This window comes from Sceloporus occidentalis, unplaced genomic scaffold (genome assembly GCF_023333645.1).
Source record: "Sceloporus occidentalis isolate IW3139 unplaced genomic scaffold, rSceOcc1.0.p SCAF_6, whole genome shotgun sequence".
Taxonomy (NCBI): domain Eukaryota; kingdom Metazoa; phylum Chordata; class Lepidosauria; order Squamata; family Phrynosomatidae; genus Sceloporus; species Sceloporus occidentalis.
This window is the reverse complement of record NW_028316986.1, coordinates 79910752-79982840: the sequence shown is the minus strand read 5'-3', so window position 1 is coordinate 79982840 and position 72089 is coordinate 79910752. Positions and strand designations below refer to the sequence as shown.

At 41.2% G+C, this 72089-nt stretch overlaps 1 long non-coding RNA gene across 1 annotated transcript; it reads left to right on the top strand.

Annotated features, from left to right (window-relative positions):
- The first annotated feature begins 39871 nt into the window (after positions 1–39871).
- Positions 39872–46774, top strand: LOC149310989 (uncharacterized). Its single transcript, XR_016281598.1, has 4 exons — positions 39872–39932; positions 43003–43102; positions 44798–44951; positions 46052–46774. It is a non-coding gene; the product is annotated as an uncharacterized LOC149310989 (long non-coding RNA).
- Positions 46775–72089: the final 25315 nt, after the last annotated feature.

Here is a 72089-nt window from a genome sequence, read left to right as displayed (position 1 = left end):
GTCATGGTATCCATGAATTCCCGAGCCGCACCGGATGGAACATAGCTGGCCGTGAGGGAGATGTTGAAGTCGTCCAGGACAAGTAGCCTGGGCGTCTCCAGCATCAGCTCCGCGACCAGCTGTGTCAGCTCGTTAAGGGAGTCCGATAGCGCACGGGGTGGCTGATACACTAACAGAATCCCTAGACTATCCCTAGCTTTTAGGGTCAGGTAAATACACTCAATAAAGGAAGTCTGCCGGATGTGGTTCCTAGTAAGAGACAAGGTGTTCTTATATATCAAGGCCACACACACCCCCGCCCACCTAACCTGGGCTGGTCCTTCACCGAGAACCCGGCAGGAAGGGCCTGTGCCCACACAGCATCTCCCTCAGGCCCAAGCCAGGTCTCGGTAATGCAAGCCAGGTCGCACTTGCTGTCATCCAGTAAGTCATAGATTATGTGGGACTTGTTAATCAACCTGGCATTGCACAGGAGCAGCGACAGGGTTTGTGGCACGGTTGGAGTGACCATCAGGTCCCTTTGGTTGGGAGGGGGACAGGAAGGAGAGATAGATATGACGCATCGATCTCGCCTTCCTCTGTAACGCAAGTCCCTTCTCCCACCGCCATACCTCCCCTTGCCCCACACTACCTCAATGGGAGCTCCGCTCATGCCGATGTTATCCCCCTCCTCCCCAGCCAAAGCATCCCCCGCGTCCATGTCCTCCCCCTCCCCTTCCCCAACAATTGAGAGAGCAGAGGTCAGCCACTTCAGGCATCCTCTGCTCTAAGGCTGACATCCGCACAATCTCTCCCAGCTCTTATACAGCCAAGGGTGCGCAGCTGCGCAGTTGCGGGGCTGCGGAGTCCTCCAAACAGTCCGTGGGCGGCCTCTCTGGGACGGTGCGCAGATGCACACCTCTGACACCCGAGAGAGAGCCGCCCGGCAGCAGCACAGCCCCTGGCCCAAAGTCCGGAAGGAGAGGGAGGCGTGGTTGTTATTGTTATTTATGCACAGGGGATCCTGGTGGTATCTTTTTAGTTTTTTACCATCATTAGGGAATATGAGGCTTTGGGTAGGAAGTTGAAAGAGGTGGATGCACAAATTGTCATCTCATCTCTTCTCCCAGTCGAAGGGCATGGTCCAGGAAGGGAGAAGAAAATAGTGGATGTAAACAACTGGCTCTGTAGATGGTGCAGCCAAGAATGGTTTGGATTCTTGGATCATGGACTGAGGTTCCATGAGGAAGGACTTCTGGCAAGGGATGGGTTGCATCTCACACCAGTTGGCAGAAACGTTTTTGTCAATAGTCTCAAGAATTTGATCAGGAGGGCTTTAAACTGAGTTATGAGGGGGAGGGAGACAAAACGGATGGAGAAAATAGCCAAACTGTCATAGAGGGAACAAGACAAACAGTGCAAGGACCCAACAGTGGGAGAAAAAAATGTTTGCACAGGCAGCAAGTGAAGGGAACACATGGTCTTAAATGTATCTACATTAATGCACAGAGTATGGGAAATAAGCAAGCTGAACTTGAACTCCTAGTACAACAAAGCAAATATGATATAATAGGCATCACTGAAACCTGGTGGGATGAATCTCATGACTGGAATGTAGGAATAGAGGGATATAACCTTTTCAAGAGAAAGAGACCAAACAAGAAAGGAGGAGGAATAGTACTATATGTCAGAGATATTTACACCAGTGAACAGATCCAGGATATCAATACTGGCAACCAGGTGGAGAGCATCTGGATAAAAATTAAAGAGGGGGGACAACAAGGATGTTATGGTGGGAGTCTACTACAGACCCCCAAGTCAGATGGAGGAATTGGATGATGCCTTTCTAGAACAGATGACCACACACTCAGAAAGGAGAGATGTAGTTGTGATGGATGACTATCCTGATATTTGCTGGAAGTCAAACTCAGCCAAATCCTCAAGGTCTAGCAAATTCCTCACTTGCCTCGAAGACAATTTCATTGTCCAAAAGATGGAAGAGGCAACGAGGGGGTCAGCTATTTTAGATCTGATCCTAACCAACAAGGATAACTTGGTTAATGGGGTGCAAGTGGTGGGATGATTAAGTGGAAATGACCATGTTCTGGAGTTTGTTATACAGTGGAAAGGAGAAGCCAGGCATCGTCAGACTTTAGGAGAGTTTATTTTAGTAAATTTAAAGAAATACTGGGGGTGATCCCATGGTCAGAAATATTAAAAGTGATCGGAGTTCAGGTCGGATGGGAGTTTCTCAAAAGGGAGATATTGAAGGCACAATTTCAAACAGTTCCAGTGAGAAAGAAAAATGGGAGGTGTCTAAAGAAACCAGGATGGATGACTAAGGAACTTTAATCTGAGCTAAGTTTTAAATGGAACATGTATAAGAAATGGAAAAAGGGGGAAATCATGAAAAAGGAATTCAAACAAATAATGAGCATGTGTAGGGGTAAAGTCAGAAAAGCTAAAGCGCAGAATGAACTCAGGCTTGCTAGAGAGGTTAAAAACAACAAAAAGGGCTTTTATGGATATGTCCACAGCAAAAGGAAGAAGGAAATAGTAGGGCCACTACATGGAGAAGATGGCAAAATGTTAACAGAACACAGAGAAAAGGCAGAATTACTCAACACATTCTTTGCCTCAGTTGTCTCAGAAAAGGCAAAGGGTGTTCAACCTGAGGATAATGGAGCAGAGGACAGAATAGGGGGATTTCAACACAGAATAAATAAAGAGATAGTACAGGCATATCTTGTTAATCTAAATGAATTTAAGTCTCCAGGACCAGATGAACTACATACAAGAGTATTAAAAGAACTGGCAAATGTAATATCGGAGCCATTGGCAATAATCTTTGAAAACTCCTGGAGAACAGGAGAAGGGCCAGCAGACTGGAGGAAGGCAAACATTGTCCCTATCTTCAAAAAGGAAGAAAAAGAGGATCCCAACAATTAACGTCCAGTTAGTCTGACATCAATACCAGGAAAGATTCTAGAGCAGATCATTAAACAGAGAGTCTGTGAACATTTAGAAGGCAATGTGATAATCACAAAAAGTCAACATGGGTTTTAGAGAAACAAGTCATGCCAGACAAACCTTCTCTTTCTTTGATAAAATTACCAGCTTGGTAGATGAAGGGAATGCTGTGGATATAGTATATCTTGATTTCAGTAAGGACTTTGACAAAATTTCCCATGACATTCTTGCAAACAAGCTTGTAAAATGTGGGCTAGACAAGGTAACTGTTACATGGATTTCTAATTGGTTGACCAGCCGAACCCAAAGGGTGCTCAACAATGGCACCTTTTCATCCTGGAGAGAAGTGACCAGTGGGGTCCCACAGGGCTCTGTCCTGCGGCCAGTGTTGTTCAACATCTTTATCAATGACTTGGATGACAGAATTGGGGGCATACTCATCAAATTTGCAGATGACACCAAATTAGGAGGAATAGCTAATACTCCAGAGGACAGGATCAAAATTCAAAATGACCTGAATAGACTAGAAACCTGGGCCAAAACTAACAAAATGAAATTCAACACAGAGAAATATAAAGTAGTGCACTTAGGGCAGAAAAATGAAATGCGCAGATGGGGGACACCTGGCTGAATGAGACTACGTGTGAAAGGGATCTAGGAGTCCAAGTAGACCACAAGTTGAACAATTGAAAAAGGACATTGAGAAACTGGAGCATGTCTAAAGGAGGGCGACTAAAATGGTGAAGGGTCTGGAAACCATGTATTAAGAGGAACGGCTTAGGGAGCTGGGAATGTTTAGCCTGGAAAAAAGAAGGTTAAGAGGTGATATGATAGCCCTGTTTAAATATTTGAAGAGATGTCATATTGAGGAGGGAGCAAGCTTGTTTTCTGCAGCTCCAGAGAACAGTACCCAGAGCAATGGATGCAAGCTGCAGGAAAAGAGATTTCACCTCAACATTAGAAGGAACTTCCTGACAGTAAGGGCTGTTCGACAGTGGATCACATTCCCTCAGAGTGTAGTGGAGTCTCCCTCCTTGGAGGTCTTTAAACAGAGGCTGGATGGCCATCTGTCGGGGATGCTTTGACTGAGATTTCCTGCATGGCAGCGGGTTGGACTGGATGGCCCCTGTGGTCTCTTCCAACTTTAAGATTCTATGATTCTATTATTTAAAAAATGTACATGTCTCTGAGAATACCATAGGAAGCACTACAAATGATACACTGTCATCTTATTCAATGCAAAAAAATGGACGGCAAAGTGAGGGCTGCCAGCAGGATTAATGAGGGAGAAACAGCAAGGTATGATTTCCTTCAGAAATAACATTTTATTTTAACTAGAGAATATTTCTAGATTACCTTGCTTTGTCTTCTTTGGTTTTTCAGTACAACAAATGTATTAATAATCTCATGTATACTAATACAGTGCACTTGCATACGACGCGGGTGCATTATATGCAGCTTTCAGCATACCCTGGAAGCTGCACTGGAAAAAAGCCTTGCATGCCCCAGAAGAAGATAGTGGTGCTCAACCACACTGCGCACATGGTGGGCACAAGCCCCAATATTTCCACTGTGGCTCGAACTTATGCATTTTTCTTTTAAGTGGGGGGGGGGGTCTGGAACGGATCACCCGCATAAAAAAGGGCGCACTGTATATCATAGAATCATAGACTTGGAAAAGACACTAGGGCCATCCACTCTTACCTCCTGCCATACAGGAATAGACAGGAATAAGCACATACACAAAATATGCAAAGGGATCTTGTAGCGCCTTTGATTCAAGGTGGGTTGCAATATATAGCCCTGTCTCTGGATTCTCCACTCCAAACACACATTTGAGGAAGTAGGCTCAAGTCTACAAAAGCTCATGCTACCAACTTCTATCTTTCACTTAGTCTCAAAGGTGCTACAAGATCCCTCTGCATTGTGATTTTCCAGACTTGAGAGTGAAACAGACTGCCCCTTTGCACCAGCTTGGGGGCAGAATCAGAGCACAGTGTTTAGACGCCACATGCTCTGATGCCTCTCCCAAGCTGGTGTCAAGCTGCCTGTCTGACCACATACCAGGCAGCTTTACAGTTCTCCAGTGACACACTGTTATACACTGCAAGCCACAGGAGTACTGCACAGCCACAATGGCTGCGGAAATGCTGGCTTTTCGCAACTCAAAAAGGAGCGGCATTTGGCTGCCTCTTTTTGGGCTGGCAAAAAAGCCAAATTGTGGCTGTGGCTTGTGGTTGTCACAGCCCCAATCCAGCCCCAATCCAGCTTTCTCTGGGGCAGCTTGAAGCTGTCCCTTCAGGGCCATCTGTTTCAGCCCCAACATGGCTATGCTTTTGAAAACACAACATTTGTGTGCTGACACCCAACTACCATTTGTTATTGATCACAGTTAAGGTAGCAGTCATTCTTTTTTTGTACCTATTGCATTTCATTTCTCTCCCTCACTCTTTCATTATATTTTTCCACCCATGAACAGGGTTGACCCTATCATTAGGCAGAGTGAAGCAGCTGCCGCAGTTGGCAGGATATCAAGTTTGTGAACTGTGCTGCTTCCCCTCATATACCTCCCCAACTCAATCCCTCTAGGCCACTCCATCTCACCCAGTCATGGTATCTACCCATAACTCTTCAGTCTCCCAGCTCTCCATCTCATGCTAATATATGTGGTGTTGACCGCAACAGGGCTGCAACTCATGTCACACAAAGCCAGGGAAGTCTTCTGATATTTCAGATTACTTTGGAATCAGCTTATCATGCTCAAGACAGACATTAACCTCCAGCATTGCTCTTCTCAATTACCCCTGCTTCAGTAATCTGTGGCTTAAATGTTTCAGTGCTGTGTCATGTCTAACACAAGGCAGAGATATGGCCTTTCTGATACAAAGTAAATTTACTGCCAAGAGGACACTATGCATGCAATTAATCAGATGGCAAACAGAAAAGATGGGAAATGCTTTGGTTTTCATGAGCCAAACACTTTTGTGATCAGTGTATCCATTTAGTCCTTTTAAGTCAGAGATACGGGTATTATGTACAATTCTGTAGCAGCATTAAATTGGGGAAAGGGAACCTGAAGTGGACACAGCATGTGATAATACTGAATTTTCCATTTGGCAATTGAACAGCCTCACTGCAGGTTCTTGTCCCTTTGTAATAGGTAGGGTCTAGCATTACTGCAGACAGATGATACCATGGCAACAACATGGTCTGTCTATAGACATTGGATTAAATAAAAGAGAGACTTGAACTGGCATAAGCAAAATAGAATAATAGTGTTTGGATGAACCAAAAAAAAAATACTATCTGCATGATTTGTGCTTCCATCAGATACTTCCCTGCTGTCATGCAATATGGTCTTCCAATGCTTGATCACTCCCCTATGTTGCTTGCAGTCCAAAGCAAGGAACAAATCCATATTTATTAAGTTTCTTCTATGCTGTTATGGACTACAATTGGTTTGATGGGTTGCAAGTAGGGCAGACCTGACCCAGACCCATACAGATACAGAGATGGATTTAGGAGTGAGGAGAATTTCTTTATGTCTACATTTTAAAATGAATAGGCTTAATTTACACTCTCTTATTTTCTGGATTTGGCAATGAAGTTCTAAGTTTATGACAGAAGGGGGAATTTGTATTTTAGGGACAGTGTATTAAAATGTATATATCAGGAAGTTACATACAAAATAGACATGCTAGGAAATAACATCTCCAAAATGCTTATTTTGGGCACCTCCTGTACCAGAATATATGTGAATTTGTGCATGAAATTGATTTTTAAATCACAGAATTATGATTAAACCCATACACATTGAAGCAGGAAGAGAGCAGAGTGGCTATCCCTAGATAAACTTCTCTAGAAGGCGTGCTCCACACAATTTCTCCCACACATTCAAGAGCATGGTGTTGGATAAACCATATACAAGAGGGAAACACCAGTTCTAAGAGGCTCAGAAAAGTGAACCAAACTACAGACTTTCACCTAAAGCCATTCCTCTGAAATCCACTGCTTTGTCTCTGAGAGATTCTCCATCAGTGTCAACCCCCACAACCCCCACTAGTGCTGCTGTCCAGTTGTTGTTTGGCACATTTAATCTGGCTCCTCAGCAAAAGCTTGTCGGCATAGCCTTTTGCCTGACAGGAGCACACAATCTCACTGCCACAGAAAGACAGTGCCATGGTGGGCACTGCCTTTCTGACAGGTGCTTCATCTTGAACAGCTACATGGCAGGAAGGTATAACATAGTATTTTCCAAACTGGAATTAGCTTTAACTGCTAAATCTGGCCTGAGCAGATGGTTGACTATTATGTTCAGTCCATTTTTAATGACAACATTAGGGTTTGAAAATGTTGAATGTGAGAGAATGACAAGTTTATCCATTCCTAATAACACACCCAACAGCTGCTTTTTTCTCACTTGAAAAAAACAAAATAGACTTTGTCAAGCACCTTGCACAATAGACACAGAGCCAACAAAGTCAAATTTGGTTGTAGAATCCACAGAGAACCTGTGACATTGGATTTTATCACACAGGGAAAAATCAGGGGATTCAAAAGGCATTATCCAGGGAAAGTTGCGTGATCACGGCTAAGATTATCACACACATTGTGATTAGAGAAAGCTTATCCAGGGAATAACCAGGAAATGACCAGCAACAAATCATTCATGGGATTTACCTATGAATGATTTGCTGTTGGTTATTCCCTGATTATTCCAAGGATAAGCCCTCTCTAATTGTGAAATCATGTGATAACCTTAGCCACAATCGTGTGACTTTCTCTGGATAGTTCAGGTTGAATCCCTTGATTTCTCCTATGTGATAAAGGCCATTGTGCTTTTCACAGCTGATAACATCCTCAAATGTTGGCCATTTAGCATGTGGAGTTTCCACCCCATAAGCCCAAATACATACATACGTACATAATAGTTGTTGTTTTTCAGTCCCAATAAGTCTATTGAGATGGGACTACTTTTTTTGTCTCTATCAATGTAACATATTGGGACAAAAAATTATCATTGTTTCCTTCTTTCTTTTATGGTGAACCATGACACAAGGAGGCAGAAATGGTGTGCATCAGTTGTTAGTAGGTTTGCCCTATTAAGGGGGAATAATATAATAATAACAATAGTAGTAATAATAATAAATATCCTACTCTCAGCACACAATAAAATCAATTTAGTACAATTTAATACAATTTACAACTGCAGGAATAATTTAAAACAGAGTGAAAGCATGTTAAATAATTTGGCAAGTTAAAACAAGGCAGTTTAAAATAATTTAAAACAGCTTTAGACAATTTTAAATCATGCACATATGCACATTTGTATGAAATCAATCAAGTCTCTACACAACATAACTCCAGGCACTCTGACACATTGTATCTCCATTAGGAATAGTAAATCTCGATTTCTTCAAGTCCCTTACTACAGATGTTGAGAACAATAAAGCAGTTTTTCATGCCTTATCTTCAAGACACTCTGGAAGCTATACAACTCCTCCTGAGAACTGTGCAGCTTACCTTGAAAACTGCAACTTTTAATACAGAAAAGATTGTTTTCAGGCAGCCAGTTGTGTCTCTTCTGCAGGATTGCCTTAACCTAGTAAACAGTGATATTTCACAGCAAAAATATTGCACAACAGAAGTATTTCCCTAAATCAGCAAGGTGTCACAACAAAACCATGTGCCTATTTGTTGTGCAACATTGCTGATTTTTGCATAAAAACAAACAATGTTGCACAGCAAAAACATTGTGAACAATCAGCAATGTTGCAATGGCTATTTGTTTTGCAACAGTGATGATTTTGCAAAACATTTTGTTGTGCAACATTTTTGCTGTGCAACATTGCTGTTATTTTACAAAGGAAGCAGCAATGTTGCACAGCAAAAATGTTGCACAACAAAACCCCTTGTGGTTGCAGCTGCTATAGACCCATGTTTCTTTTTCTGTTGCGTAACATTTTGGTTGCACAACTTTCAAACAGGCAGTGGCTACAGCCACAATATGGAACCTTTCACCACACTGTTTGTTCATTCTAGTAGCAACAATACCTCTCAGATGTTTTCATCTGTCACCCCAACAGGTGCTCTGCAAAGTTGCAGTAGCATGTCCTGGAATTCCTTATACTCTGGAATTTCCAGGCTTTATTTCACCCTGTTTATGTAGTTGACACCATGCATCCACTTTTGTATTTTTGTATCTGGCATTGTCACACACATACTATCTGATGTGGATGAGTTATTCTCCTTAAATAGATTTGTTTCAAAGTTGATTTCCACACTTTTTTTTGGCTGTGTACTGTAGTTTAGATCCACTTCTATGTTAAAAAAACACCTATTTAATTGTTTTTTTCTCCTATATTCTATTTTATTGTTGCAGAAAATGAAGATGAAATAAAAGGGTTGAAAGAAATATCAATTGGATCAAGAGCATCCATGAAAATACCATAAAGCATGAACACTGTGAAGCAAATCTTCACAGAAAACTTTTAGTTCTGTGATATAAGTTACTTTCAGCCACATCATCTTTTTTGACAGTTATGGCTATCTTTGTTACAAAGAAAGAAGGAAAACATCTGAAGGAAGGGGGACAATATATCTTTCTTGATCCCAACATATTCTGTCTCAAGTACCAGCATCATAACATATGTGCACCACTATGTTTGCTCCTAGAAAGACCTTGAAAATGCTATATTATTATGTTATCTATTTTATAGTTGAGATACCTAACCTTTCCACAATGAAAAGTAGAGACAGTTCCTGTAACTTTAATGAGTGTGTAGCAGAACGAATTTCAGCAAGTTTTGCTTCTCACATAATAAGCAACATCTGCTGAAATTCCCTCTTCTACACAACCATTAAAGATACAAGTGTTCACTCCAATTTGTATTCTGGAGGCCCTTGACTTTCCTGTTTCTTGTTATACAGTCAGGCCTTCATATTTGCAGGCGATCTGCTCTGGACTCCCTGCAATGGTCCCTAATGGCGGTGCAATGTGTGTGTGGCCTCTAGTGCAGGTGTGTGCACACATCACCATTGGGGACAACAGGGCTTGCCATCTGCTGATGCTCCAATCCCTGGATGGCAAGCCCATGGATGGAGAAGTCCCACCGTACGCTATAATGACACAAGCAATGCCCTTTTTTGAAACCAGAACTAAACAGGATGTTGCTTCTACTCACTTCCTGTCCTAAAACACCTTGCCCAGGAAGGCCCCCAAAACATGGTGCCCACTAGAGGGCATTTTGGGGCAAAAAGTGTGGACTTTTCTTACAACAGTAAAAGCAGTGGAGGGATGTGGCCCTCCAAAGTCTTGGGAAAGGGCTAATGCCCCTCTCTAGCCTTCCACCCCTGCTTTTGATGGTAATGAGTTAGCTCTAGGGGGTTATTCAGGTGTTTTTGTTAGCTTAACTATGTGAATAATCTCACTCATGCATTCTGGTTTTGTGGTTCACACTATTTTTAAAAAAACTTGGAACTGCATCTATGCGGGTTCTGTTGCTCACATGTGTCAGCACTGTGAATAAAGATGGAGGTGATTATGCAGATGTATTTGAAACATGTTGAAGGCATGTAGTTTTATCGCAGTTTAAACATTTGCATCAGTTATTCACACAGCCGAAAATGCAAATCTTTTAGGAAAACTCGGGGGGGGGGGGAATCCCTAGATTGATTGTCCCAGGATTTGTGAGTTTTTGGGTAGCCCCCCCCCCCCGAAAAACAGTGGATGCATTCAAAATGCATATGAACACCAGATATTAATCATTCATCTGGGATTTTTTCACCTTCTGAATAACCTACCACTTAGATTTAGATAATTCTTTTCTCTCTCCTTCACCACAGCCCAACAATTTCATCAGAGATGTTTGGTCTTTCCAGGGGAGCAGAGAAGCAGACCACAGGTGGGCCCTTCCACCCATCCTTTTGCATATAGCTGAAAATGGGTCCAACCCAATTTCTTTGGCCCCATTCATACTGATCTTTTTGCACTGAAAGGAACTGGGAAGATTCGCCCCCTTCCCCGAATACCACTGGAAGCAAGTGCCCACTATCTCAGTCAGGGTATTTTAACCCTGAATGCCCTCTAAGCTCCTGTGGAGAAATCAGTTTAAAATAAAGGTGCCATTGCTGTCAATCAAATTCAGTTCCACTTTCGTCATAAGCGACGACTCCTTTACCCATTGGGCAATCCGAAGTGTGCTTCCCTCCCTCCTTAAAAAAAACACAAAAAAACAGGTGCCAGTATGTGCATATTTCATCAGATTTAAAGCCTCCTGTGTGTTGTGGGTATTTGGATCACTGCAGGTTATGGATCTTCCCTTGGCCCCGTTTTGAACCCCAAAATGCAATGCCATCTCTGCATCCTGCATCCTCCTTCCTTGCCACCCAGAGTGCCTCATAAACTTGTGATGATGATGATGATGATGATAATTTAATTAATTCCTCACCTCGGAATGCCAGAAAAGGATGCCATGCATCCTTTGCTTTCCATCAGCTACCCCTGAATTCCTTACAGACAGTAGCAAAAGCATTCTGTATCAATTTGACAAACTGGAAAGAGAAACGTTTGTAACATTCACATTGTAGCATTCGCAAAGAAAGCCTCCTGCAAAGGGCCCTGCTGCTGGAAGCAAGGAAATGAAAGGGAAAGTGAACAGGCAGGCAGCCACATTCTATCTATATATCTATCTACCTGTAGCAAAAAACGTGTGCATAGTCTGTCAAAAATAATTTTAAAAAAATAAAAAGAGAGAGAGGAAGCTGCCTGGTGCAAGAGCAGAGGCTTGCTCTGCCTTCTGCTCTCCCACTGACCTAAATCCCTTCCCTGAACTTGTCCCGATCATTATTGGAGGCAAGTTCATATTTGCTGAACCCATTTTTTTTCAAAAGATACAGCTTTTACCCTGCTTCCAAATGCCCTAAGGGGCATTTGCCCCAAAACGGTTGTGGAAGCCTTGGATTTGCTTGTGGGAGATTTGGGGCGAATATGAACTTCACATGCATAATTCGGTTCCTGATCCAGGGTAAAAGGTAGTCTGAATGGCCCCTTTGTTTCCTTCAAAACATGTTGAGTGAGTCTTGCCATGTGAGAAGGGGTTGCTTCCTGCTCTTTCTGCTGAATCAAACCTTGGGGGATCGTTCTGCTATCACCACTGAGCATTCCCCCTTTCAAATCTTCTTGGTGTGTATTGTTGTGAAAACAGCCCATTTAATGTAAGTTTATGCACTTGTTTAAAATGAAAAAGTCCACAGCATAAATAACAGACTGCCAAAAAAATCTATTGGTCTGAGATGACCTTCAGTCATCAGATAATATAATCAGTTTGTCCTTCTTGCCTTGATGGATGCTGAGTGCCTCTGATCTTGCTACTGATCCCACTTTTAGGGGCATTTGCTGTCCCATGTGTCAAGTGTAATGCTTATTCACCTGACAGGTTCATTGAATTCTACTTTGTATTCTTGATAATATATTTATTTGTCCTCTGCTTCCTGGATGGCTGAGAGTTGCCATGGAGATATCTTCACATTGTAACCAGATCCAGTTTGCTTGTCAAAGACCAGATATTTTCCTAAAGCACAGTATTTAAAAAATATTATGTGCAATTTTAAAAAACAAATATGTATTAGAATAGCTTCTTAAGTGTGGAAATCAAAGACCCCAGACAATGTGCTTCTGTAATGATATATATAATGTGTTAGGAAGAAATCCACTTTTAAACTTACTTTGTCCATTGTGGGTACATTCTCAGTGAAGCCAAGATTGACCCTGTTGCTTCCCAATAGGGAGTTGGATTGGCCCTTACAGTCAGCTCTGTGATTCTTTAGTTATTCTGAAACACCTCTTAGTTCCCCAAAACCCTATTTAAGAATTATAAAATCTTTTAAAAACTTGAAATATTAGTGTTGTATACATAGGATCACCTTAGGCTTACCATAAGTGGAAATGACTTGAAGGTACACAATAACTACCACCACAACCAACAACAGCAACAACTACTCAGACAGTATGTAGACAGTCACATTATATAGTTTAGTTACTGGCCGGCACTGGAGTTAATAATAATAATAATAATAATAATAATAATAATAATAATAATAATTTGTTTTATTTATATACCGCTATTCCAAATATCATAGCGGTGAACAGCAAGTAAGCTAATTAGCAAGTAAGCTAATTTGTCCCCAACAGTCTGGGTACTCATTTTAGCGACCTCAGAAGGATGCAAGCCTGAGTCGAGCTTGGGCCCTTTTGCTGGTCTTGAACTCGCAACCTTGTGGTTTTGAGTGAATGGCTGCAGTACAGGCATTTAACCACTGCGCCACCAGTTAGTTGGACTTGGGTTGAGTCAGGTACTTCTATTTGCTATTCTATTCCTGTAATTAGGACAAACAGTTCAACTCTTGGTCTAGCTTCCTGGCTAGACCTTCTAAGTAGAGCTCGAGAATGTGAGCCCTTCAGATGGTGTTTGACTGCATCTCCCATCAGTGGTAACCAACAAAGCCAGTGGTAAAGAATACAAGAACTTGCAGTCCAAAAATATACTTGGAGGGCCACATGTTTGCCATCCCTTCTTTGAGCTTTCAAAAACAATGTCCAAATGCCAAAAAGAAATGTGAGTTTTGTCAACTATGAAGGACATGTACATACAGTTGGCTCTCCACTTTGGGGGTTTAACATTCACGGATTTGATTATTCATGCATCTGTCCACATCATGGCTGGAAGGTTGTGTGTGTGCACTCCTTGTCCTCCTTCCTTGTGGGCTTTTCCCTTGAGGGGAAAATTACCAGAAGGAAGAGAGCAGCCAGGAAGAGCATGTGGATGTCCCTCCCACCCTCCCCCATGCTTTTGCTGACTTCCCTCAGCTGGCCAAAGTATGGGAGAAGGCAGGAGTGGCATGTGTGGGGGGAGAGGGAAGGAGAACATGTGCATACGTCTCTACTGCTTTCCCCTATCTATTTGTGGTTTTCCCACTTTTGCAGGAGTTTTGTGCCCCTAACCTCAGTTAATGTGGAAGGCCGACTGTATTTGGAAACATCTCTTTAAGAGCATGAGGAAAAGTGACCAGGAAATGACCAAGCTGCCATTTTTAAACAGGACATATACCTATAGCACTTTTTCTACTCGTCCTCTTGATGCAGTATATGCATGTATCATGACTGTTTCTAAAAATAAAGAATTAATTACCATTGACTTCCCCATGGGAATGGAAGTACAGTCGGCCCTTCTCTTACACAAAGATCTGTTCCAGACCCCCTCCCCCCGCGTAAGGAAAATACCATGTATGCTCAAGCCCCATTTTAAAAATGGGGCTCATGCATGCGATGTGGCATGGTGCATGCACCACGGGCGCATACACCATTACTGCTTCTGCTGCATGGCTTCTGTGTAAGCTGAAAACCATGTATGGTGTGCCCACATATGGCATGGGTGCACTGTATATAAAACAACCACATTGTAAGCCCCCTTGTGTGTTGCACTGGAAGAGACAGGTGAAACACACACACACAGAGTAGCTATTAGAATTCATCATAATCTAGCCCGATTTATGCAGAAAGGACTTTTTACCCTGCTTTATAGACATTGGTGCCCATTTAGTTATGTCATATCCTGTGGTGTGAGATGACTCTCCCTGCTTGGTCCATGAGCTGCCTGGTGCAGTGGTGTGAATAGGATTGTGAATTTGTGTCTGTATTTCCACTTGGGTGAGCTGGAAGTATGCATCATCATACATTTTCTTAGGTGAAATAAACATAGCACATACATAATTGAACGTACATTATTCATGAGAAGGCATAAAAATGCACAGAAAAGACAGACTTAGGCCTGTTACAGACAGCCAAAATAAAGCTGCTTTAAGTCACAGTGGAGGCATGGTGTTTCAATTATGCATGTGTCCTAAGAGTCCAGAGGTCGCACCAAAGCCACGCTCCAGCCCTAAGAATTGGAGTGTGGCTTTGGTGTGGCTTCTGGACTCTTAGAATGCATGCATAATTGAAACATCATATCTCCACTGTGACTCAAAGCAGCTTTATTTTAGCTGTCTGTAACCGGCCAATAACATCTTTTTACCACACTCTGAACATGGCGTTTACACAGTAGTGTCAGTCACTGGTTAAACAGTGTTAGTTATGCTTCCATGATGACCAGCCCAATATTTTTGTTCTTATAAATCTCTGTCATGCAGTCACAGATTAGACTATAAATGTCACCATTCCAATCTCCCATGCCCATAAAATTGTGAAGCTTCACGTCTAAGGGATATTTCACACATTATGCAGCAGCAAACCAACTGTCCCAACTCATTCATGTACCTGCTCTTGCATATATCCGCCCCCCCACCATACTGAATAGGAAGTTATCTTCCACTTCAACACTGTAGACCAGTCTTTGTGATTCAAGGTAGCATGGGATCAATCCAGTTTCTGAAGTTTGATTCACATGCATGAGATAACCCTATCACAATTTATTTATTCATGATGGTTCTTGCAATTTGTTTTCTCAGGAATGGCTTTACAAAACATGACAGCTAACTTTTTTTATTTGATGTATCAAGGAGAAAGGCTCACTACTTCAAATTATGGAGAAGTCAAAAAGAGGTAATGCTAAATGTGATCTAGGACTAACCAACAAATGAAATAATGCACTTATCTGGAAGGTTTTGAAGAACCTAGATGTCTGAGAATGATTGATTGCAACATCATGTTTAGACTAAATATCTTGTTTAAACTTAATTTTATATCAACAAAGTAAGCTATCAAGATGCTCAGAAGGCTGCCATCACTGCTCCTAAGAGGAAGTGGACACCCCTATTACAAACTAAGGGTCTTTTATTATTATCTATTATCTATTATTATCATCTATTATCTATTATTAATATCATCTATTATCCCCTCTGTTGTAAGCCGCCCAGATTCCCAATGATTCCCATCCTATTATGATTATGATTATTATTTTGATCTACTGTTTGATATCCTGTCTCCAGCTTTATGCATCTGAATTTGTCCTTAGTAAAGCACAGGCAAAGGCAGGCAGGCATTTGCACTCATTCCTAATATTCCCAGAAATGTCATCTTCTTGGAGATACCTTGAAATGATTGTTGAGCATTGTATTGGGCAGGTACTGATTTTACATGCTCCAGAATGACAAGGATTAAAAAAAATCAGTCGAGTTGCACACTTTATTGCTTTTCAGAGGAACCTTGATGTATCCTCTTTTGTGCTTTGCATCTATTTCTATGCTCATACAATGAAGCTAATTTTACAAGACATAATTGAGTCTTCTTATAGGCAGCTGTTGCTATTTTATCTTTATGAAAAAGCTATTCTAGCTATCAGCCCATGCCAACCAAAGCATAATAGCTTCTGTGGTTTTCCAATTCTAATTTGACCTAAGACAACATTAATGTTATAACATTGTTGCTATTCATGTAATTAACTTTAAAATGTGCTGCTTGTAGTAAATCTGTAATGTAATGTATAAATATGATCAATGGCACTTGATTTTTAAGCCCTGGGTTGAAGAAATGGTTCCCATTTATTATGGACATCACAAAGTGAAATAAAGCTGATGAAGCTTCTTATAAGTTAGGTTGATTTATTCCAAGGTGTGTGTGCTTACAGAAAATGTCTTTACTAATTGATGTACTAGAGTTGCAATCAGCTTCCCCCTTACCTGGGAACAAGACCTATTAAAATTAGTGGGACTTTCTCCTGAAGATACATATATAGACTTGGACTGTAAAAAATATTTTGCAAAAATGATGAACTCAAAGATAGTTTCTCGAAAGTTAGAAAAACATCTGTTTATCAGCAAGTTGAAGCATGTGTTTATGAGCAAATCTCATATTGCCACCATGAGTTCTGTGCTATGTTTTCTAGTGCCATGTTGTGACAGATATCCTCTCCAGGCTGGTCCCACAGTTCCAAACCCATGAGCTCCTGACACTCACCTTTTTCTCTCAAGATCCTTCTCTGGATTGGAGACTTGGGTCTTAAGGTGATCCCTATATGAACCAGTGGATGTTTTCTGTGGGTTCTGCGTGGTAAGCACGACCATACTCCCTAACAAAATTTAACAGGAACAGCCGGACACAGTTGTACAAAAAAAGTATAAGTTTATTAATACACATTTAGATCATAATTAACCTCTAAACTGTTTAATCATTCACAGTTCCCCAAAACCCTATTCAGTTTCCTTCCTGGCTGACTGTCCGATCTCAATTACAGCTTTTCCCCGAGGCCAGTGATTCTCAAAGTGGGTGGTACTTCCTACCAGGGGTGGTGGGAAGATCCAGGAAGGCAACGGGGGGAGGTTCAGTCAAAGTATTGGCATGCAAGAAAGACAAGGGGAACCAGCAGCTATTAGATCCATAGTGGGAATTAAAAGTTAGAGCACCTTGTGGTGGGGAAGAAGTGGCAGCAAAAAGGTAGTTGGACACGGTTGAGGTTTCACATTTGGGACCCTGCTTAAGCTTTGTGAGTTTTGTTGGGAATTGACTGGTGGGTTGGAGCTGCACTACCGCTCTTGCTTCCTTTCATTGGACAAGTCAAGAGAGGAGGTAGCAGAAGAAACAGTGTTGGTGGGTGGGAGGACAATTTCTTGAAACTGTGTGGGGAAGGCATGTCTTTGGGGAAGGAAGAGGAAGAGTATCCGGGGTCAATTCTTTGAACAAATTATTTGCCTCTGGACACGGTTGAGGTAGGCACCATTGGCTGGCTGCTGATCAAACAGTAGATCTAATATCAGTAAATAAGTGTTAGGGGTTCTAGGTTGTTGCTCAAAAGGGAAGGGGGTGGTGGCCCCAAATTGTTTGGCAACCACTGCTCCAGGCCATCTTTCCTCTAGCTCTCTGAAATCCCTTCCCTATCTCTAAGCCATCCTTTCCCTATCTCTCTGTAATCTTTTCCCTAGATGTATATCACTTTCCCCCTGTTTTGACTTCTGTCAGAGAGAAGGGTCAGTTTTGTAATCTTTCTCCCCTCTAGTCCCCCACCTGACCTTCACAGCATTCCCTGAGTTGTGACTGTGATTTCTCTGTAGAAAATATTTTCCACACAGAAAAACACTGGTGCTTCTGTACAGAAAGTATGGGGGAGGGGAGGGGAGGGCAGGGTGGGATGGGATTGCACAGAAAATGTATTTTTTGTGTCAAAAATGTGTACTTCAATACTGAGAAATACTTTCTGAAGCACCAACAGAAATCTGCAGAAAACTTTGTGTTCTCAGCCAGTCAGGAGAATATGACAGGAATGATTTGTTCTTCCTGGTGAGAAGGAAAAATATGGAAATATATAGCCATAATAAAGAGCTTCTAGTCCTCAGGAGAGGTTGCTAGGCCAGCAGCAAGTCATGCCCCGAGAAACAAACCCTGAGATGAGACAGTGAGTACTTGGGATTTCCCCTAACTAGGCAGTCAAGGGTTGAGAGGTGGAACAGAATTGCTTTTGGGGTCAGTAGACTGTGAAAACAAGTGTGAAGGCAGTGAGGGGACAATGGGCCCAGAATTTCAGCAAAGCCCAGCTGTTGCTGCTGCTGCTTCTTTTCCTCCTCGTCCTCGTCCTCCTCCGCCACCTCTGCCACCTTCAAGGTGTTTCCAACTTATGGTGATGCTAAGGTGACCCTATCACCAGGTTTACTGGGGCAGAGGATGTAAGATTCACACCAAGTAATAATCAGTATGTACAGAGATCTTGAAGCACCTTTGAGACTAACTGAAAGATACTGGCAACACGAGCTTTTGTAACTAAAGTCTACTTCCTCAGATGCATTTGTTCAAAGCTCATGTTGCCAATTTCTTTCTCAAAAGTGCTACAAGATTTCTCTATATATGGATTCTACAGACTAACACGTCTATGGCCTGGTACCATACAGGCCGTTGTTGATGCCCTCATCACGTGCTAGGGTTGCCTGGGGGCGGAGCGCCCACATGCCCCGCAACCCTAGCGCATGACAAGGGCATAACAATGGTGGAGCCCTGTATACATGGGCACCGCCATTGTTATGTAAGTGCCGTGTGGCATCTTTATGGCACTACGTGGCGCTTATGTAACTAGTGTGCCAGTGGCGCACTCGTTACGCCACCACCATGGCTTGAGAAGAACCTGCTTTTCACAGGTTCTTTTTCCACCGGTGGGGAGTCGCGTGGTTTGGCGGCTGTGGCTTCCCTCTAGTGGAAAATCAGGCGCCGGCAGGCCGCCCTTTTTGGGTGGTCTGTCCCGCACCTATATCTTTGAATTCTACCAAGTAATAATGCAACTCAAAGCCAGGCTAGGATAGGGTGCGGTGCAGAGATATAATTCCAGTGTGATCTTTACTACAACACACATGAGCTGCAAGGAGCTTTTCCTCTCTCATATTAGACCATAGTGTCATCAGAACAAAACTATAGGGCAAACCTGCAGGGCCTCCAAACTAAGCAAAATGGACAGGAGGGTCCCCAAACACAAATGGGGCATGGCTTTGCTTATTATTTTTTTAAGTAAGTGAAGTTGTATACGTTACTGACTAAAGGTCCATCTCTCAACAGTCAGATAATTATGTCCAGAATCTTGCTTCTGCTATTGCTCAGGATTACCCAATAAAAATGTTTGTCTTATTCTGTCACTGCCATGTATTGGATGGCTATCACAATATGAGAGACACTGATCTACCTTTCACAGAAAAGAGTGTAGTCAATAAACAGTTTCCAAAGCTATAACTGGTTATCTCAGTTTTAAATGCAAGAAATCTAAGTGTCTCTGTAATATCAGAAGAGTATTATGAGAGTTACTTTAATTTTTGCACTCATGTTTTAATTATTAAGGGGGAGGAACTCAAAAAATTTAGCTTATGCAGTTATTGTATAAAATTATCCCCAGGCAATATAATAAGGAACAGATACATTTTAATAACTTGGTGCAGATTTCTTTCTTTCCACTGCCAAAGTTTATAGCTTTAATTCTCAATACTTTTTTTATATGGCATTATGTTTAATGAGCAGCCAAATTATGTAACTTGCCACAGAGCCATGCATATGAATATTTATTAGTAATAACTGCATCTGTCACTGATGTAGAAGCTGTCCAGTACTGTTTAATTGGAACACACAAAATATATGACATCTTGGCACAGGCTATTTTCAAAGCAAAATCACCCTACTTTCCAAGAGCAAACATGTTAATATTAAACAGAATGAAGTGGCCAGGAAGTGGTTGACCTTATTGTCCATATTAATCATGTCAAACAATTTTCTCTCTTTTCTTGTGATCACACCCTGCTACTCCTCTGCTAGTGAACTGACTGAGTAAGATAGATCTATTGGACTATGCTTAATTTTCCTTGCAGCAGCCAAGAATGAAAGACACCTTGATGCAAATGATGTGAGACTTCAAGCAATGTGAGGGTCAAATATCTTATAAGCTTTCACTTATTGAATTTAGCTAGCCACTTTAATCATGCAAGAGAGAGCCGCATGTCAACAGATGACATGGCACATCACAATGCTCATCTAGACTGCATTGAACCCGATTGATGTTTCTAATGTTGTAGATATCAAGAAGCACATCCATTCAGGGCTTCTAGTCATGTAAAGTGAACAATGAAGTTGTTAATTTCATTCTAGTCTAGACATTTTGGTTGTCATGACTTTCATGTCAGTAGAACTGTGAATTAGTTGTGGGTGTTAATATTGTCTCTAAAGGAGGTATCCAGGGTGCTAAATCCTATTCCCAAAATTGGTTCAGCACATTGAATAGCACATTGAATACCTTCTCTTTGGGTACAGCTGTGTGAATCTTACCCTTGGCATGGAACCTTGAGCATCCTGTTCATGACATATGCATATATAAGCCATGTTAGATCCAATATTGGGAGAATGATGGAGTATATAATAAATAAATAAATACACAGACTATGTGCATCCATGTTACTCTTTCTGTAGGGTGCGGGGGATATTCTCTAGTTTTCTCACCCCATCCAAAACTTCTCTCTGTCAGCTCTGAAATCCCAAGATGGAGTACTTCTGTTGCTGCTACTGCTGCTACTGCTTACTGGTAGGGAGGGGGCAAGAGGAATTCAAATAATGAAATTTGGGCTGTTCTGGACTCCAAGGGGAACAAAAAGAAGGGTGTACTTCATCTGTGAGTGTACTTTTGTTTCTTCCCTCCTCCAAGCCAAGACCAGATGCTTCTGCTGTGTTTGATTGCCTCCATCCCTGCCCTTACTGGTAAGCAGTGGAAAGAGGCCCTCCTAGGAACTGACAGCTGATGGGGAGAGAGAAGAGCATGGAATTGTATGAGTACAACATTATGGCCATTGTATTTTACAGTCCTCCATTTCATGGAGAACATTCATGTGTAGCAAAAGCTCTCCTGTTCAGAGTGAGAAAAACAACAAAACTGGAGACAGAAGTAGGAGGGGTTGTGAGGTGTATGACACCTCTGACAGTGAAGCTCATTTCATACAAAGAAAAATTCAGGTGCATACTCCTCCAGTCTCTCCCACTCCCTTACCCACCCCTATGCAATGGGAGAGCAGGGAAGATTTGGTTTCACATACCTGGATACCTGCCAGCTTCCCCTGCCCCTCCCATTGTAAGCCTCTCGGTTATACCTTGACTTCAGGGCTTGCATACCCACCTTTAAGCTTCTGATGCCATGCATTGGATTGTTTCAGATACACAAACCTGCACCATCTGGGCAAGAGCATGCTTCTACCATCATGCCAAATGGTCCATAGCCAACTCCAGCCAGCAAAAGCAAATGAACAGGGGAATAGCAGCTCCCTCCTTGCAATGAGCAACAAAAGAAAGACCAAAGGAGAACTAGCAAGGAGAACTGTCTCGTTAGTCCCTGAAACCATATTAAAACAGCATAGATCTATACTTTTGGCCTCCAAAATAGAAATCATAAGAAGGGTGGAAGTTGGTGTGAAAACTGTTTTTGTTTAATTCTGCAGATCTTTCCTGACCTGGTTCTTTCATTTTACATGTGCATATTGTTAGTTATGGATTAAAAAAACCCTGTTGAACTGATCTTCCTTTTTGTGATATAGGAACCTGTCCTCATGCTTCATATGTTATTGGTACCTCTGGTACCAAAGTTTTTTTAAATACAGACAGGACAAAATAAAGCTGCTTCAGGTCACTTTGGAGAGATGCTGTTCAAATGACACACACATCTTAAGAGGCCAGAAGCTGCACCAAAGCTGCACTCCAGTCCTTAGTGCAGCTTGCAGTCTCTTAGGGCACAGGCAGCATTTAAACAGCATACCTCCAAAGTGACCCAAAGCAGCTTTATTTTGACCTGTCTGTTCAGGCTCTTAATGCCCAGAAATGTCATTAACTAAGGTATGTCAGTATGCTTCCTTCTTTGTGTGTTAGCAATGTGTGTGTGGCAATGACTGAGCAGGGCTTATGGAAAATAGATATAAAAACAATAAGAATAAAAAATTGTAACAGAAATGTACCATTGAAATATTGTCAAAATAAAAATATATATTGTTGTTGTTATCTTTATTTGAATCCTGCCTTCCCCCGCCAATTGAGACAGTTTACAGTTTAAAACAACGCAGTGCCCTCTTAAAGCATGTTTTTAAATAAACCTTCTGTTCTAAAAGCCTGTTGCAATAGAAATGTCTTGCCAATAGAAGGACTGTAAGGAAGATTGCATTCTGCTCTCCTTGGGAAGGGAGTTCCAGTGTATAGGGGTAGCCACCAAGAAAGCCCTGTCTTACATTCTCACCAACCATACCTGTGAATGTGATGGGACTGAGAGAAAGACTTCTCTTGAAAATCTCTGGCAAGCTCATATGGAGAAATAGTCTGTCAGCCTGAACCTAAGCTATATAGGGTCTTATAGGTAATAACCAGAACTTTGAACACAATGGTCAACACTATGTGACAGTGGTGCAAATTGGATTTCTCTTGGTGGTCCTATAACAGGGCTGGAGAACCTGTGGCCTTCTAGATTCCCATTATTCCAGTACATTTCAGAGGACCACAAGTTCCCCACTCTTATCTTATACAATGATTTACATTGCCAGTACATTACTTGTCTCTTCAGAAGCAAGTTCGATTGAGTTTGGGACTTAATCCTCAAACACCTCAAGTGTTTGTAGGATTGCAACCTTAATGGACTTCAGGAAGAAGAAGATAAGAACAGAAGTATTTAAAAATGAAATTAAGCTTTCTAAACATGAATGGGTTTTTTCTATTTGTTTGTTTTGGTTCTTTTGGTTGGGGGATGTTGGACAGAGCTATAGAGTAGAACAGATAGATATTATACAGACAAACATGGCCTGCCTCAAAGATTCTGAGCAGCTGGTGTTAAGGCACAGAATATTTTTTTTTTAAAAAAAGATATCTCTTCAACTCATTGGGAATTTATTATCTCTGCTAAAAGGTCTGCAATATGAAATGAGGAATATGCTAGGATCTAATAGGTAGATTCACACACTGTTGATCCTTAGATGAGAAAGGTTAGCAATGCATAATTCTAGATAAAGTTGGTCCTTGTTTAGGACTCCCTGTTCTGGTTTTATTCCCCAGCCTGCAGGACTCTTGTGAGCAAAAACAAAGCAGCAAGAGAGAGATATAAAAGCAAAAGTGGCATGAAGTGACCAGGATATCTTATTATCTCCTGTGACAAGTAATGGAGTATTTTCTAAAGATTCTATTGTGATTTCAAGGTTCTGCTGAATGCCTAATTTCAATATGAGAAGCTCACAACCAAAGAACCCACTTATGCCATTTCTCTTCCATTCTTCCTAAAACTGAATTATCAAGATGGAACAAAATAATAATAGTACTCTAAGAAAATTTCATATAATACTATGCTAACTTCAGATTAAAGGGAAAATATCCAGGGGAACTTTACAAGGGAGGGGGCTGAGATACACATAATTGGTCATAAAATGGTGAATGTAGCCTGCATGAGATTTTCCTTTTTTTGTTTAAGAGGAAGTGAGAGTTTAACTCTTTAGGGATAGGGAAGAGAAATACAAGTAACTCAGTGTTAAAAGTTAACAGTAACTCTTCAGTTAAATCATAGAATCATAGAGTTGGAAGAGACCACAAGGGCTCTCCAGTCCAACCCCCTGCCATGCAGGAACTCTCAATCAAAACATCCCGGACAGATGGCCATCCAGCCTCTGTTTATGTAACTCGAGGGCCCGTACAGACAGGCTAAAATAAAGCTGCTTCAGGTCACTTTAGAGGTATGCTGTTTAAATGATGCATGCGTCCTAAGAGTCCAGATGCCGGGCCAAAGCCATGCTCCAGTCCTCCAGTCATTTAAACAGCATACCTCCAAAGTGACCTGAAGCAGCTTTATTTTGGCCTGTCTGTATGGGGCCTCATGTTACTCTGGTTAATTATCTCAAATGTTAAATCAGCTGTAACATCTCAGGTTCTATTTGTGCCTTCTATACTACTCCCTGGGTGCATCTACACTGTAGAAATAATGCAGTTTGACACCACTTTAAATGCTGTAACTCATCCTATGGAATCCTGGGATTTGTGGCTTTACAAGGTCTTTAGCCTTCTCGGCTAGAGTGATGGTGTCCCACAGAACATTACAAATCCCAGGATTCTCTAGGATAGAGCCATGGCAATTAAAGTGGTATCAAACTACATTATTTCCACCGTGCAGTTGCACTCCTTGTGGTGTGCCCTCCCATTAGGCTGAATGAGATAATCACCTCAGGAGGGGAGTGTGAGTAGTCATAGCAGTCTCCCAGCTGTTCCTACAGAATTCTCTGGTGGTTCCTTTCTGTTAGAGCAATGGTTCCCAAACTTTGGCCCTAATTTTGATGGCCCTGATGTTTTGGACTTCATCTCCCAGAATTCCTGACTCATGGCCAAGCTGACAGGGGATCCTGAGCGTTGAACCACCTGAAGGAGTTGAAATACCCGAAGGAACCAGGTTTGGGAACCATTGTGTTAGTGTCACATAAATTCTTCTGATCCCACTGAAACTGGCCTCTTGCTACTGATGTTGTAAAGGAAGTTATTCATTGATAGTATTGTTGCTGACTTAAGGCCTCATGAGGAAGAGTGTGGTATAAATCACATGAATGGACAAATAAACAACAAAAAACAAATAACATTCAGCTGCCAGTCCACCTGGCTTCTGAAAGTGGGATTTGTGTTTCCAGATTCCTTTGGCCAGTCCTGATACTACTTTTGTACTTTTATACTTGTGAACAATGTAAACCACAGACATCTTATCTTCCAGTGTGAACCTTCACATACAAAAGAACCCAGAGGAATGTCCTGTATAACATTCCTTCTAGTACCTCATCTATCTCATCAGATCACAGCCTGCTGAAGTCTTCACCAAAAGCAAGGGGTGGCAAGATCTGTTTGTTTAACAAAACTGTAGTGCATTCATGTCTCACCCACTGAGAAAGGAAAGACTGGCTCTGCTCTTCATTGAATCTGGATTTTCACTGAACTTGGATTTAAAGGTTATTGTGATTAGAGTGTACCCAGAAAAAGTATTAAGAGATGTCGCAGTATCATTTTTTAAAAACCCAATAGCTTGGAATATTCATTAATAAAAATCATATGAGAGAAGGCAAAACATCCAACAATCATTCGTATTCATTGTCTGTGTTCCACATGAGTGCCCAGAGTTTATGGGTGGAGGGTGTTAGTTTCATTAAGAATCCCTTGGCTTTTACAATTTAAGAATGGTCTCAAGAAAATAATGAACATTTTTGGACAATCAGTTTAAAACAGCAGATAGAAAAATGTCTCCCAGTATAATTTTAATCCCTCATCCCAAAATTCCTGGGTTCTGAAGTAAATTTTAAAATACATATTTCTAAAATATTTATGCCAGGTATATGGAAAAATCTTTATTGCTATTAACTGGAAGCACCACTTCAATCCAGCATTCTCTTTACACCTGTGCTGCCTTCTTGCTATCAGAATAATGTGCATGGTTAGACAGTGTAGGACTTCCAGCCTGTCTCTAGCTAATTTTCAGTCTCTCAAGTTCTTTCTTTGCTTAATTATAAAAGTTAATGCATTGACACTAATGATCATTGTATTCTAACTAGGATACCAATCCGTCTGACACCAATAGCTCCCATTTTTCTGTAATCCCACCAAAGCCCTTCCCCTTCACTTCTCCTTTTCTCTCTTCTGATTAAAGTGATGGTGAATCACAGCTCCACAGGGCTTTTCTACTTGAAGCTCCCACCTAGGCAGAAGCAAAGAAACCTTGCTGTCCTGAACTAAATGTACAGGTGGAAGCACCAAGTAAACTTTTCAAGTATAGAACTTTAAGGCTGTTTGCTTGCTCTCCCCACCCTGCAAAAATAGTATTTGTGAGGCATGCTAGAATTTTAGTGTGTTTCTCTGCATAACTTCTGCTAATGGAATCTTAATAGGTCCTGTGTTCATGCTTCCTACAAAACATCCCCGAGGACTCTAAAGATTTTATCACACAAACTTTCTGTCCTGACACAATCCTAATCCTAACAACAACAACAACAACAACAACAACAATTTCTTACCTCTCTCTCCTCAATGTTGAGGTGTGGTACAATATAGATTAAAATACAATATATAACTGACCATTGAACACATAAATTAAAACACATAATCATAGGATTAAAATGACCATTGCACTTTAAAATAATCCAGATTAAAATAGTTTAAGAACAGAAGCATACCACTTTGGTATCATATATTGTCATACTTTTCTCTCCAGTAGTGCTTTAGTGATCCATAGTTGTGTGATCTCTCTTCCTCCATAACCTGTCGTCCTGCCCCACACCCTATCCAGAATGCCTTTTAGTTTTCATTATTTTTATTTATTTAACAATTGGCAATGCAATGAAATAAAAAAGAAAAGAGAAAAGAAATAGAAAAGGAAAGGAAAATAGCCTGTTTGGTAATAGTGAGGGACAAAGGGGAGATAGAAAGAGGAGCAAAATCACTCCCACTCCCACTCCATGACTGCCTGAGAAGCTGAACTGCAGTGGAAGGGATGCATCACATGGAAATCCTTAGTTGAAAAGCAGCACAATTGGGAGTCAAAACCTGTCAGTGAAAAGGAGCATTCCAGGAATGGGTGGAAGCAAAGCAGCAGCAGGATGAAAAAAAATGTTGTGTGATGTGTACCTGACAAAGATGCCTTTATCCTGTTGAAATTTGACTTTCTAGCCTCATGTGATAAAGCCTTAAATCTACCCAACATTATTTAGCAGGGCAATTCAGATAATGAAAGCACTCTAAGTATCAGGAATTGTTTGGTTTGTCAAGATTTTTGCTTTCTTTTTTTCTTTTTAGACCAATGGTTCTGTTGGCTGGGGGATTTTGGGAGTTGTAGTCCAAAAAGAGTAACCTTTCCAAAAGTAACATTATGAAGTCCTAATCATCTGTATGGGCTCAGTGACCTCTGCTTCTTGAATATAATTATTTTATTTTATTTTATTGTACTTATATCCTGTCTTGTCTTGACATGTGGGTCTCAAGGCAGCATGCAACATGGATTAAAACAAAGTGCAGCTAAACACCTGATGGTAAACAGGCATGGTAAATAATGCTAGGAAAGAGGGAAGGTGGTAGAATAGAGGAAGATCACATACTAGATGGATAGACTCAGTCAAGGAGATCATGACCCTGGTGCTGCAGGACTTTTGTAGAGCAGTTGAGAACAGGACGCTTGGAAATATTTCACACACAGGGTCACTATAAGTTGAAGTTGACTCAAGGACAGCTAAAAAGAAACAAATATTCCAAGACATCCATATTGAAAATGACCCAAAGCAGCTTTAAAAATATGTGAGTTTAAATGAAAGACCCATGAGGAAGGGGTAGAGAAAGAGGTGCTGCTTAAACTTTGTACCAGTAGTGGGTGATGTCTCCCATGTCAGTGGGATGATGAATCCTCCTAATTTTTACTTTAACAGAGCAAGCCCCAATGCTAAACTTCTCCCAAATAGGTTAAATTCCTGGGATAGTTTCCTAACGTTCAGTCTAAAACCCAGAATAGATTTACCACCTCACTAGCATGGGAGATACTAGCCTCAACTGTTTTTCATACAGGTTCGTTTTTCCGGCTCAAAAGTCAGTATCCTCAACTGTTTTTATGGAGATTATCACACAAGGGCTATTTGCACTTTAGTAGTGCTATTCTAACATTATTTAACAAGAATGGTACAATGGTGAAATTGCAACACTTACTTTCACACGGTGTCACAATAATGGGGCATTAACGATTCACAAACAGTAAAATGACTCTTTTACATTCCTTGCATCAAAAGAAGGAGTTGTGATTGGAGAGAAAAAAATGGGCAATGGTTGGCTCCTAAGGAACTCTCCTGTGACTCACAAGTGTGACATAGGAAGTGATTCTGCTGAATGACACACTGGGAGACTAGAGGATTCAATTAATTTCCAGAAGGTTTAATGATGGATTCCCAATGGTGCTATTGAAACATGATTACCTTTCACACATTTGCAGTAGTGCTAATGAAGCATTATTGGCAAGCAATTAATGCTTTTTAAAATCGTTAATGAGAAATTGCTTTAGCATGACACTTCGATGACGGGACAAGTACAGTATGTGCATGAGGTCATGTGAAAATCTTCCTGCGATTGTGTAAACATGACGAGAGTATAGCACTTTTCTCTCATTTCTTATCCCTGTGTGATAATCTCTATAATCTCTGGGGTGAAAGCTATGGGTTCAGACAAAAGGGTTAAGCAGCCTGGGGTGGAACAGTTGCTATATTGGTGTGACTTCTAACATTTCTGACTGTTTTGGAACACACTCTCTGTTTCCAGCAAAGACATGACTTGTGACTGCTGATGCTTAACTCTCTCCTAGATTTGGGTGTAGAGGTGCTGGGACAGATGGATTTAAAGAATGTGTGTGCATCTTTTAGTAGGATCATTTTCTGTTCTCAGTTTTAAATTGAAGGGCTTCTGGAAGATTACCAGAACTTTGCAATGCTAGTCTGCCTTTTACATAACTGTGTATGTAGGATTTTTGTTGTTATTGCTGCTGCTGCTGCTGTTCAGCATAAGGATTCTTCACAGCATTGCTCTCAGAAATAGAATGAGCTGCAAGGAGAGCCAGAAATGATCGAAGCCATCTGTTTTTAAAGCCTAGTCCTTGGGTTTCAGCAGCACCTTGTGATGCTTTTAATGGCCTTTTAATGGCTAAGAACAAGGGATGTACAGACTGCCTGTGGTTCACCCCCAAAGGAGCTGAGCTTTTGTAAATGGGGATGGAAAAGGAGGGAAATTGGCTAAAGACTTAAAAGAAAAGGAGAAATGAGATGCTATGTCAGTACTGTGGGGAGAAAAATACTCCCACTGAATGTCTTATATGTAAACCTAATGGATCTAAGCTGTGGTACAAAAGCTTTATTTTATGAAGCGTTGCTATCATATTAGAGCTCCTGGGAAGATACTATTTATTCCTATTTTGCTGTTCTTTCATTAAGGTGAAAGAGGTTTTTCTTTTCTTTTCACATTCTGCATTTTCTATGCTCTTTGTTCCATTTTTGATAATGAGTGAATATTTCTGAACCTTTCCCCAAATTGTTTCCAGAAAATTCTTAGTTACACCTATACATCTTTTATACCACCACCACATCTATTAGGTCTGTGTGCAAGTTGTTTATTAGGCTGGTTTTTTCATAGCTATGGGAATAGTCTCCAAGCATTGAATTGCTATTGTGCTGGCAAATTTTATACACTCGTAACTGGAATCATGGGCCTCTAACTTTCCTATTCTTTCTTTTTCATGCAATTTTCCTGTAATTTCCAATATTATTCTCATCTTGCTGGTTTTCATTATTCCTTTTTCAGGGTGTTCTTCTTCTTCTTCTTCTAAATATGAAATGCCAGAGAAAAGTACTAGGAAACAAGATACTTTTTCTCATCCTTATGAATAGGACATCTCTTGCTATTCAAAAGGAGCTGAACTGCAGTTTATTGAGCATCCGTTTCAATATATATCAGAAACATGCTCATGAATTGCATAACCATATTTAATTGTTTTAGAAGAATTCCTGGTATAATAGGCAAATAGAAAACCAATAGCATAAAAATATGTGTTTGAAACAAATATGAAGCAATAAGTTAAATGGATCTTCTTCAATGATCCAGCAAACTGTGCCCGTATACTTCTGGAATACAAAAATAATAAGTAAGTATTGCATGTAATTTGTAAATGACGGTTAATTTAGCTTGAAGGTATTTTTTTAAAATGAAATTTACCTTCCTTCAGTATATTTTTAATGATCTGCTTTTAAATGTTGATGTGAGAACTGCCAATGTGTTTTTGAGGTCGGGTATAGCTACCAAGAGGAGGTGTGTGGAGCTGGGATGAGGATATTGCCCACCCAAAGAATTCTGCCCTTCCGTTAAATTTTTCTTCATTCCCAAATTTCTAGTATTGCAGAGTGAGGCACTGAAAATCTTTTATACCTGGAACTCTTCTATTTGCTGTGTTCATATTCCTTTGGTAGCTTTGCCTCCTTTTCTTTGGATGCCAAAAGTGCATTTCTAAATGCTCAACTGAAGTTTTAAGTTGATGTAATTCTAGAAATATTGGGGAGGCAGTGCTCCCATCTCTTTAACACATCTACACTAGTGCTTTGAGAAGAAAAAGATACCCACATTGGGAGAGAAATATTATATAAATGAAGAAAATAAAATAAAATAAATGGAAATCCTAAGGTGAACCTATCACAGGGTTTTGATCACAAGATTTATTCAGTTGAGATTTGCCTTCCCCTGAGGCTTAGAGAATGTGACTTGCCCAAGGTCACCCCATGGGTATCCATGGCTGAATGGGAATCTGAGCATTTTATTTTCTGTCAAGGTCTTAGTACAACACTCACACGGTTACAGCATGCTGCCTATCCTGCGTATCTCTCTGCTCCTGTTGAAAGTGGGAGAACTCCTTTAATTATGCATTTGGTTGTGTATTCAGTTATGCATTTGGTGCAGCAACATTGCTATGCAACACAAGGGTCAAATAGTACAATCAGTGTATTACACTGCATGTGCAGACTTAGGGTACACACCCACAATGCAGGATCTCAGCCAAACACTCCCACTGTAGTCAACAGAGAACCTCAATAAAGGAATGGGTGAACATTTCATTTGGCTTGTTTCTTTATGAGAATTCTTTCATATATTCTAAATTCATAAAAACAGATAAGAAAATAAACAAAAAGAGTTGGAGAAAGTGAAAATGCTAGTCAAAGGACTTTGAAGAATTAGCTCTTGAATTGTTGTTAATTGCCCTTGAGTGAGCCTCCACTCATGATGTCCCTGTGAATTCGACACCTCCAAGCCCTATCCCACGTCCTTAACTGTCCTGCTCAGGTCCTGCAGTCTCATGTCCATGGCCTCCTAGATTTAGTCTGTCCATCTGGTATGTGGTCTTCCTCTACCACCCTCCACCTTTCCTAGCATTATTCCCCTTTCCAGTGAGTCATATCTTCTCATGATGTGGCTGAAATATGACAACTTTAATTTAGTCATCTTGGCTTCCAGGGAGAGCTCAGGCCTGATCTGTTCTAAGATGCATTCTTCTCCAATACCACATCTCAAATGATTTGATTTTCTTTCTTTCAGCTTTCTATACTGTCTGGGTCTCACATCCCTGCATTGTGATGGACTGGGCAATTCTAACTTTAGTGTATACTCTTCCAATTTATGATCTTGTTTAGTTCTTGAATTAGCTGCCCTTCCCAATCCTACTTTTCTCCTTATTTCTTGACTGCAGTCATCCTTCTGATCACTGATTGAGCCAAGGTATGAGATATTTTCAACTATTTCAGTTTCATCATCGTCTATTTTGAATTCCTGTAGCTCCACTGAGGTTATTATTTTTGTTTTCTTAATGTTCAAAATATGCTTTTGCACTTTCCTTTCACAATTTAGTAATTGTTTCAAGTTGCATCATCTGCCTATCTTAAATTGTTAATATTTCTTCCTTTGATCTTCACTCCTCCTCCCTCTACATCCAAGCCTCCTCTGCATGTGATATTTTCTGCATACAGCTTGAATATATAGGTTGATAGAATGCAGCCTTGTCTGACCCCCTTTCCAACTGGGAACCATTCTTTTTCTCCATATTGAGTTCTGATGGTAGCCTCCTGTCCCGAGTACAGGTTTCACATAGGGACAACCAAGTACAATGTTATACCCATTTCTTTAAGTTCACTCCACAATTTTTCATGCTTTATGTAGTCAAAGGCTTTGCTATGGTCAATAAAGCACTTCACGCAGACCTTCACCAGACTGAGACCCTAGCCTTACTACTCAGCTTCTGAAACACTTCCACATTGCTATTCTGTGCCTCATGGGCAGCAGGCAGGTTTGGAGAAGCATCTGTCTATATCCCCATAGCCAGACAGAGAGTGATTGCATCAATGTTCAGATCTACTGCAGTCATCAGAATATTGCAGGGCTGCTGTAACTATTTCATGTCCGGCTATAGGGACATAGCCAAATGTCTAATGACCTGAATAGACTAGAAAGCTGGGCCAAAGCTAACAAAATGAAATTCAACATAGAGAAATGTAAGGTATTGCACTTAGGGCGGAAAAATAAAATGCACAGATATAGGATGGGTGACACCTGGCTGAATGAAACTACGTGTGAAAGGGATCTAGGAGTCCAAGTAGACCACAAGTTGAACATGAGTGAACAGTGTGATGCGGCAGCTAAAAAGGCCAATGCTATTTTAGGTTGCATCAATAGAAGTATAGTGTCTAGATCAAGAGAAGTAATAGTGCCACTGTATTCTGCTTTGGTCAGGCCCCACCTAGAATATTGTGTCCAGTTCTGGGCGCCACAATTCAGAAAGGACATTGAGAAACTGGAGCATGTCCAAAGGAGGGCGACAAAAATGGTGAAGGGTCTGGAGACCATGCCCTTTGAGGAACGACTTAGGGAGCTGGGGATGTTTAGCCTGGAGAAAAGAAGGTTAAGAGGTGATATGATAGCCCTGTTTAAATATTTGAAAGGATGTCATATTGAGGAGGGAGCAAGCTTGTTTTCTGCTGCTCCAGAGAACAGGACCCGGAACAATAGATGCAAGCTACAGGAAAAGAGATTCCACCTGAACATTAGGAGGAACTTCCTGACAGTAAGGGCTGTTCGACAGTGGAATGCACTTCCTCGGAACGTGATAGAGTCTCCTTCCTTGGAGGTCTTTAAACAGAGGCTGGATGGCCATCTGTCAGGGATGCTTTGATTTGGATTTCCTGCATGGCAGGGGGTTGGACTGGATGGCCCTAGTGGTCTCTTCCAACTCTACGATTCTATGATTCCCTGATCTGAATGGCTGTACAGAGGGGCTTCAGAGGCTGTATGATTCCACTTCTTTTTTTTTGAACTGAAACATGTTTTTAAACTGGAATCGTGTTTTATATTGTAAGATAACATACTTACAATGCTGATCTCACAGGAAGTATCTATGTTGATTGCAAAATATAAAAGATCCAGGTGACAAAATCTAATTGACTACACAACCTAGCTGTCTATTGCCAGTCCAGAAATTGCTTGCTCAGCCCACAAGTCAATTTAATGACATAGCCCAAAAATTAACTGCACACTCCAGAAAATAATGGCACAATCCAAAGATTAATGGAGCAATCTGGAATTAGTTGCAGCATCCAGGGATTAATTATCGAGCTTGAAGTTAGTTGCTCATCACAGCATTCCTTACACAGCGAGAAGATGAACGGCCACATATTTTATCACTTTTGATAAAGCTTTTGAAAATTGATATTCACTGAAATGTACTGATGAGCCTGTCAAACAATTCTTTTTTCGATATGTTCTAAGGTAAGGAAACTTACTTTAAGTCAATTTTTGTCATTATTCCAAATAAAGTTGTAAAGAAAGGTTTAGGATTACTTTGAGCTAAACTCACTCTCTAAGCCTTATCTACCTAATGTGAAGAATGAAGTAACAACCACAGAACTGATGTAGACACAACATAAGATGGAGGAGAGCTGTTTTTTATCTTTAATTCACTGGAGGAAGAGCAGATTATCTATGTAACTAACACATACATGAATAATACTTACTTTCATTGACAGCATTTTATTTTCATTTTCATAATACCAGCATACAGAGGGATCTTGTAGCACCTATGAGTGAAAGAAGTTGTAGCATAAGCTTTCATAGGGGCCATTCACACTACAAAATAACCCAATGTGGAAACTGGGTTATTTCAGGGTTGTTCACACTAGCACTGAGTAGACTCAATGCAGTTTCCGTGGGGGTGGGGGGGAGGCTGGCAAAACCCCCATTTAACCTGGCTCTATTGGAATCAGAGATTTTAGCACATCTTTTCAAAAGAACTGGTCTTTTCTTACCAGCTGCAAATGGGAACTTGCTATCGATTCAATTCAGAGCTCAGGAATGGAGGGGTTAATGTGCAGGGGGTGGATCATGCCCACTCCCTTGCTGTCTCCCTGCTAGCCAAGCACCATTGTTTTCCGTTCTCTCCGCACTAAAAGCAACTCCAAAAATGATGTGGTTTCAAACTTCCTGCACTTTGGAAAGTGGTCTCTTTAAAGTGCAGCCTGGCTCCCCCTCCCTTCTGCTGGTGTCCCCTTATGTACACTGATAGCTGATTCCCAGAGCTCACCAAAGCCAGCAAGGGGCTTCTCCTGGAAACATCATTAGATGGTATACTTTTTCAAAAAAATAAAAAAAAATGGATAGCTTATGCACATCTTTGGTATTGTGTGACCTCAGTAGATAGTAGTTTAAATCATCGATATGACAAAGGTACACATCGTTTGATTGGCAGTTTTTTAAAAAATGAGAACTATCGAAATGTCGGTTCCATTTCAAATTGATACAAATTGTAATGTGAATGCCAACAGGGTTAAATTGCCATGGAAAGCTTTGATCGTGGCAAACATAGTGGGAACTTTGATTCAGTATCACATTGATCCTGCAATCCAAGTATATTCAGCTCAAAAACATAAGTGTGAATGACCCTGTCGATTTGTTGTACTTGCTCAGATGCATGAACTGGTGCCCAGGAAGGACCTTTATAATCATAGTGTATGAATAGCTATAAGAATGCAAAACTTGTTGGTAAGGTGATGAGGTGACAAGTTCAGTTTTAACTATAGTTGTTGGAGGAAGTTGTTGAAGTCAGGAGGAAAGATGTTACCTAAAGCTAAGGAAATATCATGCTTGTCTTTGAGAGTTTGGCTTCTTAGGATGAAACACATCCACTCAACCCCCCCCCCCCCCAATCAAGTTAGGACTCTGCAGATGATGCTGACTTACCACAGCCAGGCCCTCCTCCAGCTCTATCTGATAGCCACTTGAGTGATCCACAGGAGGAGGAAGTAGAACAGATAGCCCCTCAAGAAAGGAAAAGGCGTTGATGACTCGAGCAGGTGAAGTCAGAGGCTTTGTGGACACAGCAGGGAAACACTCTCCTCAGATATGGGCTGTAAATAGGGTAGGACTGAGTAAGCATACTTTATAAGCCATGGACTTTCCCCCCTCTTGGTTGTTGGAAGCAACTGGTTTACATCCTGAAGCCTGCATTTAGAACAAGACCTGACTGTGATTTATGACACTGGGCTGCTCCTTAACCTTGCTTTTTGTGAACTGTGCATAGAATTATGGCTTTGGACCTTTGGACTGATTGACATTGTGTTCTGCTCATTCAGTTGACTTATCTACACGGTATACAGCTTGCTAGTGCAGCATGAGGACAGGACAGGAGGGGGGATAACTGTATGAATGGTGGAGGGTGTTTAGGAATGTGGTGTCTGCAGGCTGGAAACCAGAAAGGAGATGTGATAAACTGGCCAAGAGTGTCCTCATGAGGCTATGGGGTTAACTAAGCTACAGCTTATTTCACTTAGTCTCAAAGATGCTACAAGATCCTTTTGTATACTGATTATTATGGCTATGTCTCTGAATAATACCAGCATGTTAAATCCTTCTGTACATTTTGGTCTTGAGTGAGAGAAATTAAAGTGGTGGTGTTACTGAGACAGATACCGATGGGAATAGACTTTAAATATGATGGTGGTTGGTCTCAGTGCAATTATGGGAGCATTTCTGGGAACATTTGCATCTCTCAACAGAATGTTGTAGTGGATTCTGTACCATTATCTCACAATGGGAAATCTATCTCGTAAATGTATGTATAATGTTATGCTTTGCCACTTGGGGTGAACTAAAGGCCATTGCTATAAACCCTGTCCAGACAATCACTTGAACTCTTGGAGGTGTATTTAGAGGGACCCAGTGCAAAAGGGAAAAGGTACAATTTGCTTCTATTTTTTCTTTAATTACTTCCTGAATTGCCTGATATGTGTGTTACCATCAACATTTTGTGTGCTATTTGAATAACTGAGTATAAGGCATAGGAATCAAGCTTTTAGTAATGTTAACGATGGAGAGATGAAAACAGGCTCACATATGCCACCAGCCCTAGAATAGCTTTCATGGATGCATGAAGAAAGTCCTATTTTAGGAACTGCTCCAGGGTCCCAACCACCTTAAACAAGACTTGCTGATGGGGATGCAGCCACATATGCAAGCTTCTTCTTCCAAAGACCTTCATATTCAAAGGAAGGGGTATCATAACCATGCTCAGCTAAATCCCATTAGGTTCCTGGGCTCTTTAACAACTTTCAACTGAATTCCACCTTTACAAAGCCTTCTGTAGACATTGGGTTTCATCATGTAAAGGTCTCTGGCATTAGCAATTGTATGGTCAGGTGATTGGGGATGTGAGAGGTGGGGCTCAAATGGACTCTTATGTTCTCACCACACATTAGAATATGATTTGGAATCTGGCTCTAATGGATGTATTCTTCATATTGTTGTTGTTGTGTCATGTCAATTCCAACTTATGACAACCATGTCCTAGAGTTGTCTTGGCAAGATATATTCAAAGCAAGTTTGCCATTGCCTTTCTCTTAAGTGAGTGCATGACTTACCAATGATCTCCCAATGAGTTACCATCAGGGAGTGGGGATTCAAAACCTGGGGCTTGTCTTCACTGGCCAGATTACTGCCAGAGTATTCTGGTCCCCAAGTCCCTCTGAATACCTCATTACCTGTGCTCCCTCTGCAGCGATTATGGTCAGCCGTCTTCCCATGCAATCTTTGTTCACTGCCCATCAGTGGCATCACTAGGGAGGTGTGGGGAATGTGGACTGCATGAGATGACACCCCAGAAGATGGGTGACACTTGATGGGGCCCTCATCTCACTGCAGCAGAGAGACAAGTGCATCCCTTGTGGCTTTGTCACTAGTCTCTCTCTCTCCTCAAAGATGGAGCTGAGGCAATTATGGAGAGGATGGTGGAGGTGAGAGTGCACTCTTTGTGGCTTCGTCACCAGCCTGGTGAGCAAGGTGATGGGAGGGTATGTTGGGGCAGGCTGGTACACCACCTCTTCATGGCAGCCCCCCCTCGCACCAGGTGTCACCAAGCCTGGGTACCACTGCTGAGGTTATGACAATGGTGGGCTCTTCATTCTGGCCTCAAAGCAACTTGCACTCAGAGTGACAGTGCTAGATGGCTCACAGACTGTCTGGAAAGGTAGCTGCCCATAATCACTGAAGAAAGAGCTAAAACCTTAGAGCAAAATGTGAAGTTTTTAACTTTGGGTTATGGGGAGAAAAGGCTCAATTGGGTGGGACATCATGAAGACCGTCTGTGCCTGCTTAAGAATTTTGACCCTGCACCACATAATCAGGAAGCAATGAGTCTGGGGGGAATTCAGAGTAAAAACCCATGTAGATAAACTCCTGGTCTACCAAAATCTTACTCCAACACTCAAATCACTACACGACACTGGCTCTGCTACATAGTAATACTACTCATCAATCAATTTTGTCTCTCCTGTAAGGGAAAACAATTCATAAACTGAGCTTCAGACAGAAAGTCATTGATATGAAATGTAGCTCCCTTTCTTTTGTTTAATTACTGCAAGTCCTCATGTTAGAATCAGTAGATGAAAAATGAATGCCATGCCTTTCTTTCAGCCATAATTTAAATCATAATTTTGTTTTCAAAGACAACATGATAAATGGAGTTGCCAGCACGTAGTGCTCTGAGTCTCTTCTTACAGTTAATTCTGAAATTCCAAGGACTTATTCAGGCCAAATCTTGCAGTTCTCATTTAGGTCACATGGATCACAATCCAGACAAACTGTGCCATACATAGAAATAAATCATGTTGAAATGCTTGGCTTGTTGACATGCTTGGTACTCCACATAGGTAGGAGTCCATCAAACTTTGAACAGTAGAACTCTGACATACTGAAGTACGTAAGTATCATAGGAGAGGGTTCCTGAATTTCTAGGAAGCTTTTCATGTAACAGTGATATGTTTTTCTAACACATGAAACTTCATGTGATATAATGCAGCATTAGAAATCAATACCTAGAGAGATGTTCTGTGCTTTTATAGGTTTTGGAGTAACATAATGGGTCCTTCGTGGATGAAAGAACTTAATTCTGAAATTGGTAACTATCAAGGGTTCTATGTAACTTAAAGGTGACCTCATTTATTTCCTTTTGCTGGGTTTTATGATCTAGAAAAAAATGCTCTCCCATCTGTGTTACCTGTGCATCAAATGTAAAAAGCAAGGGGCCCTAGAGCGATGTTTTCTATAGCAACAGGGTGGAGGTGGTGAGAGACACCTGTAAGTTTCACTTTTTCACTGTTGAATTTTACAAATTTCAATAAATTCCAGTTTTAAAAATGAACTAAGTACTGAAATTTGTACTTATCCCTAGATGGAAAAATATATCAGCATCATCTCCTCACTCATTTAGCTTTGTGGGTTGTTAGTAAATTCTGAGCAAAGGTGAAACTCAAATGACTTCATGCAATGGGGAACCATATTTTATCATGGTTTTTCAAAACCTGAACATAATCATTTGAGAAGAACCTTCAAGAAGGATACCACTGACTGGTTATAAACAACAGTTATAAACCAAAGTTTTTGGCTCAGCATTCTCCCCAAGAAATGGAAAGAAGCAACAAAGAGGAAAGGAGAAGGCAAAAAACCAAAATTATAATCAATGACCAAGAGAACAGCTAAACATTTTTTGGCAAAGCTTCGGGCTTATTATGATAAATGATGGTATCGCTACTCTTTGGAATAATGCTACTTCATGAAGAGGAAGTCAAGCAGAGATGTTGGAGGGAAAGGATGTTTTCTGGTGCTAATTTGAGTTTGTTGTTCTTAAACCAATTCTGTTGTTGCCACAGTAATCCTCCACACTGGACTATTATTTTCCTAAATTCTTATAATTTCAAACTACCCCAAGAACATTCCCCAAAATCCTGCTTCATTTCTGCAACTTGTAAGGCAGGGGTGAGAAAATGTGCATGGACTGCAGGTGGCAACAACCCCTTTTCTGAGATGACCAAGCTAGTCCCACACATCCCAATTTTAAAACCCTCCCACATCTCCCCAATATGGCCTCAAACACTACCTGTAGTGGTGGTTTATGTGCAAACAACTCACGGATGCCCATCAAAAAGCTTTCCTCTTACAAGAAAAATAGTGGTCTTATTTATTGTTTTTAAAAAATTGAGTCATAATTCTGCACCATCTATCAAAGAAAATTTAGTACATGCATTTAGATCTTGAGAGAGGGAGGAAAAGATTTCAACCAAGTGCTTTCATAGTCACACTGGATATAGAGGGAGTTTCTAATTTGTGAATGGGAGATAGCAAATAGCAGGACAGTAGTTGCAGCACCTTGGGGAACTTCATGTGAATGACACAGTTTAAGTGACATTTCACACTGCACAGTTATAGTGCTATGATTCCCCTTTAACTGCCATCCAGTGGAATCCTGAGATTCAAAATTTAGGGAAACATACTTAGAATTCTAAGAAGGAGCCCTAGTGGTGCAATGGTTAAGTGCTGGTACTGCAGCCACAATGTTGTAAGTTTGATCCTAGAGGAGGGCTCCAAGGTCCACTCAGCCTTCCATCCTTTTGTAAGTTGGTAAAATAAATACCCAGCTTGTTGGGGAAATTGGCTTACAGACTGTAAACCACTTAAGGAGTGGTAGTTCACTGATAAGTGGTATAGAAATGTACTTGCTATTGCTATTGCTATATTCTCAGCCAAAGAGCTTGGATATCTCAACAAACTACAAATTCCAGGATTTCCTAGGATGCAGCCATGGCAGTTTAAAAACAGAATCACAGAGCTGTAATTGTGTAATGTGGAAGCACTCTAACTGGAAAGAAGCCATTAGTTCAACTAGAATGAGACCACTCTTCCCATGTTCCACTCCTCCCTTGACAGGCTGACATGGGGATTGGGAATCACCTTGTTATGAAGAGAGGCATTTCCATTGGGAGTGCAGACTTTGAAGTGTCAGATTGTGGCTATTCTGATTCTGCAATTTTTGACTGGGGTTTGTGATGTTTTTAACTGTTTTTTATCTCTTGCTGTGCACCGCTGTGATCCTTGGAATAGCAGTATATAAATAAAAATTTTTATTATTTATTATTATTATATATACTCTCTCTTTTTCTTTCTCTCCATATATTTTGTAGATTGGAATGAGATATCTTTAAGACATCCTGGCTATGATTATTATACTCTTTAACTACTGGAAATCACTTTGAGGAAAAACAGGAATGAAGGAGTGGCCCCTGGCCCTCCACCCACAATCAGGCCACAATTGCCTGGGAACCATGGCGACCAAATGGCCTGCTCTCAAAGCGGGCCTTTGCCATGGTCCCAAATGAGCTGCTGGCAACGAGTGGTTTTTCTCCACTCCTTTCTCTGGCAGCTTCAGGCAACTTTAGGTGGCCTCAGAGCAGCTTCTGGCCATATCAGGGGCATGCGTCATCTGTATGCAATGCTCCCAAAGTGACTGGAAGCCACTCCTTTTGGCCTGTCTGTTCAGGCCTTTGAATTCAAAAGAGAAATTGATTAGTCACCTAACACTGGAATTTGACAAGGTGATGATGGAGACCTATAAAAGAGAATCTATCTATATATTATAGTGTTGCTGCTATAAATTATGAAGTAGGTCTTCATAAAAACAATGATTTAATGTTAAAACAACCCCAGATTTGTAAGGAATAAAAATACATTGAATGCTGAGCCTTTGGCTCAGGAGGGAGGGAGGGAGGTTTATCAGTAGGAATATAGTTCAGTGACACAACACATGCTTTAGAAGATGACAACCTGAACTTCCACTTGTGATATCTCCAATATGGGCTGGAAAAACAGGTTGAAAGCTTAGAAAGCTGCTGTCAGCCAGTGCTGACACTACTGGGCTAGATAGACCAATGGTCAGGCTCAGTATAAGGAGTTTATTTCATGGGAAAAAAGCTGACTGCATCCCAACAGGATGCAGCCCAGTTGCAGAATGCAGGTGGGAATTATCGCACATAATTTGCTGCCGATTCTGCCAGGCAAGTGCATCCTGGCTGCATCCTGGGTCCCAGGTGTGCTTCAGAGGCTGCTTTTCAAAGCTGGGAGCTTTCCAACTTTGAAAAGCAGCCTTCAAAGCTTGCCTGGGACCAAGATGCAGCAGGGGTTCACTCGCCCGGCAGAATTGGTGGCAAATTATGTGCAATAATTCCCACCTGCATCCCACAACCTAGTTGCATCCTGTTGGAGTGCAGTAGGGTTTTTTGTCCATGTCCCTAAATCTAAATAAAATATGCAGTGTAATCTGAATAGTAGCTGTTCATCATTATTTACCCATTTGGGTTTTTGAAGCTTTTCACTGTCATAAATCCATCCCACAGATTTTCTCATCCAAACTTTCATATAATATCTCTTCCTTTCTAATCCTACATTTACTGTTCTTCTTTCCTCTCTATGTGGTGTTTAGAAGTTCCTGCCATTCTTTCTGCAGAGCTGCTACCAAATCATAATTACTTTTCTTACCAGAGGAAAACTTTATCTCAGAAGTTTTTAACTGTATCTGATTAACCTTTGCTAAACATATTACAAATACAGGTACATTCTTCAACTGACTGTGCACTCATAGATATAACCAATAAATGATTTCGCCCTTTTCCTGACTTTGACAGATGCCATAATTTATTTATTGCTTGGTATATCCACCATTCAAGGCAAAATGCAATTGGATATAATTGAATTCTGCCCAATTTGGATTTATTTTTTTTTGCTAGAGTTTTGTTAAGAATTGTAATGGCTAGTTCCTGTAAGAAGCACTGAACATGTACTGAAGTGTCATATGGTGTAGTAATTAGAGTATCAGCCTATGGGTTGGGTGTCCTGGGTTCAAATCCTTATAACCATCAAGCTCACTGAATGGCCTTGAATCAATTATTATTTTTCCAGCCTAATCTGCCTCAACAAGCTTTCACACATGGTTGCTGTGAGGATAAAAATAGGGAGAAGGCTTTCTATACTGCCTTAAGGTCCTTCGAAAAAAGATGAGATATCAGTGGAATGAATGAATGAATAAACAATAAATAAATGATATAGTTTCTCTCTTGAATTAAAATAAACATATCTGGTCAAATTGTAGAATGTAAAAAAGGGGGAAAGATAATAGGGGAAATATGTGTACAAAATATACAATCTTTGTATGTTAGTAACATATCCTTGTGTTGAAATAATTGCACTGTCTGTTTATTGCTACTAAGAAAACTCCATGTTTTTTAGCTAATATAACAAAGCCTTAAGGACCTCAGTACTAGAATATTTAGCAGACCATCTTTTCTATACAAGCCTATTTGGCCACTGAAATCATCAATGAAGGCCTCATTGGCTGTCCATCTGCCAGCCTCACAAAAGTGCGTTTTCTTGGTGCCCATGAGGGAAATTGGAGAGGCAGAAGCAGTGTCCACCTTCAAGTGCCTGCTAAAAATAGGCTTATCTAAACATTGTCTTATGTTGGTTGCAATGGCTAATTCCAACTTGAACTGACCTATTAAGTCAGTGAGAGCTACACAAGTCTTGGCTCACCCTTCAGTCACAGATTCTGTGGGTCTACCTTAGTTGGAATTAGCAACTAGATTTAGATCACAGTTATTAAAATTGTCTTATATTGTTTTACAACATATTAGCTATCTTTTTATGTGAACTGCTTGGTGATTTCATGCATGGAAAAGACAAAGAAGGAAGCAGTGGAGTCAAATCCCAAAATCCTGTTGGTGACTTACATGAGTAAGTATGACTAAACAAGTGATTTAATCACAACCTTTTTGGAGGTTATGCTCTGAGTCCTCTCTTGTTCAAGGTTGTGTAGGTATTGTGATTGTTACCTAAAGGGGGTGAGTTTCACTGTGTTGTTCAAACCTAGGAGTGCTATTTAGGTTTGATAATTATTCTGGATCCAATTGTGAGAGAGGTAGCATTGGATACAGCTGTTTGGGTGAGTAGAGGAGAGAATGGAATGTGGTGGCTCAAGTGGTTAAGACGCTGACTCTGTTGATTGCAAGATTGGCAGGTTGGCAGTTCGGGACCTGGGTGCCGCATGATGGGGTGAGCTCCCATCACTAGTCCCAGCTTCTGCCAACCTAGCAGTTTGAAAGCATGCAAATGCAAATAGACATACAGGTACCACTCCAGTGGGAATGTAAACAGCGTTCTCTGCAATCATGCTGGCCATATGATCACAGAGTAGTCTCTGACATGCTGGCTCTTTGGCTTAGCAACGGAGATGAGCACCGCCATCTATGGTCACACACAACTTGACAACCTTGTCAATGGGGGAATACCTTTGCCTTTAATTAAAGTACTTAGTGGTATACAGGGAATGGGTTTTGTGCAATGAGAAAGCAACAATACATAACTTTATACTGTGCAATTGGTTGTACAGTGTACCAGTTTTGCAATGAGTGAATAGGATCTCAACCTGAGGAAGTAATGAAGCTCTTTGCTTTTCTATGGTTTAGGACCTTTATTTAAAACTTTGAAAATGGGGTGGGGGGAGGAACCACTATCTAGCCATTTGGTATATAAAGTGAAAGGCAATATCCCCCTTAGTCCCCCAAATGAATAACGTAAAAATTTTATCCACTTGCCAAACTCCACTAATGTCACTGTATTTTTGTTTCTTTAAAACACAAAATACTGCCCCTATTATTTCAGGAGATCTGTGGTTACTGGTAGCTGCTGTTATTGTGATAAATTAATGTCAAACCCTGTAGATATATTAAGGTACATGCTTTGTGGATTATGACCCAGTTCATCAGATACAGGAAATGAAGTGTAGCTATCCACCATGTAAGGAATTTTTTTCTTTTGGTGTGATTCTTACCGTTAACACATAGGATGATGATTGAGATTGTTATGGTTCATACTAGACTCATGACTCACTAGCACACAGTCATGAACATTAGTCTCACCTGTCTTTTGATCTGGATACTGAAGCTTTTATGTACAACACATCTTTTGAAAGCAACAGAGTCATCAGATGTTCAGGAAATGCTGGTGAAACGAGGTTAGAATTCAAGATATGATTTCCTTTGTTCCTTAAATTATAGATCTGGAACAAGGAAGCTTGCTTCCTTGGAAGCCAAAGAGAATCCCCTGGATATCATTAAGCTAGAGATCACATGTCTCTGGCAACCCTCAAAGCATGCATCTCATTTCTGCTATCAGAGCTAAACAAAACCTGTCCTGAGGCAATCCATATTCTTGGGGAAGAAAGCTGGGGGGGAAAACAGTAATGGAGGATAACTGCACAGTAGGACCCTAGCTTTTGGAGTTTAATTGTGGAAAAGAGCACTGGGATTCTTCCTCTCTCGCAGACTTCTATAGAAAATACCAAGATGACATTGTTATCTGTTTCTCAAATTAGTTTTTTTTAAATGGATTTGGCCTCTAATGTCAGAATTGGATGTTTTTGTGACTCAGGATTTAGTCAGAGGAGGAAACCCACCAGTTTTCAGGAGTAATGAAGGAAAAATGAGGAGGCAGAGGAGGAGGTGGTGGCGGCAGGCTGGAAGACAACAGGCTCTCAGTGAAAGAAGACAACTGGTGAGAGACCATGGAATAATTAGAGAGCTAGGTGAGAATTTAAAGCCCAAATTTGCAAAGCTATGAATTATATAGCACAAACTTCAAGCACTGGCTCTGCTGCATTTGGAAATCTGAGGAAACTAGGAGGGCTCTTAGTTAATGCATGCAGGATCTTACTTTTGCACTACGGGTGATTTTCTCTCTAATCTAGCTCTCACTGCAGAAGACCAAAAAGAATATAAGAAAGTGAAAGAAGCTATTGATATCTTTTTTATAGGAAAGCAAAATGTCATATATGAAAGAGGAAGTTATAGTAGGAGATGTTAACAGCTTGGGGAAACTGTGGAAGCTTTCATCCCTGCTATACATACACTCCTGAACAGTATAATGACTGAGCAATAAAAATGAAAATGACAGGGTGGTTATGTATAAAAGGTACACAGATTCTTAGTGCCTAAAAACCTCAGCACAACCAGAATAAGTGAGACCAAGGCATGACACCAGATACCACCTTCAGGGAAAAGGTGTGGCAGGAAGAGAAGTTTGCACATTAGGATGAAAAATTATGTGATGATGTTAAACATTACAAATTGAGAAGTTAATTCATTGCCACAATTACTAATAATTGAAATGTTTTAACTGGGAATTTACAGAAAAAGACACCGAGGATGTCACCAATGATCTCTAGAGGTATACTTTGTTACTGACTTCTTCAAAAGTACTCTTCCTCTTATTTTAAAATTGTCTTTCTTTAAACTACTAAGCTCACAATACAATTCATGCCTGAGGATGGTGACAGTCCAACTACTGCTGGGTTGCAGAAGACTGTCCTAAACCAATGGTTCTCAACTTAAAACCTCTTCAATTATATTTTATCACTGAACTGCTTCTTCCTTCTTCTCTCTTTCCTTTCCCTACATTTGTTTATATTAATATTGTTATGCCTGCCCAATTTTTTATATTTCCTTTACAAAGAAATCCATGTGTGAGGGATAAAGAGCTTGATTTGTGGCTCTCAGGATCAATTATGCACATCATCATGAAAAAGATAATGCAAATGACATGAAAGCAGCCATTAAAATAAAATATTGTATTGTAAAAATATTCATGTTAACAGAAGAAAAATATTTGTTTTCTTTTTCTTTCTAGAAAGAAGAGAAGAAAATATTGACATGGCAAGGCAAACCATATTCCAGTGAACACATCTGGTATTTTGGCATTTGAACCTGGAAGAGCAGCTTGGTTGCAAGCTTTACATCCTTTAGGGACAGAATTTCGCTTGGCTAATTTTGCAAGTAATGTGATGGGACTGCAGGTTTTCTATTATAATCAGGATCTTCTGCTCTATTTGTCCACCATATTATGCAACAAACTCTCCTTATTGGTAAAGTAAACGTGTTGGGTACTGTAACAGGGAAAGAAACAGCAATGGAGGTGTATCTATAGACTGGGGTGGGCAATTGTGACAGGTCTAGGATCTAATTTTCAGATTCTGGGACCATCCCGGGGCCACAAAGACTGCCAAATATAATTTAAAAATGCTTCACTTTGGGTTTTTTAAAATGGGTATTTTGTTATATGAAGCAGTGTGATGGCACCCTGCAACCTATCTAAAAGGAGAATTGATGCTCTTTGGGACTTATAGGAATAACAATTCACCTTTTTTTTTAATGCCATGAAAAGAGCAGTCGAGGGCATTGGGAGGAGTCACAGGAACCCTCATGTAGCCCTCATTTCAAGGAGCAATGGATATGCTAGCTGAAGATGGTCAACACTGAACTGTATTTCCCTAGAAACAAATACTGCAGTTTCATTGCAAATACTTTCTGTAGTTTTATCTCATGAATCTTTAAGTGCTGTAGATCAGGGTTTAGAAGTAATGATTACAAGTAATGGCACTACCAAATAATGTTTTGGCCAGTAAGATTTTTTTTAAAAGAAAAAAACATAACATGTAATCTCTACTTATTACCTTCAAAAGTTACTTTTGATACTTTTGTTGGAATTTTGTGGGCATTTTAAAAGTTTTATTTTAATGAAAGTAATGAAAAATAACTAAAAGTAATGTACCACTGACAAATATGTGGCGAGATGCTTTTAAAATACTAAGCAATTTGTAATGTTAGCAAGACATTTTGAAAAGTAACTATTAATGAGTACTGAGTTTTCTTTTATCTCTCTTTCCCTTTAGCTTAGAAAATAACATTCCAAGCTCTACTAAAGAACAAATAATTTCTACCTCTACATTTTATTTTAAAAACTCCTTGTTTTATCTCTGCCACTAAATCTGACAAAAGTACTCTGGATAATAAGTTACTGTGTGCCACCCTTGAGGCTTGTAGTATAAGCCTAGATGAGTAGAACATTTTCTAGTTGCTTTTTTTTCCCCTTGGGCAAAGTATAATTTTAAAATATTAGAGTTATTTTGGTTTCACCTCTTGCATAGTTTGATTTATTGCAATGGTGTTTTCATTTTTATACCTTTTTATATGTGCAGTTAAAGCCAAGTCAGAGATTCATGGAGAAAGTATTTATTTATTTATTTATTTATTTATTTATTTATTTATTGCTATAATGACATAAATAGTTCTAGCTTCAATGGAGCTAAAGTGCTGATCTCTTAGAAGTATTTTGCTTCCTTCATTTTTAAAAACAATTATATTTTATCATTTATTTGCTTAAAAGTTCTACCTGCAGTAAACAAGGGTGATTGTGACAGCATATCCAAGAATCAGCTGATATTACATCAATGCTAATTGCTACTGCCTATTTGCTGCCTGTAACAGGTCTTTTGAAATAATAAGCATAGAGCAGTGTGGTGGCAAATGAGAAAGAACAGGGTCATCGCACCAAATCCCCTGCTTAACTAATGACTTTTTGTGGCTATTCATTTCATAGCCCCAGGTCCAAGTTTGCTATAACTTGGAGCTCTAGTAATTCTGTCTTTGCTCTGCTTCAGCAAAGGACAAGTTTAAATTAGGGCAAATCTCTTCAATTTTACTTTCACATCAGCCACAGACCATAACAGAAATGCAAAAAATAAGATCCACAAAATGATTAATAACATAGGAGAGTGTAGAGTACCAAATGTTATTGTTGAGTACCAAATAGTCTCTTAGGAGAGGAAAGTAGGTAAGCTATGTTTTGAGGGTCATCTTTGACTTTTAGAATTTTTTTTTAAGGCTGGGGGTGGCTTTTTTACATTTTTTGGCCATGTGCTCTCCCTTAGCACATGGTTTAATAGGATGGGGCTGTCAAGGGTTAAAAGTCAAACTGAAATGTTTAGATGTGTGTGACCATGAGCAGTCAGCCTTTGGAGGATGAAAGCTAATGAGCTACAGCTGTTGCTCATAGGTACAAGGCCACTCTACTGCCTACGTGCAGCAAGCCTGGAAATGTACATGTGTCTGTTTAAACAAAGGGACAAGTTTCAATGTGACACAGGAAGGGAGTGAGTTTGTGGGACCACATGGCATTGTGTGTATATAAACTCAGGGACTTCCGATGAGTGGTGTGGGTTGAGAGATAGGAGTTGGTTGTGTAGTTCTGTATAGTAGCGTTGGTTGTTTGGTTTGCACTCTGTAAATAAAGATAAGCACTTTCGGGAGCCTGGCTTGTCTGGTCGTTAATCAGCAGAAGCCTACAGTGGTGCTGGAGAGTTCCCAACGGTTGCTGCATTCCTTCATTCCTGGAAGACATCCATCTGCTGTCATCTTTCACTGAGGGCTGTGAACATGTTTCCGAAATTGTCAGTTATATTCTCCTGTATTCTGACAGGGGCTTCTTCTGAGTCACTGACTGTTTGAAAGTGGAGGTAGCAGCCACTAGGTCTATATCACTGTTGCCTCAGGCTTTGGAGCTCGGTCTCTCAGGGCCAGTGGCATACACAGTAATACTAGTAATAGTTGAGCAGGAGCTCCACTAACAGGAAGGTCAACAGGCTTTTGTGTGGATATTGTAGAAGAGGCATCATAAAGTGAGCTTATGTCTGTTGGGTTAAACCTTGCAGTCCTAAAGAGTCTTTGGGGAAGAGTTTGTTGGATTAAGGCTGTTGGATCTATTGGAATAAGGCTGTTTGTGTGAGCTGGGAAGATGCTCACTTAGGCGCGTTACAGACCACCTAAAAGTGGCAGTCTGCCGACGGCGCCACTTACTGCGTCTGGGAACCGCAGCGGCCAAACTGCGTGATTCCCGGGCGCAGACGAAAAGAAGCGCCAAAATGGCGCTTCTTTTTGCACCCCGGAAGTGGCGCCGAGAGGTGCTAGTCATGCACTCATGGTGTCACTTCCGCCGCACGACGTCTGGATGCTATGCGTCCGTGACGTCAACATGCTGGGCCCCGTGTGGAACAGGCGCTGCCATTTTGTGCACACTCCAAGCGTACTAGGGTTAATGGCGTCAGGAAGTGACGCCCCTTCCTAACCCTAGTACGCATGGAGCGCGTACTTTATGCCCGTCCAGAATGGGCCCTAGTTTTCCATTGTGTGAGGAGTGGCTTAGGGATCTGGATATGTTCAGTCTGCAGAAGAGGAGGTTAAGAGATGACATGGTAGCCATGTTTAAATATTCGAAAAGATGTCAGATTGAGGGTGAAGCAAGGCTTGTTTCCTGCTGTCCAGAGATAAGGACACAGAGCAATAGATTCAAGCTTGATCTGTCAAACGAGTAGAAATCCACTGAAAAGTAGAGGCCATGGCCAAAATGAAGACCATACCTGTATATGAAACAGTGAATATATTTATGAAAGCAACAGCACACAACATATACCATTTATGGTTGCTTTCTGTCAGCACCTGTGAATAGGGCAGACAATTTTGAGAACCATGAAGAAAAACTATGCACTATTAGCCAACCCTGAAAGTCAGCTTTATATCTTTCTGCCAGCTTCCAGATCTAAAGAAATTGCTTGGGAGAGCATTCCCTAACTTAGAAGTCAGCAAGTTTGGATCAAGTTTGCCAGATCTTTCTGTGCATGTCAGGAAAACAGTCATTTTAGGAATGCTGCATTTCTACATCACCTGTAAGTCCTGAAATCTAATTTATGTTGTTGAATGCAGATGTTTAAGATGCCATACACAGTATGTAGACAAAATCAGCAACTGACTTATGCAAATGCTTCAGGAACCACAAGTCTGCAGTTTTGACCAGAAAACTGAAACAGCCAGTGGACAGAAAATTCAGTTTAGGAGATCTATCCGGTTTGTTGGTGACGATAGCAGGAATACCACCAGATACAAGAACATTAGAGAGAAAGTTCTGGATTTCAGGACTTGTCACTCTACTGCTTCACGGCCTGAAGCTAGAGGGTGGATCTGGCATTATCAGTCCACTTTTGAACACTCATTCTTCTATATCATATAACTCTCACTTTTATTTAAAGCATCTGAAGAAAACAGAAATTGCTTGCAATTTATTCAAAGGTTGCACACCAGAAAGTGTAATTCTCCTTCTCCTATGTGAGAGGAGCGATCAGGCAGACCCAGCAACATCGGGGACTGCCTGAAGGAAGAGGCCCCTCCCTCCTCAACTGTCATCTTGACCTCAGAGGGAGCGATCAGGCAGACCCAGCAACATTGGGGACTGCCTGAGGGAAGATGCCCCTCCCTCCTCAACTGTCATCTTGGCCTCAGAGGGAGCGATCAGGCAGACCCAGCAACACTGGGGACTGCCTGAAGGAAGATGCCCCTCCCTCCTCAACTGTCATCTTGGCCTCAGAGGGAGCGATCAGGCAGACCCAGCAACATCGGGGACTGCCTGAAGGAAGAAGCCCCTCCCTCCTCAACTGTCATCTTGACCTCAGAGGGAGCGATCAGGCAGACCCAGCAACATCGGGGACTGCCTGAAGGAAGAGGCCCCTCCTCCTCAACTGTCATCTTGGCCTCAGAGGGAGCGATCAGGCAGACCCAGCAACATCAGGGACTGCCTGAAGGACGAGACTTCTCCCCCTTTAACCGTCACCTTGTATTTTGTATTGTATTACAATTTTTACTGTACACCGCTATGATCATTGCGGAATAGCGGTCTATAAATAAAACATTATTATTATTATTATTATTATTATTATTTACCCTATTTAAGTGACTTTCAGCCACTTCTGGACCTGGAGAATGGGTGTGCTGCCTTTGATAAAATTAGCAATTGGAGAATTGGTTTGTGGACCCCTCCTCCAAATTTGTTCACTCCTGGTAAACACAATGCTGACCAAGATTAGCTATTTTAAGCTTTATGTTTACAGAATGTAATTACAGTATATTTCTCATCATCCTTGAATGTTGACTGTGATGGCTGTGAAAGTTACAGTCTATCAAGATCTCGGACCCATTGAAACATTTGCAAAACTTAAAATGGATCAATTCTTTATTAAATAGGGGTAATGTAGAAAGGCATCCTGATCTATATTAATAGAACCAAAGACACTTACAATGACCACATTCTTTTCTCCACTCCATGGAGTATTCAGAGGAGCATGGGCTCTGGAAGCACAAAGATAGTATCTCCAATTCTAAGGGTTTGATAGGGAGACCTTAGGAGCACAGTCTCTTGCTGGGCAATAAGGGAAGTCAATGCATGAGTTGAACTGGACTCTATTCAGAGCCGCCCCCCCCCCCCGCTAAAAAAACACATCTCATGCCATGTAAACACTGTTGCTCCCAACTAGATTAAATCCATTAACTCAATGGAGTTTAGCTATACATTGACTTACCAGACAGCAATTGATTCAGTGAGTCTGCTTCAGTTAGGACTAACCAATAGAATTTGGGCCTTGGTCTTTGCAGTGTCATAAGACTGATTGTGTTGCAACAGATTAATATTGCTAACCCTGTGTTGCAACAGATTAATATGGATAACCCTGTGGAAATTGTTCTTAGGGTGATACTGGATGCTGTGGAAACTCCCTCTCTGCTTAGCGGTTGCAATATGAGCAATGTGTCTTACACAATAGTTCCACTGTGCCGGTGAGACTCACCCACCCAACTTCTTTTCTTGGATGGCAGCACAATTGGTCTTGATCCCACTGCTGCCACCAGTTATGATGATGTGATGTCCACAATTCCACCAGTTCTTTACTGTGAGACTCGAACCTGGGACTCTCTTAATTGACTCCTGTACTGTAACTCTATTTAGATGCCAGCACTCTGGGTTTCAGTTTTTCCCCCAGCTTGGTCCCAACTATTCTTGGACAGCCACACACCCACTATCTAATCAGTCTCAAACCAAAAAGACTTTTCTCAATGTTGGTAGCATTTTTAATGTGTTTCTGAAATCACTCCAGACAGCTGCTTGTTGAAACAAAGTGATAAATTTATTTACAAATCAGACTGAATACAGTTTCTCTTTTAGTGGATGATGTCCACAATAGATACAGTGTATAAATACTTCATTAGTTACAAAATGTAACTGTTTTTAGGTTGTCTTTGTAATTGTTTCTCTATAGCTTTATATATGTTTCCTTACAGTCTAAGGCACGGGTAGGCAACCTTTTTGGGCCGGGAGCCGGGTTGCTGTCCCTCAAACAACTTGGGGGCTGAAGTCGGGCGGGGGGAGCTTCCACCCTCCGGGGGCGGGGCCACATGCCGGGGCGGAGATTCCACCCTCCGGGGGTGGGGCTTTCTCTGCTCCCTTTCCTGACCTCCAGCTGTCTGAGAGACAGCTAGAAGTGGGGGGGATTGGGAGAGGGGGTGACAGGTGTGCCACCTCGCCGGGCCAGATCTGGCCCACAGCCCGGGGTTTGCCGACCCCTGGTCTAAGGGGTTGTACAGACAGCCCCAAAGGTGCAGCATCCTGCTAACCCTTTCAGTGCCAGATCAAGGCTGCAGCAGCCACATGCTGCAACCCTGATCTGGCAATTTGGTGGCCCAAACAGGGCCAGCAAAATCCCACTCCTTTTTAAAATGGCAAAAAGCTGCTCTTGCTCTTGCTTCGGTGGCAGCGGCTCTTTGCCGTTTCGTCTGTGTAGCATGTATAAACACTGCACCACAGAAATGGCATGACACCACACGCCATCTGGTCAGGTGGGCGATGTGACGCTGCCATTGGGTTAGAGTCAGGCCAGCCGGTGTGTGGTTGCCACGGCCACACTCCACCCTGATGCCAGCCCTTTTGGCTGGTCTGTATAGCCCCTAAGTTTTCACAGAACCTTTATTAAGCTTTTGTATCTTATAACCCTTCTGGTTACGTGTGACTCCACTAGTCACTAAACATTATGTCTCCCACAGAACATTACAACAATTTAATTAAGGACACTTTTCGTCCCTTTCTTGGGTACCTAAACCCTTTCTAACTGTCCCTCACAGCAGCCTAACCTAGTCTCAACAGCTCTTCACCCCTCAGGGTACTTTAAACATCAACCCCTTCAAACTTGTTCCTTCATATTATATACTCACGCCTGGGAGCAGCTTTTCCTGGCTTTGCTCCCATTAACTAGTGCCAAGGTTCTAATCTGCCTGTTGTCTCCACTACCATCCCATTTCTAATAGTTACCTAAAACAGTTTTATCACATCAGAAGTATGAATGGCTTTTAAAACATGTTTATACAGCTTGGAAACTCATTTTGTGCAGTAAATTGTTTTCTTGTGTTCCAATATCTTGTCATATTAATTGTATGTTCTTTCCCCTATTATTTAGCTGATCTTTGTCACCTTGAATTCCTTGGGTGTCTAACAGGTGGAAAACAGATAAACACAAAGTTATGACCTGTCTTGATAGTTCTCCAGGCAGAGCTGAAAAAACATGAGAATATTAACAGATTCATAGTACTTCTTCAAATAAAGCTGACTCAAGCTGAACTACATTTCAATAGCCTTAGGAGAATTTGGGATAGCTTCTCAGTTCTTCTTTGGCAGTCAGATGGCAAGATTAGATTAGGAGAATTTGCAAGAACAAGAAAGATGAGTTGCCACAGATACAGAGTTTCTCAGAAAATAATTTCAGCTAAAATGTTCAGGTAACTCTTTTGGTGGAGGGTTACCCCCCATGAACTAATGGGATTATTTAGCAACACCTTGAAAGAGAATATTTACTGAAATCCTCCCCCTGCCCCCCCCCCCAGACACACACCTGTGAATAGGGTAGACAGTTCAGAAAACAACTTTGGACTCTGATTTCCTGTTGAGCAGTGGCATCACTATGGAGTGTGTGTGAGGGGATGCAGACCTCAGCAGGTGACACCCTAAGACAGGGGTTCCCAACCTGGGGGTCGTGACCCTTTCTCGCGGGTCGCCAGGTTGGGAATCCCCCCGCCTCCCGCCTCCCCTTCTCCCTGTGGGTGCCAGTGCTGGAGCAGGCATCGGCGGGGAAAAGGGGAAGGGGAAGGGGCTCCCTCCTTTCCCTTCCTCCCTGCGCGTGCCCATGCTGGCGCGGGCAAGCAGAAGGAAGAAGGGGTGGGGGGGTCCCTCCTCCTCTTCCTTCCTTCCCATGGGTGCTTGCACCCACGGGGAGGAAGTGGTGAGGGGGCACCTCCTCCTCTTCTCCTCAGGGCTGCCAGGCATCTGCAGGGAGGACAGGACGGGACTGCAAGCCCCAGTGGGCTTTGCAACTGGAAGTCCCACCCCTTTTCCCTCTGCAGCCTCCCTGATTGGTTGGGAGGCCGGGAAGGGGCGGGATTTCCGGCTGCAAAGCCCGCTGGGGCTTGTAGGCGGCCGAAAGTCCCACCCCTTCCCAGCCTCCCAACCAATCAGGGAGGCCGCGGGCGGGACTTTCATCCCCAATGGGGGTCGCGGCCCAACAAAGTTTGGGAACCGCTGCCCTAAGAGGAGGTGTCACCACTGCTCCTCAAACATCTGCTTTTTGGCAGAAACAGGCTCTGGCATTCACCTGTGTCCCATTAAGTGCCGAAGGGAATGTGTGAGTGGGGTGAGGCTCAGTGGGAGGAGAAAGGAGAGGCCCTAGGTGTTTTTTTTTAAAATCAAATCTCAAAAAATATATATTTTTTAAAAATTAATTATTTTAAATTCTTTAAAAACATCACATTTTACCCAATTTTCACTTTAAGCACATGAAACTATGTATATGTAAATACATGTAGGGTGTGTGTATGACATTGTAATTTAAAGATCATTTTAACTTTGCCAGTTGTTTATGTCACAACTGTTACCATTACATTCAGTGATTATATGGGAATTACGATTTATGAGTAACATTAGTACAATTTTTTTAAACTAAGGATTCTGTATGGTGTGGCATAGGAGAAGGTCAATGGGGGGGGGGGGTGACACTATGAGTTACTGGACCGGGTGACACCAACCCTATTGACACAACTGGTATTGAGCATAGCTAGGATGGGGTAGAATACCAAGTGGAGATGTACTTAGACACTCACTTACCAATTAGAATATACCTGAAAGTGCTAGTCAGGTACCACAAGGATAAACTTAAGTATGAGTGAGATCTTTGACTGTTCAGAATGCAGCTAAGTCTGTATGTTGGCATGAAAACAGTATAGACTCACATCTTGCCTTCAGCTGTAATCTGAAGTTGCCTGGCCCTCCATATGTTATTAAACTGCAACTCCCAGTAGCAATAGGCAGCATAGCTAATAATGAGGAACTTCAGGAATTATAGTCCAGTCACAACTGGATTGCCAAACAATCCCCACCTCCACTTTAGGATGGAAAGTTTGGGGAAACCATTTTCTTCTGTCCCAAGCTGCCAACAATAAGCTTGTGTTAAGAAATCAGATCCTGAACAGGAGCTACCAGAAAGTACATGGTGCTCAATTTATGCAGCAGAAGTTTGCCTTTGAAATGCAAAGCAGTGCTAGGTTGGATATAAACCAGAAGAAAAATTCAATTTAAGATTCATTTTCATCTAAGCTTATACAAGGATTGAGACTGCCTGTGTGACTTTGCTTGCTCTTCCAAATCTCACCCCATCATATTCAAGACTGAACTTGGAACTGAAGCTTTAGCAGAATGATTTACCAATGAAAGCAATTAAAGTGATATACCTACTGGTCACCCCATGGGATTATTTTGGCTGATCTATCCATGTGAAATCAGTTTTCTGGACATAAGGTACAGATATCTGTGGAAGATCAAGTTAAGCTCATGTTCATTAAAAAGGGATTTGCATGTGCAGACAAATACATCTACCAGTTTAGAGATCCATGAATGGTATATAAGACAGGGATGCAAAAAGCAGGAACCTGGCAGGAAGGGCACAGGGGGAAAATAACACAGAGTAGAATACGTGGGATTTATTGAGACACCAGATCAGATGAAATAAGACCAACAGCCAAGACAGGGTTGAGAACAACACCTTACACCAGCTAAACTATGTGCTCTGTTAATAACGGAGTTTAGCACACAGCTAAATAATCTGGTTTACTTTGCCCAGTTTGAATCCTCTTCCTAGATGCAGCCAGATATTATCATATGCATTTTGCCACTGATACCACCTCCCACCTAAAACACGCCTAAACCCCAGCTCCCAGCCACACTCAGCTGGCCGATTTGCAAAGTCAGGAGCTTCCTGGCTTTGCAAATCGGCCAGCTGAGCTCAGATTCTAGCTGGATTTTAGGTGGAAGGCAGCATCAGTGACAAAATGAATACGATAATGTCTGGCTGCATCCCAGAAGAGAATTCAAATGGGGCTAGGTAAACTGGATTATTTAGCTGTGCATTAAACTCCAACAAGAAGCCTTCCTCAAGTTCTGGAAATTTCTTTATCAGCCAGAACACAAGGTTCTGTTCTCACAAGTAATTGGTGTTTGGTGGTTATGATATGTATCAGTCTGTACTCACTCTTCCATCGAAGACTGGTCATGTACACCCAGCTCAGCATACAATCTGACATATGATTGTAACTGATCAGAAAAATGTGGTGCTGATCCAGTATCCAAAAGGAAAAGTTTGGGCCAATATGTTTTTCAAAAGTGAGGTGAAACATGTCACCCTCCCTCCTCTATTCCAGATAAACCAACTGGACCATAAATTGAAATTTACCTCAGCACCAGCTCTAATTTCTGCATGTGTGCTTCCTGACCTTGATGCAACATTTTTCCTGATCTTTGACCTTGATCTCATGATTACTAAGCTCATGATGGACTTTGCAACCCAAAGCCTGAAAGGTCAGTTCTAACTTATGACAAATCAGTAATATGGTACCTCAGTCTGATACTGATCTAAGCATAACTCAACAGTTCAGTTCAACTCTGACCCTAACTTTAACTCAAGTGAGGAAACTACATGAGATGGTAGCTGCTAGGTAAGCAGTCCATGAGTTCCAATTCCCACCCCCCCAGTATTCCTCTCTTTTGGGTGAAAGAGCTGTATGTTCCACACAACCTGTTCATTATATCTAGAACCTGTCATGTAGTGGAATATTCTATCTCATTGCTAGTCCAAATCAGTTAAATAGAGTGGTCCCTTTCAACCAATGTCTGTTGACTGGTCTCTTGATTTCCATTAATAGGTCAGCAATATTGTATCTTGCTCTGTCATTCAGAAGTATCAGTTGGCAATAATTAAAAATGATAAATGTCAAATCTGAAAGCAACAAGTGGCAACAAAAAGAAATAAAAAATAAGCCAGACTATAAAACAGCCAAGAGTAAACTGTCCCACTGATACACAAAGCAGCAGCAGGCTCTATGAACATAACTACATTTTTGGAATTCACCTTCACCCAAGTCTTGGCTTTTTTTAACAGAGTCCAGGCCACCATAAGCCCTAGTTGTCCATTATGAACTCTCAACTATTAGACCACTCTGGAAAGCGACAGCTTTCCTATCTTATGCATCAAAGACTAATATTAATATCTATTGAGCATAATTGGTAACACCTAATTTGAAGGAAGAACCAGCCAAGGAACCCTGTCTCCCAAATCCTGGGACTTAAACTGATGGTGAACCTCAGGCTACCCCAAAGGCCAGCCGCCTTCCCCACCCCAGCCCCATGACCTGGATGGTCTCTCTCTGCCCCTGACCAAATGGTGCCTAACAATGTTTACCAGGACCTAGCTCTTGTTCTCTACAAAACCTGTTAAGTGAACACCTATTTATATGCTCAACCCTTTGCTAACATGTGCATGATAAACACTGCAAATAACCCCAGGAAAGAGAAATAATAATTTCTACATTACCCCAAAGCAGCCTGCTAAATCTTTCATTGCATAATAGGGTGGGGGAATGGGCTGAAAGACACTAAAGAAAGATCAAGGCCTGAAACAGATGGGCAGATGGGATTGGTTTCTGGGTGCTCTGGGGGCATGGTGTTTACATGATACATGCCCCTGGGGTGCCTGGAACCTGCTCCAGGTCTGTGGTGGGGCCACCTAAAGTGGCCCAAATCTAACCCCAAAAGGAGCGGATCTTTTCCACTCCTATTTGGTGCTGCTGCAGGAGGTGCCCTTGGGACTCCACCATGTGTTCACCATGTGGCCCCAGAGCAATTGAGCTAGGAGTGGTTTCTGGCCACCCCTTCCTGCCCATCTGATTCATCCCTAAATCCAGAGATTGGTAAATGGCTTTAAAGCAAGTGCTTTAAAGGACACCCTGATCCCATGCCACAACAAGCCATGTCACAACCTACCTTTACTGCTGGCCTCTTTTCTTTCCAGGTCAGCAAATGCAGTCCCCTCCTCCATATATCAGGATTGGTTTATAATAATGAGGAGGAGGAGGAGGAGGAGGAGAAACTTTACATACTAAAAAAGGAATATAAGGGAATTTTATTGACTTGCCTTCTAAAATCACTCAAAGATCTAGATTTATTGCTGTCGAAAGTGAAGTAAACAAGAGAGGACAATCCCTTCTGTTTCAGGGCCGAATCCCTTATTTGAACATCACAGCCATCTCAGAAGTGTCCCGGAGTTCCCACATATAAGAATCAGTGAACTAGAAGAATAACACTAGACTCTTCTCTCATTGTGGTTGGGAAGAATTACAGCAATTCTTCAGAAAAAAGGTAGAATAGATGGAAGGGACCTTAAAGTATAAAAGCATCACTGCCAAGCACCTTCATCTTGACCCAAAACAATCTTGTGTGTCCCTTGTGACACCAGCTAGGACACCAACAGAGAGAGAGAGAGAAAGGCTTCACAGGTGAAAGTCACCAGCAACTGATTTTGTGGAAGCACTAACCCTGAACTCTAAACCTAAAGAAACAGTGAGGAGACCCATCTAGCCAATCAAGTCAATGGCAGAAAATGACTTAGGAGATTATGGCATCCTTAAATCCTGCCGGGAGAGATGCGGGATCTAAAAGTTGAAAATGGGTGTCATCATAAATACCTGAGCCCAGGCTGTAGGCAGCCCATGTCCTCCTGGGCAGCCTGTCTGCAACCCGGACTTCTGCTGCAGCTTTTTTAAGAATGGGAAAATCTCATTCTTGAAAAAGCCACGACAGAAGTCTGTGTTGGAGACTGGCCGCCTCCGAGGATACGGGCTGCCTACAGCCCGGACATGGGTAAGTATGATAATACCTGTTTTTGTCTTTTAGATCCCATGGCTCTCCTGGCAGGATTTAAGGGTGCGATAATCTCCTTGGTATGGTCTTGTAGCTCATCTACTGAGCTGCCACCACATGCTGCATATGCATTTGTAAATCTGCTCAGGTTCTGGGTAATGCTGAGCATAGTAATTCTAAACTTCATTAACTGGTAGCTATGGATCTCTACACATAGTTTACATTACTGTACTTGTTCTCCCTTGACACTAAGTTCAGTTAATTATTTTTGTCTGCATGAGTTTCACTTTTAAAAGTTAAAGTGGTGTGTGCTGCCTCTGTTGTGCAATATGAGAAATTGGCCAACATCATAAAGGCAAATCCTGGAAAACCAATTATACACATTAGGATTATTGCTATCCTGCTGTCATGCACTCTGTGACAAATAATTCAATGTATTATTTATTAACTGTAGTGCAAGTGCTTGAAAGATAATTGACTTCAACACAGCCATGAGAATCATTCTTAGATTCTGTACTGACACAGACACATCTTTGTCTAGTGTCAAGTAACAGACTGTGACATGTTCTGGGTACCTTCTACTCAACACTGCTAGGATATATTCTTCTTCATCTGCTTAGTCTGACATCTGGGGATACAGAAAATGTATTGACACCTATTAAGTGCTATGAATTCTGTGCCATAGTGCAAATTGTAGAAGACCAAGGGTTTTTATATGGGAAAGACAGAGAGCACTCTTCGATTATATCTGACCGCACTTCATTAGTTATGTGTTTAAGCTTCAGAAAGATGGTGTGGCAATAGGAAACTCAAGGATTCACTCCAAAAACATTACCAGAATTCAACCCCATGTTACAGTGGACATATTGTAACCTTGTCTTCCCTGGAAACCTCCATTTTACTCCAAGAAAACTACAGTCCCAATCAATTCTTCTTTCCCAAGCAAACAGTTTCCCCTTTCCCAAGCAAACATGGAAGGGGAATTGGCAGCTGGAGAGAACAGAGGCCTTGCAGGTTTCATCTTAAGTCTGGAAGCTCTTGTGCATAATTAGATGCATCTATTACCCCTGTGATGAACAAGAATGATTGTTTTGAGGACAGAGATGACTGAGGGAAATATTTGTTTATCAACACTTAATCCATGGACTGAGTTTATCTGGATACCAGATTTTGCATTGTGATGAAATGTATAATTTATCTCTTTAAATTACGGCCAGCATTTATAAATGCTAATTCATATATAACAAAACTAATATGTGTGGATTTTATGCAAACTGGTGTCGTCTTCTGTCCCCCCCCCTCTTTTTTTTTGTTATTAATTTCTTCTTTGCTGGTGCTCTGGAAATTACTATTATGAAGAAGTTTAGCAGAAGCAAAGAGAAATGGTTCAGAATAACAGAAACATTGATGTCAATGCCAGCAGGATTTGTTCCAGAGACAGATCCATCCTTTTATCAGACCTCAGGCCCTGCAGTCAAGCAGTTCTTTTGGAGTGGCCAGATTCCTGGTTACTGGGAAATAACAAGAGATGAAAGAAATATCAAAGAGAGAGAATCCCTGTTCCAAACAAACATTTGTGGGAGAGGGGCTGTGGTTACCTACCCGGTTTCCACACTGCAGAAATAAAAGCAGTTTGACACCACTTTAACTGTCTTGATGCTATCCTGTCAGATCCTAGGATTTGTAGTTTAGTGAAGTATTCAGTGTGGTCTATCAGAGAGCTCTGGTACCTCAGTAAATTACAAATCCCAGTATTGCTCAGTCCCTTCTGTCATCATTCTCATATGAAAAATGACAGTGTGAAGAAAGCCTCTGCACTAAGGTTTACTTATTTTTTGATTCACTGAGCAATAGTTGATTCAGTGGGTCTAGTTGGAACTAAACAATAGGATTCAGGCCTCTGTGTACTTTTGTATGTTCACCTTGTGAAGCTTCAGTGAAAGGAGGGGAAATATACAAGAGGTGTATGAGTCAGCTGAAGTTTCACCTCTTCTGTCTCAGCTTGATCTCTCCTATATTACAGCAGCTTCAAACATTACTGGAAATGTGTTTTCAGCCAAATGTAAAGACTTTTCAATATCCAGTTGGCTGCCCATCTAGTAATGTTCAAAAGAGCTTTGGCTCTGAATGGAGTTACATTCACAGCTACGTTAGATGTCAGCTCCAATCATCACTAATAGATGGTCATTTTGTAATTTTGCCTACCATGCCATCATCTGTCCCAGCTAATGTTGACTCACTCCTCCTTGTCGAATTCTCTCACAGGTTCCATGGACGAATATGACATGGCATGGTATTCCCATTAGTTTCTATAATGAGTTGCTTTAAGAGAGAGAGAGAGAGAGATTTCAGGCTTTGAAATAGACTTAAACCATTATGTTGAAAAACATTCCTCCATGCCCTTTCAGAGTTCTTCCACAGTTAATGAATAAACAATGGCAGTCAGTCAAAATAAATGAGTTTGGCATTCATCAGAGTGACAGCTTGTAAGTTGGTTTCAATAAATTGGAAGAAAAACATCAAGAGAACAGAAGAAGACAAAATATATACATGACTTTATTTGTCTGATGAGTTAAACCAGGTTCTAGAATATGATTGTTTTTATCTACTTTTTATTGAGCTGCCCTTTCTGTTGCCTGACAATCTGTCATTTAATCTGAGTGATAACCCTGTTAATGTCACAAGGTTATGCAATCCCATAATGTTTTAAAGAAGCAGTAGACACATCTATCCATAGTGGATAGATCAAACTGAAAAACAAAGATTGTGACTGGTCCAAGATCACCAAGCCATTTTCATGGCTCAATATGGAACTGGATCTCTCCAGTCTAATATTCCACCTCCTACACCACACTGGCTCTCTTATTTGTTGTAATTGAGGCCACAAATGGATTTAGAATGTGTTTTTTGTTTTTATTTTAAAAATGCCCTGGAAGGACATCTATTTAGTTACAGCCACCACCACCCCTGAAAACTCAGAAAACCAGCTGTGTTAGTATGCTATAGTAAGGCCATTGAAAGGGCAATGTTGAGACTTACAGCTTTTGTGGTTTGTTGTTAACTGTCATCAAGTCAGCTTTGACTAATGGCAACCCTATAAATGAGAGACCTCAAAGTCACCCTATCACCAACAGCCATGCTCACATTTTGCACACTCAGAGCTTTATCTCATGACAAAATAAAGCCAAGAGGCAGTGAGAAAGAAGTGGCTTTCTCTTTGCGTTTCTGCATGCCATTTTGACAAGAGCATGCTTTTATAACCATCTCCCCCAGAAAGGAGAATGTAAAGTACCGTTCCCACTGGGCAAAAAAAGATGCTTATTTTGCTGCGATTCTGACTCAGATTCTGACTCGAATCTGACCCATCGTTCCCATTAAAAACGGGTGCAAACAGACCCGGGTTTTTTTACCCCTGTTTTCGTTCCCATTGGTATTTTCCCTGTGGTAATTTGAAGAGGTTTATTTTGTTCCCCATTCCCATTGCCCTTCCGGAACCTCTTTTTTTTAAAATCAGCTGTCAATCAAGCGCTTAAGCGCTTGATGTCACAGCCAATCAGTTGCTGAGATGCTTTTCCCCTCCGGGAAAGGGAAAAGGGAGCCTCTATTCAGCCCAAATCCCTGTGGGTCCCAGCCTCTTCTGTGTCTCCCCATAGTTCCTCTGGGAAAGAAAGAAGAGGAGCCTCTCTTTGCCCCCAATCCCTTGGCATCCAGCCTCTTCTGTGTCTTCCCATAGTTACTCTGGGAAAGAGAGAAGAAGCCTCTATTCATTCTAAACCCCTTGCATCCAAGGCTCTTCTGTATCTCCCGAAACTCCCTCTAGGAAAGAGAGAAGAGGAGCCTCTATTCCTCCAAATCGCTTTGCCTCCCCCATTGCTCCCTGGGCTCTCTGGGGGGCGATCATGCAGGCATGTACTGCAAAGCCCATCTGCTACTCAGGCGCTCAGGCAGAGGCATAATAATAATAATAATAATAATAATAATAATAATAATTAAAATTGTGTTCAATGGCTCTCCTCACACATCGGTCTATGAATGTGGAGCAGAGGGGAGGTTGCAGGAGGAGTAATGTTTTTGCTGCATTTGGAGCTCAATGTTGCATGATTGCCTTACCCTGCTTCCCAATCCATTGGGGGAAAGGCTATGGGAACGGAAGAAAATGGCACCGGTGATGCAGAAAGAGAACAAAGAGGGTGACACCCCCAGGCCAGCCCCTTGAGCGCTGCTCCTCCCATCTCCAGGTTCCCGAATCAGACACCCTTTCATTCCCATTCATTTGCCCTGAATCAGACTCAGGAGGCACAGGAAAACTTGCTTTAAAACCACTGTTTTTTTAAACCGATTTATCAACCTATAATTTGGGTTTTCCTAGATAAATCGAATCAAATTCGAATCTCAATGGGAACGATTTCGGAGCAATGCAGGTTGGATTCACGCTCACATGGAAATGATGCACCCATGATTTGCATCCAGACACGCGTTATAGGCCAGTGGGAATGACCCCTAAGTGATTTGGTGGCATGTGGAGAAAGATGCTTCTCTCTCACTGCCCTTTGGCTTTCTTTTGTTATGCAGTAAGGCTGCCAGGGCTGTGGCCTCCTTGATCGAGTCTATCCACCTGTAATGTGGCCTTCCTCTTTCCCAACTGTCCCCTGCCTTACCAAACATTATCTTTTCTAGGGAATCAGGCCTTCTCATGATATGTCCAAAGAGCAGCAGTTTCATTTTAGTCTTCTTGGCTTTTAGGGAGAATTCAGGTTTGATTCACTCCTTAGACAAACTTATTTGTCTTTTTAGCAGTCCATGGCATCCGTAGAGCTCTTCTCCAGCACCGCATTTCAAATGAGTTGATTCGTGATGTTATTAAACAATTCTAGACTATGGGCTTCTTGCCACTTTTTATGTGGCAATTTATTTATTTCTCAGTCTTATTACTTGCCTTATTGCTCTCACAGAAGAGGGCAAGTAATGAAATGCAGTGTCCGTATGGAAACAGCATTACAAAGCAAATCATTTAAAAGCAAAAAAGACTAAAACAGGCATCAGAAGAATAAGTGAAAAGATCAAAGATAAACTTATTTAGAACATAGCAAAACGTCCCTTTTCACATGAAACCATTATGGCACTACGATTCCTCTTTAACTGTCACAACAATATCCGATGGAATCTTGGGAACTGGAGTTTAAGGAGAGGTATTTAAAATTCTCAGCCAGCAAGCTCTACTCCCTCAAGAAACATCAAATGTCAGGATTCCACAGGCATTTGCCATGGCAATTAAAGAGAAATCCTAGTGTTATTATGGTGTAGTCTCACTGTGCCCAGATGAATAAGCAAACAAAGGATTAAAAATCCTGAGAAATTAAACATGCCTTTTTATGATGCTCCAAAGATGACAAGATGGTTCTCTGGGGACCAGTAGAGACAGGCAGCTCTGATGTCAGTGGGGTGGTGTCTACCTTGCATTTCAGTCTAGACTTTAAAGAAACTATCTGAGGGACTGGACTTAGTGGGAAGAGGGGAGGATTCAGCACCTTGTTTCTGGAAATGATTCTAGAAATCAGGGTTTGAATGGACTGCATTTACACTGCAGAATTAATGCAGTTTGAAACCACTTTAACTGTCATGGCTCAGTGCTATGAAATTCTAGGGTCTGTAGTTTTGTGAGATATTTAGCCTCCTCTATCAGAGAACTCTGGTGCCACAACAAAGTTAAAATCCCAGGGATCCCCTAGGATGAAGCCATTGCAGTTAAAGTGGTCTCAAACTGCATTAATTCTGCAGTGTAGATGAAGCCAGGATAATTTTGGGAAAGTCACATTCATGTCAGCCCCAGAAAAACTCATGATCGGTTCACCTTAGGGTCACCATAATTTGGAAATGTCTTGAAGGCACAGGAGGAGGAGGAGACTTTCATGATGGGCAAGTTCTTCTGAATATAACTAGGCTGGCCTGTTATCTTTCTGTTTGAAGAGAAATGCCTTTTTATCCAGGTGGGGCTTTTGGCATCTGACTTGCTGAAGAAGGGTTTTTTAATGGGTGGGTACAGTACTTTATTGATGTGATTTTAAACTGCCTTTAATTCAGTTGTGGTTTAGTATAATCTCTTTAATTGGATTTTAATATTGTAACAATTAATGTTTTTGTCTACACATCATAAGGTTATTTTTTTTTGTCAGCTGTTTTCCAGTTTTTGAGAAAAGGCATGATATAAATCAATTCATCCACCCATCAATCCATCCATCCTTCCATCAAACAAACAAAGCAAACAAGAGCTAGTTTCTTCGCATGATTGACTGTAGGGCCGAAATTGATTGTTGAAGAATCCTCCTAAGAAAGAGCTCAGTTTGAAATGCATTGCGTTCAATAAAGTATCTCTCTTGTTCACCTGGAGATCTCTAGCTTTCATTTTTCTTCCCTTAATCTGTGAGGCAACCAGCTATTTCATGCAAAAACTAAAAAACAAAAATAAAAACAAAACAGAAGAAAGGCAGAAAATAGGAAGAACTGCTAATAAATCAACTAGAAACCTAAGCCAAATAAATAATTTTAAGTCTTGTTTGGTCAGTGACAAAACACACAGCATGAGCCACTCACAATGAAGCAGCTTTATTGGCATTCTTTTATTTAGAATTAAGTAAAACACAGCAGAAAAGTCTATATAGCAAATAATTATTAGCTCATCATGGTTAATTGCAGTATATGGTGTTGGGAAGACTGTATCTCCCAGTATGAGCCAGCTTGGGTTTTAAAGTCTTCGGAGGAGGACTATTTCTTGGTCCTACCACCATCAGAGAAAGTTTTAGTGAGGACATGGGAGAGAACCTTCTTGGCAGCTTCTCCCACATTGTGGAACTCCTTTCCAATGGAGATCCACTTATCCTCCTGGCTTCTCTTGCCAGCAGGTTAAGACATTTCTGTTTAGGCAGGCCTTTGATTTTTAATCACATGGCAAAATGGTGTTTCACAGTGGTGCACTATATTTTTATTGTGTACATTTTAAATTATGTTGAAATGTATTTTAAACTATTTTTAACAATGCATTTTTAATAGATCTTTTTTTAAAAAAAACATTTATAATGTAATGTTTTAGATAAATTCTTATTATGAGTTATTGTAAAGTGCCTTGCATCCCATAGTGGGAGAAAGGCAGGGTATATATTGGTTAAATAAATAAAAAGAAATAAAAATTGGGAAAGAGGTAAAGGAATTGATAGGGACACAATAATAATAATGCTTTCTTGCTTCTGTACTTTGCTTTGCAAAAGAATCAATAGTTACAGAAGGCCCATAGATTGAGCCTACAGAGTAAAGTGCAAATGGGCTGTGCTGGCCCCCACTCTTTCTTTCTGCGTGTGGCCACTAGTATACGCACTCACATAATCACCCCCTCCTTCCTCTGGAGGGCTCTGAATACAATGGCCTGTGTTTAACTAGTGGCCTTGAAGAGGCTAGCTCAGCCGAGTAGCTCTTTCACAGTTATCTCTGTACATTCCAGGCTCCAAGCAAGCAAGCAAATGTAATGCCAAAAAGACAATGTAGGACATAATGCTGTTTCGCTTTTGTGATTGGCTTACGCTAGGAAAAGTAGAGTTAGAAGGGCATAAAAGAAGATGGCAAGAGGCCCTCGGGGCTGCAGTTTTGATAACGCCCACCTTGGTGTGTGTGCGTGCTGCTGCCCTTGGCCAAGAAAATAAAGTGTTTTTTATCCTAGCCAGTTCGGTCTCCTTGTCTCTGCTTGTCCTCTGGCAGGCCACGGGCCTTCGGGTTTGTGGATTTGGGGTTCCCCTACTACAGAATGACATCTGAGGAGGGAGAAAGAAACCTTCTAAGAATGGCAGATACAATGGAATTGTGGGTAAGTTTCTTGCTTTAGTAGCCCAAACACAAATCACCTGTAAGATCCTGCAATCTCATTCGAAGATTAGTTCTTTCCTCTGACTCGGTAGATTTGCCATCATCCGCACTGGTGAAGATGTGTTGCATTTATCACTAATTACCTAAATCCTGCAGATTATCTGGTCACTGGTCCTCTTTTTTTCGGAAGTCAAACACTGAAGCTTGGCCAAGGCATCTCCCCCCCCCCCGCCCGCCCCAATTTTTCACACAGCAAATGGAGTTATTGACACTATTTTGTTGCAAAGAAGTATGCACTGTAGTGTATATAGGGAATGGCAGAATTTGGAAGGAGGCCCAGAAATCTTTTTCCCTTTGACATTCAAGACACACAAAAAAGGCTAATGGAGCTTGCTGAAGCTGGACTGGTATTGCAGCTTTCAGTTTTGTGGAGATCAAGTGACTCAATGGATCAACAGGATATGACCAGCCTCTGTGAATTTGGTGTCTCTGGTTTGGTTCTCAGCCTGGCAACAGTATTTGTTAAACACAGACCAAGATGTGTTTATACTGACCATCTCACCCTCCCTCCGGTCTAGTTGAGCAGGCTCAAGCCTTGCAGATATGTTGAACTATACTTTCCATTATCTTCAGGCATCATGATATTTGGTGATGCTGTCAGGGGGATGATGGAAGTGGTAGTACAACACACCCAGAGGACATTGGCTTGAGGAAGGCAGATTAGTACTATTAGGACAGTGGTGCCCAAACAGTGCTCTTTAAGGGATTTTGGACTTCAGCTCCCAGAATCCCACACTATTGGCCTACATGGCTTAGGTTTCTGGGAGCTGAAGTCTAAAATCTCTTAAAGGGCACAGTTTGGGGACCACTATATTAGAGGTATCAGACCATGGATTAGTGTCAATCCACAATACACAGCACATTTCCAAGAAAGAAACGAAGAAACATTTGTAGCCAATGGGAGCAAATATGGTACCTGTTCCTTGCACATTATATGAAATAAAAAAGCAAGTCCCCCACATCACATAGCTTGAGAAGCCCTTCTCTAAAGCCTGTCTATCCTGGCAATTTGTTATAGATGTCTTTGCTTTCATGTCCACTATAAGGAAATAATGCCTCCACTGCACATTCTGGTGAAATAGGCAATTTTCTTGTATGAACTGTATTAGGGGATGGGTTAAGTGCTATGCGGTGTAGCCAAGAATCAATTTCGGGACAATTTTAATTAGCTCAATTACTTATTGGGCTGGCTACACCTTCCCATTGAGATCATTCCCATATGTCTACCGAGAGAAAAACGATCAAAGGAATTTTGCAGAGGCAGAATTCTCTAAATGAAGTGTTTCTTTTATTAAGGGGAAATATCATGCCACAATCCACATTCACTCACACATACATACAAGGAAATCAGGAGTTAGCTTTGGAATAGTTGGAGGCTGAACTAATGGCGATACTTACACAAGACAAGGCTTGAATCTGGGTCCAATTGTGATGAAGATGGTGTGGGATACAGCCATTCTGATGAGCGATAGGGCGACGGACATATCGGAAGTAGTCAGAATTCACAGTGAAAGAGTGTCCCCGTGCCTTCCAACTAGCCTGTTAATAAAGGATTTTGGAGATGTTTTATAAGCCAAAAATAGCCTGAGGGCAAAGGTGTTTGTCCTACATTAAAGATACTGAATCTACATTGTAAAGGATCATTTGGTTTGGGAATGTCCAGGGTGAGAATGAAGCTGTAAATTAGCCTTATTGGGCTTACCCAGCAGAATATCCTGCCTAAATCACCTATCTTCCTGACTTTGGAGATGTTAAAGTTTCTCATTTGCAACTCCCAAACTCTTCTGTTGGATGTGCTTATGGGCTAGTGTGGATGTGACCTCTCCCCTTTGGGATTATGGCTGATCACAGTGCAGAGACCATTTGAGACTATAGGGAGAACATACACACACCAAAATTCAGAAGGTCTCAATGCTGGCTACAGTGGAATATGGTTGCATCTTTCTTTGACCATTTAGGATGATTCTTTCTCAATCCCCCATCATCATACACAATGGAGAGGAAAGCATCCTGTGGAATTTCCTCTAGGAAATAGTCCCTCCAGCAGCAGCACCTTGTTTGAGAGATAAAGCAGGCCAATGTTAAAGGGAAAACCATAGCCTTATCAAATTCCAGGTTTGCACCACTGTGTGTGTTGGTGTGTTGGGATTGGGAGGAATTAGACAAGGAACCATACTGATAAATTCTATTGATTCAGTTCAACTATATTTTTTCAGGTTGAAAAATCAGTGTCTTTGACTCATTAAAGTTATCAGATAACATGGCAGTGCCCTTTCACACTATACAATTATAGCACTACATTCTACATTAACTGCCCTCTGGAATCCTGGGATTTTCAATTTAGCGAGTGGTAAATAAAATTCTCTGTCAGAGGTCTCTTGTGTCCCACTAAACTACAAGTCTTATGATTCTGGTGGATGCTGCCATGGCAGTTAAAGACAAATATTGTAGTATAATTGTGTACAGCAAAGGGCTCTAACATTTCTTTCTTGAGGTCTACCACACATCTCATTATTCTCCACCTTACCTATTTATTTAGGTAGATTTATTTCTTAACTATCAGCATAACAACATAGCTGAAGTTCCCAGGTGATTTCTGATCTAGGAACTGCTCAGTATTCAAAATGCTTAACTTCACAAAGATATTTCAACCATCCAAACAGAAGATCCAAATGACAACATGTTGGAAATTACTATTTAGCTATAATGGGGCAAAAGCCAAAGAAAGCTGTTACCAGGCAGCTTTAGCTACAGTATATTGCCACACATTCTCACAAGCTTTTGAAAACCTCGATTTTCCTTGGGTCATGCTCATGAATCACTCACATCCAATTTTAGAGAGATTCTAGGAAAAGTGGAATGCAATCAGTCAAGGTCTTCTACCTTGTAGCCACCATTCATTTCAAAATGAAAATACATTTTCAGTGAAAAGGAATGGAGGCTATGTTGCAAGACCATAGCAACTACTTCTTAACTATCTCTCATGCAAAATCAGTTTAATTGAAAAGAGTGGGGTGGAAAAGAAGGAAATAATAAACACAACTTTATTATTGTGTGGCCTCTTGTACGTAATATAAAAAGAAATAGGAGCCATTCTATAGGGTGTTTACAGAAAAGAATTGTTTTGCAAGTCACAAGCATACAAATTAAATATTAAGTTTAAATGCGGCTTGTCTGGAATATATATATATGTGTGTGCATGGACATGAACATACATGTGAATGATGAAGGTGAAGGGAAGTGATTTAGCCTAATAACTTACATTCAAGACTGACCCAAACAAGCAACAGTGAGAGTAAAGAAGGATTACAATGTAAGGGACTAGTTTAGGAAAAGTTTGGTCTGGCTTAAAAAAAGGCAATTACACAAGAAAACCACAACCACCACTGACTCCAAAGCTGTTGCCACACTGTGGAATTAATGCAACTTGATACCTATGGAATTCTGGGATTTGTAATTGATTTTAGCACTAGAGTGCTCTGATAGAGAAGGATAAATATCTCACAAAACTACAAACCCCAGAATTCCATAGCATTGAAGCATGGCAGTTAAAGTGGTGTCATACTGCATTAATTCTGCAGTGTAGATCTCACCACATACTGACCATATACCCATGTCCTCTGTCTTCTAAAAATATTGCAGATACTAATTACGGTTATCGTGTGCTCAGGTTCCCAAAGAGAGTCTCAAAACACAGACCATTGTATTGATACTCACTCACAAAGCAATCCTGGGGCATTCTCAACCCCTCCAGAAGCAGGTCTTGCACAAAACGTTAATTGTGCATTCGGGATCAAGCCACCCCCAAATACTTAGGCTTACAACACAAATAGCTCATAACAAGGCAATGTAGCTGGAAAAACTACCTCTTCCAGCTATATTATTAGAACTGAAGTTAAACTCAGAGGGAACAGTGGGACCTGAAGGGAATGGCAGTCATGTTTCTGCTAATCAATGTGTTTAGAGCCTTTTCACACTACATAGCTACAGCACTATGGTTCCATTTTAATAGCTATGGAACCATTCTGTGGAATTCTAGGACCTGTGGTTTGGTAAAGCACTGGAGAAAATGTATGGCTGAGAATGCTAAATATCTGTGCCTATACTGCAGATCCAAGGACTCCATAGGATGCAATCATGTCAGTTAAAGTGGAATCATAGCACTATAATTGTAGTCTGAAAGGCCTCCAGGTACTTCAGCCCTGATTGCCCAGGCATCAGTTCATCACTTCTAAAAACACCCTATTAAAGCTCCAGAATAGTTCTAAAGCTTCAGGAGCAACCCACTTCACTTTGTACTGCATTGACAAAGACCTGATTTGTTTTGGAAGAGGTTCAGATACCTCCAAAGCAGCCTACTTGTGTTTGCTATACGAGCACATCCTTGCATCCTACACATGTTTACTGTGATTTCATTGGGATTTACTTTGAAAAAAGAATTTTTACAATTGTGCTGTGAAAACTCCTATGCTGGTGCCATGTGCACTTTACAGATTACTTCTGCATTCTCATGAAGAGAATATTTCTTTAAGCCGAAATCAAATTTATTTGGTTCTTGGGTCCCCAAACACATGCTGTTTACACTTGTTACAAACAAATCCCTTCTCACTACTTTTCTTGCAGAGCAACAAGAAAGAAATCTAACAAGTTTTCACTTCTCAGATGTACAGAAATGGTGTTGTGTCTGAATGATTTCCTTGACATGTGGGAAATGGATGTGCAAGAGAAATTAAAAAGGACAAAACAGAATGGCAAGGGAAGGAAGTCCATAAACAAGGCAAAACAACTGGGACCCACATCAGAATGTTACGGCATGGAGTACTCCTGTTCAGGGGTTAATCCAGCCATGCCCTATCCTAAAAGACTCCAT